The 64403-nt window shown below is 47.4% G+C and overlaps 1 protein-coding gene across 1 annotated transcript; it reads left to right on the plus strand.

The window, feature by feature from the left end:
- The first annotated feature begins 30091 nt into the window (after window positions 1–30091).
- LOC112103011 (ER degradation-enhancing alpha-mannosidase-like protein 2) lies at window positions 30092–41558 on the plus strand. Its single transcript, XM_024194563.3, has 11 exons — window positions 30092–30239; window positions 30587–30697; window positions 31495–31534; window positions 32997–33102; window positions 34153–34278; window positions 35249–35460; window positions 36703–36844; window positions 37358–37482; window positions 38274–38418; window positions 39717–39838; window positions 41004–41558. Exons 1-11 carry the CDS (start codon window positions 30133–30135, stop codon window positions 41502–41504), a joined length of 1737 nt encoding a protein of 578 aa, XP_024050331.1. The 5' UTR covers window positions 30092–30132; the 3' UTR covers window positions 41505–41558.
- Window positions 41559–64403: the final 22845 nt, after the last annotated feature.

Here is a 64403-nt window from a genome sequence, read left to right on the forward strand (position 1 = left end):
GGTCGGGGGAGGGGAGACACCAGTATGAAATTTTGGGTTTTTCTGCAAGGCGTGGTGTGAGTAATGCAAATATTATGCATTCTGAATTGGTCTCTCTCCTCTACCAGATTGCAGTGTGCGTATTGTTTGGTTGGTTTATAGAAGTAATTATTACAGAAAGAGCACCGTGTAGTCTCTGTTGTGCACCATGGGGTCCCCCTTCGATTGATAACCTCTCTACTGTAGTTGATCTTGGGGGCTGAACTCTCACAGACTAAACTAGGTGTAAACCCTCACCTTGGGGTGGGTAACTGGTTAAAGTAACCCTTAACTATAGATAAGGCTGTACCCCAGTCCTCCCCAAAAGGCTGCCCCTCCAAAATGGGAGAGTAGAAGAAAGCCTCAGAAGTGGACATCTCTGTCCAAGAAAAGCTACTTGAGGCAGTCACTGCAGTACATACAATGGGCAGTGACTTAACAGAGAGGTCATTGCTCCTAGCAACCAAACACGATGCTTGATAGCCATGAAATGCAGCTCATGCTGTGGTTGGCAAATTCTCACTAATAGTCATTTCTGTATAGTCATTGTGCAGAGCAAAGGCTACAGCACTTTACTCCACCTATCTGATCATCACCTGCAATAGCCACTAACTGCTATCTATTCCTGTATTTATTGAACCCCGATCCCCATTCAGGATTTCCATGGTGTTCTATTAACTGTGGCGATAATTAGCGCTCCAGCTGTGGACCTGGAGAAGGCTCTGTACTTTCAATATAACACTTTCTGGTAATGAGATATTTATTAATGCTCATTTCTTCTTAAACAAAACACACCAAACCCGATCTCTTATCGCTCTCTTGGTGTTTAAGTTATGAGTAACACAGGAAGCTATTAGCCCAGGAGACAGTAAATACACCCTGCTCGGCAGCCTGTAGGAGTAGGAGGTGCAGTGATAAAACCAAGATAGATCTAATCATCCCTGTGTACACAAGGCTTTCTGCAGCTCGTGAAACGATGTCGGGATCCAAAGGCGCTTTGTCTTTTTTATGAGAAAAGCCGCTGTGATTTAGCAGTTTAATCACTTTGCCCACAAGAAAACGCAAAACAAAGAGCATCATTGGGAGGCAAGAGATGTTTTTGACTTCCTATTAGTGAGGAACGATGTTTACTTCTGAGCAGAGTGGCAGGGTGGACACAGATTAGATTAAAGTTATTTTCTACATCAAGAGCCAGGCTCAGGACCAGATTTCTTAAGAGACCAACATGGTAACCACTTGGCAATGATGTTCCCACAAGTTTGCAGCCAGACTGGGGAAACTACTGCTTCCTACCAAATTCCACCCATTTCCTGTAGGCAGAGGTGGTCCTGAGAGGGCCAGGTAGCCAGCATTAGGGCAGTTTGGCATTAGCAGAGTGGTACAAAGCTGTCCTAATTCAAAGCAGGTTCTGGCTTCTGGATTGCTTCCTACATAGCCTTGTTCATCCACATTAGCCTCTCCTTTGCACATCTAGTACTGGATCTATAGTTAGAGCTGACCAAATAATGGATTTTTTGATTCACTGACAATTTGGAAAAGTCAAACAACAAATTTGTTTCAGGTCAGACCAAAAATGAAAAATTCTGAAAAATTAGAAATTTACAGCTACAAAATTAAAGTGTTTTGATCACTTGCATTTAAAAAAAAAAAGAGAGAAATTTTGACTCTCCATTTTAAATGTTGCTCCTTATATGGCACAGCCTTCTAGTCCCAGTTAGTTGTAACAATATTGACACCTCTCCCCCGCTACCCCATGCCATGGTTGCCACTGGAAATTCAGTGCTTACTGATGTATGTCTAGGATGTAGGACTGGAAGGGACTGTGACATTGCCCCATATTCTTCACCATGATATTATTATGATATGGTCATGGCATAATTATGATGCATTTTGTACAAGACGGGCCATGTAAGGTGTCATTGGAAAAGTTATGATTTGCTGAATAGGATTATCCTGTTTGTATGCATGTTTCATTTTTGTATCTGAAGTTATGAATATTGACTATATATCTGTATTTCAAATGTAGTTACACCTGGCCGACACCCACTAGGCAAAATGCTTCCAGTCTAGATAGCTGGCTGTGAAGGGCCTATTCAAGGTAATGGGCTGTTAGGAAAAACAATAGCCCTTAGGAGAAATGTATCCCCCATGGGTGAGCCCTCCAGAGAACACTCCAGACAGCCTGTAAGGAATGGCTGCTATGACTCAGCAAGGTATGCAAGGGCATGTGACCAGGCCTCATGTCTCTGGACTCCAATTTGGGATGTCAGTGTTTTTCCACAAACTGGTCTGGGAACCAAGTTTAAAACAAAGATTCCCACCATATGCTAAAGCTATATAAGGCAGGGAGTGACATCTGTTGTTCTTCACTCCCCAGACAAGAGAACTCCTGGAAAAACCCGAGGAACAAAGACTGAACTGGGGGAAGTGCTGGGCCCAGGCTAAAGGGATTTCTAGCCTGTGTATGAAAACCTGGGGATCCCAAGCTGAAAAGCAAGTGCAACTTGTACTCTGCGAATCTGAAAGACTGCTTGTATCATCAGTCAGAGTGAGAGATTGTTAATTCAAATCCTATCCTTCTAGTATGTTAAGCTTAGTTTGCGTTTTTGTTTATTTACTAGGTAATCTGCTTTGATCCATTTTCTATCGCTTATAATCGCTTAAAATCTATCTTTTGTAGTTAATAAACTTGTTTTTGCTTTATCTAAATCAGTGTGTTTGAATGAAGTGTAGGGAAATCTTAGCTCAAGGGGCAAAGGCTGTTGCATTTCCTCTCCACGTTGAGGGGGAGGCAACCTGGCTAATAAATTCATACTGGTTGGGGTTTGGGCCAGGGCAGGATGGTGCAGCTCTGGGGTCCTAGGCTGGGAAGCTGGGGGTTCATGTGACATTGTTGGCTCATGCAGTGGCTGGTCAGAGAGCCTGCATGTAACTGCAGCTGGGTATGTCCCCACCTGTGTGAATGCTGGTGGAAGCGTAGGACTGGGAGCATTTCTGCAGCTTGTCACAGAAACACAGTGTGGGAGGGAGCCCAGGCTGGTGAGTCAGAGGAGCTTAGTGGTACCCCAGTTCCAGGTGGCACCCTGGGGGAAACTTGTCACAGGGACCTCCTGTGTTATCGTGTCCAGTGTCCATTTTAAAAGAGCAGGTGTGACACTCTCTGGGGTTCCCAGGGTTTTGAGGCACCTCACCACCTTCTGTCCTTAGCATGGAGCAGTCTTGTGTGTGCCTGCCACAGCTCAGCTCCCTGAAACCACCACCTCTGGCAACACCAGCCCTGCCTTCCAGGCCTGTGCAGACCTTGTGTTCTCAGCTCAGGCTAGTAACAGGTGCACACAACCCCTGAGTCCGCAGAGCCTCCCCACTATAGTATCCAGCCCCTGGCACTGGCCCTCACAGAAATCCCCAGGTAAGCTGCTCCTGAAGGGACAGAGTACACACAGCTTGGCTGGCCCAATTCAGGATGAGTCCCTTTAGAACAACACAGCACTGTGATCTAGTACATCTAAAACAAAGTACAAAATGCCTCTAAAAGTCTAAATTTACCTTTAACGGGCTAAAATCCTTGTCTAACATCGTTTCTCACCTAAAGCAATCTTCTGGCATCACCAACCCACATGGTTGGGATCCAGTGTTCATGGAGACAAAAAGCGCTGTCCTTGCGCCCTTGGTGATGGATAAAAGAGGTCCTTTTGCTTTCCTCTTATAGTCCAGGAAACCTTTGAAGCGCCAGGCCAGGTGCCAGCTCTTGCCAAGGCTGCAAGTATTAGCTAAGAACTGACACACTCACAGCTGTTGACCAGACCAGTTCAGTTGTGTTAGTGTTGCTCAAATCAGGTATTAGTCCTATAAGAATATATTTTGTGTTTAGACTAGAGAATGTTTGGAAGTTGCTGCATGTATTAATCTTATTTGTAATGTCTGTATCCCAGGCTATAAGGAAATATGTAAATTTTGCTTCATAACTTTGAAAAAGTTTGCTCTAAACTTGTCACTCAGATGAGTTTCCTCCCACCTGTCCAGAAGAACTATCGGAATCAGATGGCTCATCAAGGAACATCGCAATTCAAAGGATTAGTTAATGGCCCTATCCACACCTTGGAAATGCTACCTGCAAGGAAGGGTCCTCCTAGGGATTTGGAGGCTGAATGAAGAAAATAAAACAAAGACCCAGGAACATTTTCCATCTCTTTGCTGTTTGAATTCTCACAAAGCCAGAGACACCAAACTGAAGCCAGAGATCCTGGGTCCATCCTGAAAGACACTTTGAATTGACAGATCACCACAACTCTGTCACTCTTAGGATTTGGATTGCAACTCATTTGTGTATATGGTCACTTGCTTTAACCTGTCAATAACGCTTATTTCTGGTTCATAGTTAATAAACCTTTAGATAGTTTATTACAGGGCTGGCTACAGGTGTTGTCTTTGCTGTAAGATCTAGGGTACCAACTGATCTGGGGTCAGTTACTGATCTCTTGGGACTGGAAGCAACATGAATGTGGTTGTTTTGTTTTTTGGTGTAAGTGACCATTTATCACTAAGTCCAGCTTGTCTGGGTGGCAAGAGAGACTGGAGGGTCTAAGGGGACTGTCTGTGACTCCATGGTAAGACTGGTATAGTGGTCTAAGAGTTCACATTGGGTACTGAGGTGGTGAAATCTAATTCTAGAACACACCACCAGTTTGGGTTGTCTGCCCTGCTTTTGACAGTCTGCCCTGAGGTCGGCACTCACGGGCGTGAGCTACTCCAGACACCATGACAACTCTTCTCCCCAATTACTTGTTCCCCACTGTGCTTCCCCCTGTTGGTTTCATATCTGCCCACCGACCTATTTTTTCTGCTGACTTCACATGTAGATGGGGCTTCCCTTGTGTTGGCTTTCCAATGCATAATTGACATCAGAGACAGGAATAGGGGCATAGTTATGCTTCATCTAGCCAAAAACCTGTTTGTCAGCTCTGCCTTGCTACAGACTTTGAAACAGCATTTCAGTGTGTATCCACAACTCCTTGCAGGGTGTCAGTATGTACATGTCACAATAATATTAATGACACATATGTCACCAGCTTTCATTTGATACCTTACAAGACACTATTTGGATAAATACCATGGGATATAGTAAGTTTGCCAGGCCTGATAGGAGTTGATGACACAGTAGTGAACCCTTTGCCAGCTGGCAGTAAAGGGCTATTAGGGTCACAGCAGGATCAGAACCCAGCTTTCCCAAGCCTCATGGCAGTGCGCTATCCACTAGTCCACACTGCCTCCGTCACTCTTGAGCTCCCCACAGCCAGCTGTAGGGTTGTGGACCTGGCCTCCCCATCCCCTGTTATCTTTCCTGTCACATGAAGGTACAAAACTCTATCGGAACACTGCCACAATGTGTCCATCACATGGGATCCGGCCAGATGGATGAGGGAATTCCCTGTGATGTACAACAGTTGCTTCAGGTCAGCTAAGGACCAGAGCTGACAGGCTCTGAAGAATTTGCCACGTAGTCAGTGTGCAGAAGGATGGCAGCTGCAGCGCAGCATCTCTGCAAAGCAGAGGCTGTGTAGCAGAAGCCCAGGAAAGTGTACTTCCAATCCCAGGCCTATTGCTTTCAGACAGAAACATTCTCACTACAAAGGAGTGTGTCATTCTGCTCAGCCGGGTGACACGAAGCCTCCTCTTGCTGGAGGCAAAGGCTGTCACTGGAGAATTGTTCTGACATGCTTTTGTGGCAATTTGTTCATGCTGGAAATTGAATGCTTAGTGTTTAAGGCTGTAATGTAATGTTCGTAAATTTTGCCATTACATTTTAATGGACTCTCTGCGGAAGGTTCCTGCTCTATGAAATTGTCATCATGCAGCTCAACCTCATGTTAAATTAAAAGGGAAACAAAAAGCCTAGAAGTGAAGGGTCTGATCAGAAAAAATACCGATTGAAGATAAAGGCAGGGTAGCACAATGCTTCCCTACATCATGGGAAATTTACACATCTTTACTGGAACCCATCCATATGGGATTCGACAGGAAAATGACAAACTTCAGCATCAAAAACACACTCAGCATTTCCTTTGTTTTTTGGCGAGGGCCAGCACTCCATTAGCAATGGAGTCTCTGCCAGGGCTCAGCACCATTCTCTCTTTATACCTCGATGGGAGGGGAATCCCAAAACAATAGGAAAGGGGGCCTGAAACATTTTCCTGTTGCAGCATGGGGTTGCAGGATGGGAAAGGTAGAGCAACATGGCTGCAGAGCAGCGCGGGGAGGGGCACCTGAACACATGCTCCCGGGCTCTGCTAATCAAGTACATGGCACTTGATTCACTCCTGGGCAGCCATGCAGCTTAGAGGGAACACAGATCCCGGGGGTCAACCTGGAACTGGGGTACTACTGTGCCCCCTTAACTCTTCAACCTGGGCTGTGCCTCACAATACTTTGCTAGTGACAAGCAGCAAACCCCTCCAGGCACTGTGATCACTTAGCACAACAGCATGTGGAGCTGCACACCCAGCTATATTGCATGAATGCCCCCACAGCCACTCATGAATTACCCAGAGAAAGGTACCAGCTGATTTCTCCGGCTCCCTAGCCTTGTACTCCAGAGTTGTACTGTCCTGCCCTGGTCAGAAGCCTGACAAGTGTAGTTCATTACCCAGTCTGCCCCTCCCTCAATGTGGACAGGACATGCACCAGCCTTTGCAAACTGAGCTGAGATTTCCCAAGTACTTCAAGCAAAACACACTGTTTTAGGTGAAGTATAAAACAGATTTATTAACTACAGAAAGATAGATTTTAAGTGATTATAAGTGATAGGCATAAAAGGTCAAAGATAGTTACCAAAGAAAATAAAAGGTAAGTGCACAGTCTAAATCTTAAAACTTATTTAGGCAGTATTTAGTATTTTCTTACCCCCACTGGATGTTACAGCTCATAATACACTGGTTTCTCTCTCTTAAACCTGGGACTAGTCTCCTCTGTTGAAGTAATTTGTCTTCTCAGCATCCTTGTTGCTTCCAGCATAGGTGGGGGAGGAGAAAGGCAAAAGCATGATGCCACTCTCCTCTATTTTATATCCTCAGTCCATGTGCCTGGAAAACACAAGCCCAGACATGTCGTGGTGGGCTTTGCTGAGTCACAGGGTTGAGCAATCCCCTGGTGCAATCTTGTGCAAATGAGTCATTGAGTTGAGCAGTCCGCATTGTGTAAATCCCTTGTTTACAACTCCCCTGCTGAATAATGGTCAATGCACTCCCTCCTGGGTGGGAATCACCTCCTTTGTCTGTCACTAGCAAATTTACAGCATATTTCAGTGACAACCATACAGCCAAAATCTCATAGCTTCATACACACAAATTATATACATATTTTGACATAACAACGGGTTTCAGCAGATCATGACCTTTCCTACGATACCTTACATGGCATGCTTTGTATGAAATATATCATAACTATATGATGGGTGAATATGGGGGTTCCAGGGTGCTGCTTTGAGGTGCAGAGTGTCCACCATTTATTTTTCACCCCAGTCAAGAGAGAGGCAAATCTGAGGAGTCCAGCTGGGCATCTGAGCCCTGCAGAGGGAGAGCTGAGCCGCAGGAGCCCAGCAAAACCCAATGTTGTCAACTCTGGCAATTATACTGTGAGACCTGCTATATTTGATGTTTTTCTTAAAGCCCCAGCTCCTGAAGTCCTTTGATTAGATGACGACAATCTTGATTTTCATTTTTAAACTAAGTTTCTGGCCTTCATGGCTGAGAAGAAAAGATGGAACATGTGGCTCTTCGATGCTCAAAGCCCAGAGAAATCCAAAGGTGCTCTCCATCTTCTGTGTTATAAAATCTTGTGATTTTTTTTAAGCCAATCTCATGATTGGGGGGCTTGAGTCATGATATTTGAACTTGGAGTCTGGCAACACTAGAAGCAGTGGGAGTATCCAAACCATGGGGAGGAGAGCTGAGGCTAAGGAGCTCAGCAGAACATGCATGATCATATTTTGAACATCCACACACACCCTACTGTGAATAGCATCTCATTTGGGTCTCTCGGGTGGGTGGAGTTTAATTTTTGGGTGGAGTCTAGTTTGTAGGCGGAACTTGGGAGAGCTCCACTTCCTTTTTCACAGTTCAAGCCCTCCTTGGTATTTACACAGAACTTTCTACCTCCAAAGTACTTGGAGTGGCAAAGTTGCAAACACTGTCTGACTAATCCTCATCCCTATTGAAGGCAGATGGGTTCAGCAAGTCGTCCTGTCCCTTTTTTACAGATATGGAAACTGAGGCACAAAAAGTGGAAAGGACACGCCCAGGGTCGCACAACCAATCAGTGGCAAAGTCAGGAATAGAGCACCAGAGTTCCTAGCTCCCACTCTGCAGACCACACAGCCTCACTGTAGTGGGGCGGCTGCCCCACTCCCTGAGAGTGTGGGCTGCGGCAGGCCAGTGCGCCTGCACAGACAGGCAGCCAATTAGAGAAGGGCTTATTGGGAGCCAATCAGGGCCCAGATTGGAGACAGCCAATCAGGGCCAGGCTCAGCCGTATAAAACGGCTGCTCAGGGAGAGGAGAGTCAGTCTGTCCCAGCCTTTGGGAGGGGAAGGTCTGTCTCCAGAGCTGGGAGACTAGCACCCGGACAGCGCAGTGCTGGCCAGGCTTGGGGAGCAGAAGGGCGCTCTAGCCCGTAGCCTGCCAGGCTGCAGGCCCTGAAGGGAAGGGCCCAGTGGGTGCAAGGGGCCGTAGGGGAAGCGGCCCAGGGAAGTGGACAGACGAGGGGAGAGAAGGAGGACAGCAAGGCTGCTGCCAGAGGGTCCCTGGGCCGGGACCCAGAGTAGAGGGCAGGCCTGGGTCCCCCCTTTCCCCCCTTGCAGTACACCCAGCCATCGACTGTAGGGAGCGGTCATCATAGACTACGCCAGATCCCTGACAAGAGGGATTAGACTTTGGGGGTGTGGTTGGACATGGTGGCTGGGGTGTAGGAGGACTGCTGATCACCCTACCCCCGGAAGGGGGTGTGGATGAACTGAACCCCTCATTTCTGGCCTCACCCTGGAACCCACACCCCAGTCCAGAGCCTGTACCCCCTCCCACATCCCAACCTCCTGCCTCAGCCTGGAGCCCCCTCCCATACACCAAACTCCTTGGCTCCAGCCCAGAGCCCACTCCTGCACCCCAAACCCCTCATTTCTGCCCCCCCCAGCTGGAGCCCTCACTCCCTCCTGCACCCCAACCCCCTGAGCCAGCCTGGTGAAAATGAGCGAGTGAGGGTAGTGAAAGCGAGCAACAGAGGGAGGGGGATGGAGTGAGAAGGGGCAGGGCTTCGGAGAAGGGGTGAGGCAAGGGGTGGCCCAAGGGTGTTTAGTTTTGTGCGAGTAGAAAGTTGGCCACCCTATATAAAGTCAGGAGGCCCAGGTTCAAATCCTGCTGTCAGCCCAAGATAGTTCAGTTACACTCATTCAGCGGAAAGGGGAAGGGTGAAGATCTTAGCTGGATTGCAGCAGGGCCTGCATGTGGTTGAACTGACGCCTCCCTGATGAGGAGATTAAATGTTTTGTGGCTAGGCAACAAGTAATATCATTTCTGTGCATTCCCGTAGCTTCACTGCCTCTCCCCTTCCTCCTGTGTCTGACGAGAATACAGGAAATACACAGCTGGGTTTTGTGAAGGAGCCACGCCTGTGGGGAGCCGAGACTAACCTCCCGGGACGGGTGGTGCTGACCCTTGCCACCATGTTAAGGCTGGTTATGTTGGGGGTGGGAGGACAAGACACAGTCTAGGTCCTTATGTGTCCTCAGCACAGAGGCAGGGGAGTCTAGCAACTCCAGTGGCACTGGTAACTCTGCAGGAGGGGCCTGGGAGAGGAGATAGGCCTTGGTCTCCTTCTGACCCTAGATGGCAGCACAGTGAATGTCTGATTCGCCCCTGTTCACAGAGGGGGAAACAGAGGCTCAGAGCAGGTAAGAGACTTGCCCAGCATCACGTTCGTTGCTGACCAAGCTAGGAGCAGCATTCAGACCCTTCGCTCATCGTCCCCCACGCCCCATGACTGCTCTGCCCTCCAGGCCTGCTGCAGACAACGCAGGGCTTTGCTTATGGATGCTCAGTAAGTTGGGACTCTCAGGGAAGGAAGCCCGGGAGCAGCAAGAAGAGCACTGGCTTCCTTATCCTGCCCTGGGTCACTAGGAAACTGGCCCTTGTGCAGAGGGCCAGCACAATGCCTGTGTGGCACATCAACCCCTTCCCCCCCCCCCCCCCCCCCCCCCCCCAGATGAGAACAGTGCGACAGGGTCATTGGGTGAGAAGTCAGCAGTGCCCCCAGTGACTCAGACTGAAGCAAAGAAAACACAGACCATCATCTGAAACCAGGAGGAACAGAGTAACAAATTGCTCAAAAATGTAAAACCTACTAGGCTGGATTTGCAGAAGTGCAGAGCTCCCACCACTACCACTAAAGTCAATGGGCACTGCAGGCTCCCAGCCACTCTGAACATCAGGCCAATAACAACTCATGCTAATGACTGACTCTGTGCATAGTGGTACCATCTAGCAGCCCCATCAGTGACCAATGAAGAATCCCTCCCAGGCTGGCTTGTGCGGAGTCATGGGAAACTCTCCATTTCTTACCCTCCTTAGACAAAACTACCATCCTAGTGACCCAGCATCCGACCCCTCCCTGGTCAGCAGCCAAACAAAAGCTGCTGAAATGGGCCATCTGCAAATTACAGCCGCCCTCCTCTCAGAGCAAGGGGGTTGCAGGAAGGACATTGTACTCCTGAGGTGTGTCTACAATAAGAATAATCCCTAGCTCTTCTGCAGGGCTTTTCTCCATTAAATCTCAAAGCACTTTACAATAGAAGTCAGTATCATTACCCCTGCTATACATATTGGAGAAACTGAGGCACGGAGCAGGGACATGACTGGCCCAAGGTCACTGTGTGGTTGCAGCAGGAATAGAACCCCAGTAGTCCAAGCTCTAGCCCAGTCTCTTTTCACTAGCCCACACAGGCTATTCCTGGGACAGTGCAGCTTATGTGATACCCCTTCCGAGGGTTGTACCTAAGGGCTGCTTTATGCACAGATGTGCATCCAATTAACTACGAGCTTCTCCACAACACAGGGTGTCCTGGTTTTACTTAAATTAAGCTGTTTTAAAAGCCAGTGTAGTCAAATTGGTGCAACTTTGTGTCTGTCAGTTTAAACCTGGTTCATACCAGTTTGACTCGTGACTGTCTCACTCCAGATATGATAGGTTTAAGTCAATTTAAGAGTGTCCACAGTTTAACTAGAGGGTTGATTTTAAACCAATGTAATTAAACTGGAACAGATTTATGTGTAGGCCAAGCACTGCTCTAGTCCAGACCGGCGGTAACAAAGGTGTGGATATCCAAGGCCAGGTGGTCATCTCCCAGGTTGGGATGGTGTTTCTTAGCCAACCAGAGATGGTAGGAAGCATTACTTATGGAAGAAAAACTCAGTTTTGTGTCTGGAGGCTAGAAAGGCTGGCCTAGGGGACTGAGAACAGGACTGAGGACTCCAGAGGCCTGGCTTCATGTCCTGGTTCTGCCAAAGACTCCCAGGGCTACCTTGGGCAATTCTCTTCCCTCTCTGGGACTCGGTTTCTCGCCTGTAAAACAAGGACAGCATCTCAGAGGTCCTGTAAGAGGAGAAATCCACTCATGAGGATGAGGTGCTCAGCTATTGGAGGGAGAGAAAAGGGCCTTTCCCATTGCCTGACAGAAGCAATGAGATCAGGCTGGATGAAGCTCCATCCAGACAGGTTAGACGTGATGATGGGGGATTGGGGAAGGTGGCAGAGGAGTCCCCCTTCAGTGATGGGAGTGGCTGTGTTCCCCATTTGTTAGCAAGGATCCTGGTCTAGATATACTTGGGGATCCTTAGCTACTCCTGGATTCCCTGGCAGTGTGTTAGTCCCCTGAAGTGGAGGATCTAGGCCTCAGAGCTTACGCTGGTACAGAAAGCAACCACCTACGTGCTTAGCGGTGCTGCCCCTGCTGAGCAACCTGCACTCTATAGGCTTCACTGGCTGCCCATTTGCTGCCATATTCAGTTTAGGGTGTAGTCACTGCTCTGTAAAGCCTGGCTTGGATCCTGACTCCCTTTCCCCTGATCCCTCCAGAGAGCTCTCTCAGCTAGGATGCTTCCGCTGCCTCCCCAGACTCCAGCTTGGGCATATTCAGGGCACACTCAGTGAGATCAGGGAAGGCCCATAATGTGGGAACACACTTCCCCCATTGGGACAGATCAGCGAGCTTCTGTTACCTTCCAAGCACTGTGCAAGGCTCCTCTCTTGGCCTGAGATGGGTGGCTGAGTGGGATGGAATCCATTTGGAGAATGCATTTAAATAAAGCTAGATTTCACGCGCCCTTTGCTCTAAGTGGTTATACCACAATTTTCCACTAGGGGTCTCTTGTACCTTCCTCTGAAACAACTGTTGCTTGTCACTGTTGGAGACTTGATATTAGACTACTTGGCCGACTGGTCTGATCCGCTGTGGCAATTCCTATTTCCTGTTTCAAAGTAATGAAGGCTCCAGCCCTGACTGTTGTGGATAGGGTGACCAGATGTCCTGATTTTTATAGGGACAGTCCTGATATTTGGGGCTTTTTCTTATATTGGTGCCTATTACCCCCCACCCCATCCCGATTTTTCACACTTGCTATCTGGTCACCCTAGTTGTGGAGAACCCTTCAAAGGGTGACTGGGGTGTAACCAATGCAGCAAAATCTGCCTGAAACAATAACGCAGAGGTATCTGCCCCATTCAGCCCAGTAGGAAAGGCTGAAGATGATAACGTAACAGTCAACACTGTTCTTTCATTGCTCACTGAGGCGTGCAGGGAAGGAGCAGGATGAGCAGGTTATGAAGATCTGTACAAGCTGCACGTGGCAACTCTTTCTGGCTTCTGAGATGGGCAGAGCTGAGGTTGTGGGTGGATACAGGTTTGCAGATGGAGCTTGGGAGAGTACCAGTACTCTTCTTTTCCAGTTCAAGCCCCTGCCGCTGAGAGCAGAGTCTGTCCTCTGTCAGGGGCTTGGTGTAGCTAACAGTGTAGGCAGGGGGCAAGCAAGCACCTAAGCGTGGTGATTTCCAGTGGAACAGGGCAGTGGCTGATGCTGAACAGCTAATAATCTGCCATTCATAATTCACAGCTGTATTGCAGCACAGCGTCTAGCCAGTATCCTGTAAGGTTCTTAAAGTCTAAGCTTAGCAAACTAAATAATTTAATTAGTTTGACTCCTAAAAATCCCTTGGTAAGTTTCCTAAATGGTAACTATTACCGGTGCAGCCTCTCTCGACAGGCGGCCTCTATTCCCATCAGCGTCACATAGGATCAGGCACGCTGGACCCGATCCAAAGTCTGCTGAAGTCATTGGAAAGATTCCCACTGATTTCAATGGGCATTGGATCAGGCCCTATCTACACAGCCCCATATAATGTTAATGGGAGGAGAGTTATGGGCCTCATGGGAAAAGCAGCACAGGCACTGTACTAACTGTGTCACGGCAAATGTACTGCCAGCTTCACTCTGCGGCAATCCATTAATTGGGAACTGGATTTACTTGGCTTCTGAAACCACTAAGGGCTCATTTGCCTTATCACCAACAAAGCAAATCTCTTCAGTCTACACTAAATGCTCAGTTGAGCCACTTAAAACTAAGCCATCTCAAATGAGCTGCAATGTCTTTAGGAAGGAAAACATGTCAGGCACACATCTGTAATGCCAAATTATCTCGAGCGATACCTCCGGTTGAGAGGAGCATGGTCACATGCTGCCAACACACCCGCCTGCATCAGGTCCCTGCCACTACAGCTCCAGTGCGGACAACTCCAGACCATCCAGTCAAATTACCAGTCCTGCCCTGGGGAAAACCCCCTTTGACTTCCCCACTACCCCGCCTCCTCCTGGGGAAGAGCAACCAATCAGAGATGCTGCAGGAGGCAGGCCACACTCTCCCTCCTCCCCTCAGCAACCAAGAGGAAGTTTGGGATATGGGAGGCAGGAGAGGGAGCCCAGCAGCTCAGGGTGGCCCTGCTCCCTCTCCTCCCCTTTCCTGCTATGAACAATGGGTCAGTCTGCTCCCTGATCCTCCCCATCCCCATCTCTGCAATACCGGTGGGGGGCGGGGAGAGAGGAGGGGGAAGACCCCTGGAAGCTGCTTTCTGTAAGTCTTGGGAAGCAGGAGAAGGGGACCCCACTGCTGCCCTCCAAGACAAGAGGAAGTGATGAACTCATGGCGCTGCAGAAGGGACTCTGCTGCTGTGTGGTGAGAAACAAGGGGCAGGTGTGGGGCTGGGGGGAGCAGAATTAATTGCTGGGCTGGAGGACAGGACATATATATAATTCAGGAGAACTCTGGGGCTTTGGGAGGAGTTGGCGGCTCCTGCAGGGGGGCAAGAATCAGTGAGAGAGTTAGCAACGCTGTAACTGCCCCACACCCACAACACCCACTGCAGGAAGGGAAGGTAAAGCCAGACCACAGACACAACTTCAAAAAAATCAGGATTGTGGGGCCAGTCTCAGAGTGGTGTCCAGGTCATGGTTTCTGCAGCATTGGGCTGGTGATACTGCATTTACCGGATGCTCCAGCTACGCGTGCTGGAACGAGGCAAAGCAGCCTGGGTATTGGGGTAAATCTGGGCAGCAGCTGTCAAACCGGCGTGTTGCTGCAGTTCCTGCATGCGCATGTTTCAGCCCCAGCAGATTTAATCCTCCATGGCACACTCTGTGACAGCCGTTCCAGCACCAAACTGCAGGGCTTGAAGCCAGCCACTCTCCCCTTTTCACATGGCATCATGGACTAGATTTGCTGCTGCAGAGTAAGCTACCCTGCGATTAGTCACTGAGCTCTGCAGCCAGGCTGCCAGAAATGGAGGCTTTTCTGCACAGATTGCCATAGAATGTAATAAGGTAAGACCTATTCCCTATTACCTGGGAAACTGACAGAGGAGGTCAGACTGAGAGAGACAGAGCCTGAAAATGGAGTTAGCTACAGCTTGGCTGGGCTCTGGGCTGACCCGAATGGACTGTGCTTTAACCTTCAGTTCTCCATGCTACCCTAAGGACTTCCAGTGGTGTGTGCCAGGTGAAAATGCTGCCTGGGTGTCCCTGTAAATACTTGGTGAGGTGCATTAATCCCTGCAGCGTGGGACAAGTCTCTCCCAGGAGTCTGTCTCAGTTGGTGAGCAGAGCTCACAGTGTTGAAGCCCTACAGGTTTAGTCTTAGGGGATGGTGAAACCCTGAAGGAAGAGTGAGACCCCTTGGGGGTCTGTCACATTGAAGGGGTTCCTCCAAGAGGCTGTTCCAAAGCTTGGGACATCACACTGCTCCTGTAGATCTGTGACACTGTCCAACCCACCCCAAACACCCCTCCCCAAGGGCCCAGCACAGGGCTCGCATTAATTCCATTGGGTCATATCTAGTGCTGCCACCTGACACATTATGAGAAGCTTTGGTCTGATCAATGGTTGGCACAGAACCCTGGTCACTAAGTGATGGGGTGACTCTGGGTGCAGGCAGAGCAAAATGTTCTGAAGACACATTTTATAGCTATGTTAACCCCAGAGACTTTGGTTGATGAAATGAGAAACCAGGACATTTCAGGCATCCTGGCAAAAGTTCTCAGGGCACCAGCATGTCATATGAAAAGCCAGGACTGTCTGGGAGAAATGGAAATGTCCCATAGCACAAGATCTACAGCAAGTTCAAAATTCAGGAGCAATAGCTTTCCAACAAATAAAGACAAATGTTGTTCTGCAGCATTTCCTTCACTGCGTGAGCAGAAAAAAGGACAGATTCCATGGCTGGGTTTGAAAGCTTGATCCAAAGATCAATGAAATCAGTTGCATGCATTGACTTCAGTGGGCTTTGGGTAAGGCTGGATCATTTTAATACTACTCAGAAGAGCAATAACTCAACCAGGTGAAATATATTTGCTTACCCTCATGATAAAGGAACAAGCAACGGGGGCTGGGGGCAGGAGGTAATACTCCACCCCTTCCCTAGCATTGGCCAACTGCCTACATACACTGGGATTTGGGGGTTCCTCTAAAGCATCAGCTGTGGGCCAGTTTAGCGCAAAGGACACCTGACTAGACCAATTGTTCAGATTCCTCGTTCATGACTGTAAAGCAGGAAGGCCAAGGAATTTGCTGCATGTTCGTGCCAGGACCTGTCTTTCAAGAAAAATAAATCCAGGGCTAACAATACTCTTCCTTACTGTACAAATGGCTAATGTCCATTAAGCAAAGCACTAAACAGCTCCTGGAAAGGCAGGGCTGTTTACAGCTACCGAGATCAAATTACACAAAATTTACATTACATCACCTACTCACAGAGAGGCAAACACCTCTACTTTATTAAATTAGTCTTGCTTTTTTATTTTCTTTCCCCAAGTTCTCTTTGCGAGAAGGGGAGATTTAGGAATAGAAAAGGTCATCAACTAATTTACCCAGAAACTACTGATGAATATTATGCAGCCAACTCAGTTCTCAGCTTCCCTTATCAATCCCCAGAGGGCCAGAACAGATGGGCTCCTATTTTCCAAAGGACACTTAATTTACGACATCTACAAGGGCCTGGTTTTCAGAGGGCAGGTGCTTGGCTAGTTCTAAAACCCACACCCCTTTGAGGGGTCTCCAGCTGGGTACCCACTGTCATGAGTCCCTTTGGAAAACATAGTCCATTGTCACTATCCTAGAACAGGCAGGGTGCCATGTTCCTGTGGGAAGGGTGTTTTCTGTGCTACTCACGCTGGCTGGGCTTCCCCTCTTTCTGTGGATCTGATTTGCAGAGGCACTGAGCATCTGCAGCTCCCCCTGACGTCAGCTGAGGCTGATGATCAGGTATCTCTTGGTTCCTGTGCTCCACAGACCACTATCGGGCCCACCTTGCCAACCATAGTGTGCATGCTCTTACACACACCTGTGTGTGAAAATGGGAGCCTCAGACTCGACCTTTGCTTTGTTTGTGCTTATGCATCCCTCTTGGGGTATGCGTTCACTGCAGCTGGAGGTGTATTTTCCAGTGCGCGTAGACATACACACACTAGTTGTGATGGAGCTAGCGTGCTAAAAATAGCAGCATAGCCATAGGGGCACGTAAGGTGGTATGGGCTAACCTCCCAGCTACAATCCTGTCCGAGATCCTAGGTACATATTTGGAGGGCTGACCTGTACTCCTCCTCAGCCACACTGCTATTTATAGCATGCTATCCTGATCAAAGCTAGTGCATGTACTTCTACCCACATTAGAAATTACACCTCTAGTTGCAGTGTACACTTACCCTCAGTTTGTGTCCTGGTGTCTGGGCAATAGGTCTGTCATTGGGATCTCCTCTGGTTTTAAACAAACACTGTGTCATAGTATTAAACAACTATGCGTTTTCAGCAACTCAGACTCAGGCAGGTGCGAGTGTCAGTGGGACCTGTTGTGTTAATTTTGCTGGAATGAATGGGCCCAGCGATTCAAAGGTGTTAACGTGTTCTGGGTACAGAGACCACAGCTGGCTTCATCCAATGGTAAACACACAAGAAAATTCGTGCCAAAGTTTGGAACTGAATTGATTGAGATACACAAGAGAATAAGCACCAAACAGAAAACCTAAACCATTTTAAAGTGGAAAGGTCATGCAAAACAAACAATTGAAACTCACCAAAGTCCCTTTTTCAGAGAGAGGATATCAGTTAGATTCTCTTATGCTCTTAAGCAGTCCTCCGTGGTGGGACTGAAGAGAGATAGTTCTGTTGCTGAATTCTGAGTTGTGGATGACAGCCACTTTTCGTGTCTTTGCCAAAGATGACAGACACAAGGCAAAAGAAGGGAGAGGCTAATAAAGGTGGGGGAAAGACAGCTATTTGTTGATGTTCTCAGAATACAAGCTGGCTGGCCTGTCACGCACAGATGTTATGTCTTGGCAGATTGGCCACAACAGCTGTTGCTCTGAACTCTGGCTAACTTTCCTAGTCTGGGAGGCCATCTGGCTGGTCTGGTCAGGACCCTCTCCTTCGCTGGTCCTTCTCGGGCTAGGCAGAATTGGAAGGGCCATGTCATCCCATCATGCCGATGCTGTGTGGTGCGGCTGGTCTTAGGATCAGTTAAAAGCCAAGAGAGAGGGAGGAAGGGAAGAAGATAGTGGGAGGTGGAAAAGAAGAACACATGAGGGAAGGGCAGAGAAAGCAGGACCTTGTGTATCAGGCTGGGTCCTGGCAGGTGCAGCAGTGATGGCCAGACATCCCTACTGTTGCACTGAGGTCTGGGTGCCATGATGACCCTTGAGGTTCATGAATGGAGGATGGGTCTCTGGAGTGAAATGGAGGCAAGTCAGAAACCCAGGAGTTCTTTCCATATTTGACACCCCCCTCGTCTCCTTTCTTAGGACTCCAAAAGGGGGTAATGGGCAGGATGGCTTTTCCCCAATTAGCCCCTATGTTTGCCACACCAAGGTTGGTCCATTAATCTCCAACTCCAGTCTCCTTTGGTTTACCAGACGTGATCTCAGTGCAGTCCTTGGGTTGTATTAGGAGACCATTTTGTTCAGCTAATTCAGTCTGTCTAGCTCCCTTTGGCACCTTTTTATTAACGTTTGGTGTTATAGGAGATTGGAACATTTTATAAACTTTAACCCATTTTCCATCAGTAGGGCTCACAACTGGTGTAGATCCACAGGGCCCCAGTGATTACAACAGACCATTCTGGTGTATTTGACTAGAACCAGGATTTGAACACAGACCTCCGGAGTCCTCATCCAACACCTTAACTATCCTTCCTTCCTACGAGCCAGACATCCATGGGAAAGTCTTGCTAAGGCAGGCAAAGAAAAAGCTTGTATTTGTGAAAAAACCCTAAAAGTCCTTGTGCTGGATTCTGAGCTGGTGTCAACTGGCACAGTGGGTCTATGCTGATTTACACCAGCTGAGAAGCTGGCTCACAGTTTCTATCATGGAACTCAAACACACCATTTGATAAGGCGGCAGATCCCTCTGAAACCAAACAGCCTGCATTCTTCAGCTGGCTGGAAGGTACATCACTACAGAGCCAGGCCAGCTCTTTCAGCAACCGCTGCCAGCCCAGACGTCCCTCCTAGGGTGAAATACTGGCTCCACTCAAGTCAACATCAGAATTCCCATAGATTTCAACAGGGGCAGGAACGTGGCTCTACTGTACAGAGCAACCCATTCCCCGTTAACAACAGACCAGGGCTCCATCATTCTCTCAATGACTACTTGTGGAGATTCACTTGTGCTGCTTTCACAGTTATTTGGATGTCACAAAATTGGAAATTATTTAGCATCCAAGTAATTTTCACAGAGGATAACAGGTTTCAGCATCTGTCAGATTATTATCCCAAGCAGACTAAAACAACAGCATCAGGGAGGAACTTGCTATTTACTCCTGTCAAAAAATAAGTCTGAGGACATGATGTAGCCAAGAGGATGTTATCCGATTGGCTTTAATATGACACACTTCATGTGAAGGCAATGAAGTAATTTTAGGTTTGAAAGCAGAGATATTGAGACAAGAAAAAAGAAGGCATATGCTGTCTCTGAAGGCATATGCTGTAATTCAATGCATGTTCCAGCCACATCTATTTAAATGCATATTTACTAGCAATACTTTCACAAAGAACCTTCATTAAGCAGAACCTGCCACCAGGCTCCAGTGTTCTGCATTGACAGCATAATCCCATCCCTCAACACTTGAGCTGAAATCCTGTCTCCATTGAAGGCAATGGCAAAACTCCCATTGATTTCATTGGGGGCAGGAGTTTACCCTTTAAGTGTAACATCATGCACTGGAGCCAGCCATCATGTCAGGGGATAGCTGACAATAATTATTCACTAATATCATGTAAGCCAGGCATCAGCTGATTCAAAAGATTACAATACAGACTGACAGGTTTCAGAGTAGCAGCCGTGTTAGTCTGTATCCGCAAAAAGAACAGGAGTACTTGTGGCACCTTAGAGACTAACAAATTTATTAGAGCATAAGCATCCGAAGAAGTGGGCTGTAGCCCACGAAAGCTTATGCTCTAATAAATTTGTTAGTCTCTAAGGTGCCACAAGTACTCCTGTTCTTAATACAGACTGAGTGAGTGACACATGCAAAATCTTGGCCCCAGTGAAATCAATGGGAGTTTTGCTATTGACTTCAATGTAGACAGGATTTCACCCCTGTTCTCTAAGCGTGGGATTTTCAAGGCAGTTAGGGGGGCTTCATGTGCCTAACTCCCATAGGCTCCTTTGGAAATCCCTGCCTAGATCAGTTACAATCCAGCTATTCTCTAATGGTACCGTTAGGAGCAAGCATTTGGCCTGGTGATTTTAGCCTCTCTCTAGTGCGCTGATTCAAAGCTCCTGGGAGTTAATGGGAGCCTTTCCTAGAAATGACAATTCATTTTTGTGAAACATTTCTAAGGAAACAAAGCAACTGTTGTCTGGTTAGAAAATTTTCACAGATTTTTAAAAATTATTTTCAAAATTCATTTCAATTAGATTTGAAACAAACCATTTCATTTCAATTCTATTTGATCTGAACCTCAATGAAAAAAATGGTTTTAATTTTTTGGGTCTTTCCCCCTACTTTCTCGCCCACTAGACAAGGGAAATAAAATGGAGTGAAGGCGAGTGGACAACAAAAAATGGAAACTGAAAACTCTGCTCTGATTTGACTAAACAAAAATTGGTTTGACAAAGAAAATCAGAAACTTTAAAACGATAAAAACATTTTCATGAGAAATGTTTGTATCATCTAAAAAGACATTTTTCACTGAAAAAACATAGCGATGAAAAATTTTAACCAGTTCCTATTTTTGTCGACACAGATGTAGTTAAACTGGTGCCACTTCCATGCAGAGACACGTACACTGGTTTGAGAATGATTTACAATGAGTTAGTTTAATGTGGTAACAAACCCAGTGAGGCGACATCAGCATAAGGCACTCGGACTGATTTGAGAGTGTCCACATCGATATAACCACACTGATCTCAAAAATCCAGTGTGTGTGTAGGCCTTAGAGCAGTAGTCTCCAAACTGTGGGGTGCACACTCCCCCCCCCCCCAGGGGCATGGAGGAACAGTCAGGGGGACACAGCGGGGCCCAGGCCAGCCCCCATGGGGGCGAGGAGTGAGCACCACCCAGCCCTGCTCTGCTCCCAACTCTGTTCCTGGCCCATCCCCCTGCCTCAGCCCCTGGCTCCCAGCTGTGGCCCCGGCCTCAGCCCCAGCTCCTGGCCCAGCTACGGCCTCGGCCTCCAGCTCCCAACTGCAGTCCAGCTCCTGGCCCCACTCTTGGCCCCAGCCGCGGCTCTGCTTCCAGCTCCAGTTCCGGCCCCGGCTGCTGTCCCAGACGCAGCTCTGGCTCTGGTCGCAGCTCTGCTCCCGGCCCTGGCTCCTGACTGTAGCTCCCAGCGGGGGCAAATTACACTGGGGTAAGGGAGGCACAACTTAAAAAGTTTGGGGACCACTGCCTTAGAGTCAATGGAACAGCACATTTCTGCACAATCACTGTCTCCTGCTTTAAAAAACAACCCCCCCCCTTTGTTCTGACTGTTAGCTAACAGCAGGAAATCCTGTTGGCAGGGGAATCCAAGGGCCACTGAGTTCATTTCACATGCCTACCAACTCAAACCTCTCTGTATCCAAAGTGTGAGTTAAGGCAGCCAAGGGAGAAATAACTCAACACTTCTGCTCCACTTCCATGTTAAATTCAGGCCATCGCACCATCTTTCCATGTGGTCAGGAAAGGACATGCTAACAGGTGCAAAGCCTGTAAACATCTAGGATGCAATCGTGGCCCCATTGGAGCCAATGACAAAACTCCCATTGATTTCAATAGGGCCAGGATTTCACCCCTCATGACAGCTCTTCCCTAGCTCTCCTGTGCACAGCATTGATCAAGGTTAGAAAAGCCTGCACGGTCCAAGACTCTTCCATCTACTAAAAGGAGCTCCCCAAAGCATCCCTGGTTCAAAGACACTGGGATGGAGAAACCGGATCTGCCCTGCAAACATAGATGCTGGAACTAGAGTGCTGGGGGTGCAGCAGCACCCCCTGGCTTGAAGTGGTTTCCATCATATACTGGGTTTACAGTTTGGTTCAATGGCTCTCAGCACCCCCCCACTATACAAATTGTTCCAGCCCCCTGCCTACAAGGGGCACAATTGTTAAATGTAGAAAGGCAAACAAGCAGCGCTGGGCAGGAGATGGTTTTCCTGTCCTGGGAAATATTTTCATGATTCCCAAAATTTTCCCATTCTGTATCGGAATGAAACCAGGACCTTTTGAACATTTTAATTAAAAACACAAGGATGTGGAAGATCTAGGTTCAAGTCCCTCTGTTCCCACATGAATATCCTACACATGGGCCATTGTTTCAGGCTGTCCGCAGACTCAGGAAGAGATCACTAGGCAGGTTTCACTCAGTCACATTTGGGATTAAGTTTGCAACCCTGAGAGGCTAAAAATGTACATAAAAAAAAAGCAAAAAGAAAAAAAGATGAGTTTCTGCAGAATTGGAATAATCCATGCAGGCCAGCTGTGTGACCTTGGGACCTAGACTTTCCAAATCCAATACAAGACAACCCCCCCAGACATGATAGTGAAAGGGACTCCTGGCCCTCCAGTGGACTGCGGGAGGAGAGCTGGGAGGACTCTTAACCGATGGAACCTCCAGTTCTCAACATTGAGTTCACAATTGTTGTTCAGAACAGACTTCCCCATCATACAATACAACCCAAAACCTGCCGCCTAGGAGGGGAGGCAACTTGAGCTGCCCTGTTACCAACTCACAACAGGCTCATGGATGACAGTTTAGAATCTGGTCACAAGATGGAGCACACGGATAGGACAGAGAGACTGAACACGCCCTTTCATTCTAAAGCTCATCTACCCCATCTATGCACAAACCAGCCAAAGATGGAGGGGCCAATCCTGGAACGTGCTGACACACTGCTGGAGCCACTGGGGGCTGAAGGTGCTCAGTGGCCCTCAGAAGGCACTCAGTGCCCCACGGGACTGGGTCTGACACTTGTACATCTGGCACCTCTCCTGGCCAATTGCAGAAATACCCTGCAATGGACATGGAGCCTGGCCTCTTGTCGATCTATCTTGGTACTCATATAGTGCCCAGCTCCACAGCATCTAGTTCCTCCAAGTCTGCTTGGGTAAAGAAGACCAAAATCATAATCCCTTTGGGAAAACCCTAGTACTTGGCTAATGAAAACAAAACCCCATTCACAGAAGCGTGGCAGCCCTGGACTTCATTGAAGTCATTCAATGCAAGTACCAGCAATGCCCATCCTAAAAACCTAGACATGTTAACAATTAACTCTGGTTTCAAGTATCAGAGGGGTAGCCGTGTTAGTCTGAATCTGTAAAAAGCAACAGAGGGTCCTGTGGCACACCTTTAAGACTAACAGAAGTAACTCTGGTTTATATTTCTAGCTCACCTGCCAAAACCATAGCACTAAACTGGACCTGCATAAAATATTCATATTCTATATAGATCCATAATTCTTTGTGTGATGCTCATAAACAGTCTTGCCATGACCTATTGCACTGTATCCTGCTATTTGTAAAGTACCTGCTCTTTGTAATCCTCACTGCATTATTATAATGTAGGGAACATCCTTTTTTTTCTCTGGGTATTGTCTGTGGATGGATGATGAACTGCCCATGAAGAAAAGGAAAGAACTGTTTAACTCCACTGTTCTGCCAGCAATGATATACAGAGCAGAAAGCTGGTCAATGATGAAAGCGGAGAAAGACAAATTTGCTGTCACCCAGAGAGCAATGGAAAGGCGAATGTGTAAGATATCGCTCCGTGATCATATGCCGAATGAGGAGATCAGAAGGCGTACAGAGGTGACCGATGTAGTGCAGGCAATGTACTACGCAAAGCGAAGATGGGCAGGTCATGTAGTCTGCAGGCAAGACAATAGGTGGACAACCCGCATCAGTGACTGGATCCCCAGAGACCACAAGCGACCACTGGGCAGACCGAAAACACGCTGGGCCGATCCCATAACAAAACTCTTTGGTCAGAAATGGAAAGAACATGCTCACAACAAAATAGAATGGTGTGCCGTTGACGTGCGTTCATGGAGGGATGGATGAGGACAAGCTGGACAAAGGTGAAAGGTGATTGTCTATGGACAATCTCTAAAAATCAATGTTTATTAAAAAGCAAAAGGAGATTTAAGGAGGCACAGTTGAAGCCTATGGAGTTGCATTTGTTTATGCCACCCTGGAATGCTGCTGAGACAGCTGCTGCCTCTCCTCACACATGCTTTCTGTCAGTTTCTGATCCTTTTTGAAGATATACACCCTTCCCCCTTGCTCCTCAAGCCCTACTTGATTTTGTAACGCAGCAATAGGATGTCCTGTCATTCATAAGTGAAGAGCTGTGTGCATGCTTCTTTCTTTTTAAGCTATGGGATGACATAATTTCATGGCACCCAAAAGAAGACAAGAAAACAGGGTACCACTGTATTTTCTGTACAGTCAGCCCTAGTGTTTGACTGTGCTTTGTTTTTTTCTTTCATTATTTTAGTCTCGTGCTAAGCAAATAAAATCTATTCTGAACGTATAAAAAGCAATTGAAAATGTCTAGTCTTTTATAGTGAAATCTCAACTCGGCAGCCCACAATACTTGGAGAAAAATCAATCATCGTTTCCATCCTGCTACGGGTGCTACTAAAATTAAGAATTGATGTGAGCCTGCAAGTGAAAATTATTCCAAGAGAACTACCTTTGCAACCATTTTTAGTGTTCATAAAACTCCTGTTTATGGTTTCTTCTTGTAACAAGCAAGCTCCTGCATTCCGGCATGAATTATAGATATTAATGGGGGATCCTGATTTACATACAGTTTCCATCTTAATGGGCATCAGATCTGCAGGCAGGGCAACAAAACTACTTATGGTAATAGTATGTAGTAAACAAGTCATCAGTTTAAGGATTTCATAAACCAAAGCATTAAACGCCCTCATAATAATTAAGGAGTACCCTCCCCCACAGCCAAACGAAACTTTTTATGACTTCACCAGTGGTCTTTTGATAAAGATTGAATGCCTGAGCAGTATAGTGAGATAGCTGAAGAAGCACTTAAGCCTGATGTGGCCTAAATATTTTAGTAATGTATGATGTCCATTTGAAAGCACTGTTCTCAACATTCTTTTTTGCATCCATTGGAGCCAGACATATGTAACTAGCATGATCAAGGGGAATATATATGAGATATTCCACCACAGTCAGACCAATAGTTTGCATTTCTCCACAGTATTTCTGTTTGCACAGGGCACATTTGTGCTTATTAACATTAAGGCACTGGTTGTGCTACTATCTGGCATTCACTCTATATCCTAAAGGCAGGGGCTACGCAGGCTCCAGCAATTTCAGTTTCTCTAACCTGCTCTGGAAGCACGAGCTATTCAGAGCCAGACTCCTTCACCGCGATGCTGCCAAACTCCATGCGGCGGAAGGCGTGGCACTCCCCGCAAACTCATTTTGTTTCAATGGGACTTAGAGTAAATTGGCAGTTTGGTTCCCAAGTGTCTAACATGATTAAAAGGCAAAGCAGTCAGGGGATGAGGACTACCAGGAGTTCAGAAATCATGCGAAGTTCCAGCACTACTTCACCTCAGCTCATACAATACAGGATCCATCTGCCTCTCAAATGTTATATAGTGGGCCTGATCCTGCATGGTGATGCGCTGCTATTATAATAGAAGTCTAGGGTCTTAGCACTACACAGGATGGAGCCTGTTACAAGCAAGACTCATTTTAGAACCAGCTATTTCTCCCACCTAAACAGTTCAGCTCTCCCATCATCACACCTTGAAGGAATGATTCAACATCATTGACAGCATACTCCTCTATTAGTGAGACAAGGTGGGTGAGGAATATCTTTAGCAGTGAGTAAGAGCTCTCCGGAGCTTGAAAGCTCATCTCTCTCACCGAGGTTGGTCCAATAAATGATATTACCTCACCCACTTTGTCTCTAATATCCTGGGACCAACACAACTACAACACCACTGCAAACTCCTCTGTTAGTCTCGTTCTTGGTCTTGGACACACTCTGGCCTTAGCAGGTCAAAAGACAGGAAACACTTTTGTTTGGAACATTTTCATGCCACATTATAGGAAGGAGGAATGAGAAGTTTTTCCACCATATTTCGCAGGTGCCCACTGGGGTACAATGTGCAATTTTCATGGTCCGATTGGTATTTGTGTAATTTCACCTGTGGAATCTGCCCTTTTCATATCCCGTTATTTGTACTCTCACTGTTGCTGTCCTGTGTCCCAGATTCCAGCATCTAGCTGTGTGAAAGACACTGGAGCATTTTACCGCTCTAGCATCTTGTCCTCCTGTTTTTCTTTCAAGTCACATACTGTATCTGTTTCAAAAATACGTTTGTCAACTTTTAGAATTCAATAACTGACTTTGATAGAGAAATGACTGTTCCGGTGTATGGTAAATGAGAGTGGTCTAGAACACTGTTAAATTTAAGTCTGGAAAATGAACTTTAATAAAATGTGCTCCAATAATGTGCTGTGACAGCTTTTAGTGAAATCAACTCCAGTACTTTGATTCTCCCAGGAGCGTAGTGAGACATACTCTAGCAGCCTTCAGCCATGGAATAAGAAAGCAGACGGCTTTATGATAAATGGCCCTAGAAGCCTAAATTACAACTGCAGCAAATGAACAATATGTGGAAATTATTTGGTGGCTTTTTGTTTGTACACAAGCCTGCAGTGACACCTAGTGGTCACACACCCTGGCAAGAAACCAACCCACCAGCACTGAAGCTGTCAGTCCATGAAACTTCTGCTTTTTTTAAAAGAACACCAGTTTGCAAAAGACTGCACCAAAATTAGCTGTCCCCCCAGCTCTGCCCACTGCTGTGGGTACTGCACACAGAGACTTTTGAATAAAGATGTGTCCCTTAAAGACTGAGAGTTAAAGCACTTTTCATTCTAACAAGTGACAGCTGGCAACAACATGACGCACCATAACTACACACAGCTGCTTTCAGGCTGACCATAGTCTTCCCTTTCCTGAGAGCAAATTGCTTGATATGTCTGGTTTCTACAGAGCACAGCATTGGCAGGCCAAGACCTAGATTGCCAAATGCCTTCACCTTCCTCCCATCCCTTCCTGCGCATATGCCTCGGTGGTGAAAATGAAAAGCTAGCTACATAGCATCACTTGGTCTGGAGGGAGCTTGCCCTCCAAAAGCTACATTGGTTCATGATCCAGCTAGGCTTAGCACTGCCCAGCAGCACTACTAACCATCAGTTGGGGCTGTGTTAATAAGAAAATGTGTATTTGTATGTGATTATGAATTGAAAATGTGTTTCCCACTTTTAAAAACATTAGATTTTAAAATAAACATGTGGCTCTGCTTACTTTCCCTTTGGCGTTGGAGTAGCTCACATTTTCCAAGCTTTTCTCTGCAACCACAAGGATTAGAAACTTACAGTTTGTTTTAAACCAAAGCTAAGAGTCTCATGAAGTCACATGGCTCTGGGAGCTAGGGCTGAAACAAAAACAAACAAGCAAAGCAGCATAGCAGCCTGTGCACAAGCTGGGGCTCCCACAAGAGGGTTCGCTAGGAAGAGGGGTAGCAGAGGGCCCCCAGAGAAAGGCCAGGGGGAAGGAGCAATTGACTGTTGAGGTGGAGGTGTCCCCACTGCAGTAGATTCTGGGAGGGTTGTAGTGCCTCAGTGAATGACTTTAATTGACATGGGGAGGCGTGAATTGGTTTTGCAGAGGGGCAGTTCAAGGGCAATAGAGGCCTAAGACAGATTTTGGGTGGAGGGTGTATTACTGAGAGGCATGGAATGAAGGATAGATATTTGAAGATGAAGAGTCTTCATGGGAACTGGAAAGGGAGGTGGGCTGAGTTCCTGGGAGCTGGCTGGAAGGAGGCAAGGCTGAAAGTACCTGGAGAAGGAAACACATTTCCCTCAGGGATTGGACCAAGGGGAGTGGTTTCATAGGGTGGGAAGAAGGCAGTGGTTTGAGCATTGGCCTGCTAAACCCAGGGTTGTGAGTTCAATCCTTGAGGGGGCCACTTGGGGATCTGGGGCAAAATCAGTACTTGGTCCTGCTAGTGAAGGCAGGGGGCTGGACTCGATGACCTTTCAAGGTCCCTTCCAGTTCTAGGAGATGGGATATCTCCATTAATTTCTAATTTCTATTTCAGAGACAGGTGTGTTTCTGAGGCACAGGGGCACTAAAACAAGGACTCAAAAAAGGAAGCTCACACATCCTGCCCCCTTCCCCCACAAGCCCAGCTGGTGCTCTGAAAAAACAGCTGAGCAGCTCTGAACCCAAAGTTTGGTGCCAGGACATATGTTGGGAGCTGCTGTTAGGCTCCCAATTGTTTCTCAAGAATTTAGGAGAGACGAGTGGGCAATGTAGTTAAGACAACTTACTTTTCTAGAGTTAACCAGGCCTTAGAGACAATAGGAATACAATTTACACAGAAGGCAAAAAGGGGAGGAGATTGCAGGAAACAGATCACTTTGCATTTTAGCAAACAGCATTGGGGAGAGAAACCAGCATGAAACTTTCTTCACCACAAGACTCCATGTCTCTTTCCTCACAGCTCAAATGAACTTTACTTTGAGAGGTAGTCTTCAGAAGAAGCCATTTCAAAGGCTCACTGGACTATAAAGAAAGGGGCAAAGAACCGCAAGTTATCTTTCACCTGAGACAACAAAGGAACCATTTGGACTTTATGGGAGATCCTGACCAAAGGGGCTGGTCAGCTATCTTTCTGGAGCATATGTTGGTAAGGAAACTCCCTTGAACAAAGGCTGTGGCTTGTTTTGTTTGGTCTTAGCCTTTAGAAAGCATTTTTCACTTTAATTTGCTTGTAACCATTTCTAACTCTACCCTTTATACTTGAACTCACTTAAAATCTTATCACCTCTTGTTAATAAACTTGTTTTAATTTTAATCTATACCTTCCCAGTGCTGTGCTTGATGTAAAATGAATGTTAACTCCAGCTAATGTGACAAGCTGCTGGGTAATATATCTTTAAAGGAACAAACAAACCTTAGCCTCTCTCTGAATTGTCCAGGAAAGGGCTGGACATTGCAGAGCATGTGGTTTGGGAAAATTCAAGACTGGAGGGCATTGCGTTCATCTTGCCAGGGATAAACAAGGCTGGTGAAGGCCAGAGTGGGGATGTGGTACAACAAGCAGGTTCCTAGAATCAGAAGACTGAACCAGGGCTGCTTAATACACAGTCACTCAGTGCATGCTTGTGTGATGGATGGAAGCCTCCAGGCAGAAGAGCTCCAGGGGGAGGTATTTTGAGGCACTCAGGGTTACAGGGCAAGCAGTGACACCACCGCTCACTGGTCTGGAAGGCACCCCCAAAAAGATATTTGCTCTTTTCATCAGCTTTGCAAACACATTTGATTCAGTTTGAAGAAGCATTATGGACAGCAGCAAAAGCATCGGGCATTTGAGATAAACCAACTGCAATACTAAAAGCTACGTCCAAAGACTCCTGCAGTGCCGTAAGAATTGGTGGGAAATTAAGCAACTGGTTCAACTCAAAATGGACAGGCCGGGGTTAAAACCCTTCCCCTCCTTCACAGCCCTGGAATGCGCCTCCTCCCGAGGACATGCCCCGGGGAGACGCGGGACAGTGACTGGTGCGCCAGGGAAGGCGGTGAGAAGAGCGTGGGGCGGGTTTGGTTGCGTGGCTGCACCCAGGCGCGAGGCCCGGCTCTGAGCCGGGCTGTAACGGGCCGCTAGGCCGGTGGCTGGGACACCTGCTTCCCCGCTAGGGGAAGCGAACGTGGCTAAATCCCTGGACTGGCCACAGCTCCAGGTGCTGCCTATGCCCCGGAAGGGGAAACCGCAGCCTCGTCCTGAGACACGATCCATTCCGGTGAGCGGCGACTAGGCCCGGTAGGTAGAGAAGCCGGAAGTGGAAGGTTCTTCTTGTGCGCAGGCGCAATAAGGCCTACCGCAAGGGGAGCCGATTAGTGGGACAGACGCGCGCGCAGGAGGGGCGTGGCTAGGCTACCCCCCCGCGAGGGGCGGTACCCGGAAGCGCCGGCGCGGCCGGGTTCCGCTGCCCCCTCCGATGCTCCGCTCCTGGTACCTGCTGTGCTGCCTCTGGGCCCTGCACCTGCCGGGCGCTGGGGAGGGGGCGGCGGCGGCGGACCGCGAGATAGACACCGCCCACTACCGGTGAGCACAGGGCAGCTCGGTCCCGTCCCCCCCCTCAGCCTGGCAGCGGCCGGCTCCGGTCCACGCCGGACCGGGTTCAGCCCGGCCCCGGCTGGGGGCAGGAGGCGAGTCCCGCCCAGGCTTGTGGAAGGGGCCGGGCCGGGCCGCGCAGCTGGGCGCTTAGCGGAGACCCGGCTCCGCCCGCGCGCCTCTCCCACCGCAGCCCCGACGTGGTGCTGCTGCCAAGGGGCGGGGGGTCCGGTTAGCAGTGGAACCCAAGGGCCAGTTCGGCCAAGCCAGGCACAAACTCCTCGCGTGCCGATAGATCGGTAGGAATGTCAGTGCTCCAATGTCCCCTCTGTCCCCAGGGAGCGAGTCAAGTCCATGTTTTACCACGCCTACAACAATTACTTGGAAAACGCTTTTCCCTATGATGAACTGCGGCCTCTGACGTGTGATGGACAGGACACCTGGGGAAGGTACCGGAGAGGGTTAATGTTCCCTATGAGCTTGTTCGTCTGTTGTGTCCGGGGTGTTGGTGTTTCCTAACCTCTCACTAGACTTAAGAATGTAAAAGACCTTCATCTTTAGGTCTGATGACTCTGTGGGGCACTGTCATGGTCTCCGCTGTATCTGTGCCAAGCCATTTGGTAACGGTGGAGTCTCAAACTGCATTAACTTGAATCATATAAGTTGGAGAAGGAGAAAATCAATTGGATCACACAAGCCAGGCACCTGCCAGTAATAGAGAACTGTATAAGAGAGATGGGGTGGGTAAGGTAATATATTTTATTGTCTCTCTAATATCCTGGGACCAACGCGGCTAAAACAACTCTGTAAATAAGAAAGAATAAGATGATTATGTCAAGAAATCTTATTGGGAGGTATTTTCCCGCTAGGGCTGCAGGTATTGCTGTTGGAATAAAGTATATTTTTGTTCTTAGCTCCACCTGTTGCCTGGCCTTGCAGTAGAGTCATAATTTTGTGTTGATGGTATTAATGGCAATGGTTGTGCTCTGACAGATTCAGCAGGATGATTTCATGCCTATCTCAAACAGATAGATGCCATGTGGGTAGAATTCCCAATCTTCTCTATACACAGCTTAGGGGTCTCAGGTTGGCTCACGCTGTTGCCTCTCAGTAGCTGGAGTTGTAGTTAGACTTTTTATTTGTTTTTGCTGTTCAATATCCAAGCGTTATATTTGTTCCTGTCTGTCACCCTGGCTGCTACTTATCTCATTGGCATTTCCTCACACTGCCTTCTGTTCTCTTTCAGTTTTTCTCTCACATTGATTGATGCTTTGGACACTCTACTAGTAAGTACCTCACTCAATTACAGCCTTTTCTTGTTAATTTCCCTCTGTTTTATTCAGGGCTTTGGAGCGGAGCCCGGAGCTGGAGCGCGAAGCAGCTCCAGAGCAGTGGCGCTGCAGGTTTTTGCCTGGAGCTGGAGCGGAGCCGGAGCACAGCTCCAAAGCTCTGGTTTTATTTCGTACAATGTTACTTTCTGCACTTCTTAAACATCCTGCATTAGAGGCCTAGATTTACCTCTGCTCCTCTCAGATGCTCTTCACCTACTTGTGAGAGTAACATATTAACTGAGCGAGGGAGAGCCTGCACTGACTTCACTCCACTGAGATGCAGGTGCCTGGAGTTCCCAGCCTCTGACACCTTCTAAATATGACATAAGGACCCAGAATGAGGGCGGAAAGTTTTGAAGTCAAGTAGGAATCATTCTTAGTGTCTTCCTTAACCGCCGTTTCATGAGTCAGCAGCTTGAGCTCCCAGCTAGTCACTGGCAGCGAGTTGTATGGGCCTGTGGTTCCTGGGCTCCAGCAAATTCAGGGCCCGGGGAGCCTGGCTCCACTAATGTTCGGGACCAGGTCTGTCCCCCGTCCCTGCCTGCCGCCCCCACACACCTCCCTTGAACGGCTCTGCCTGCCCTGGGCAGTGGGCGGCTGCCCCCTGCAGCTCCGCACTGTGCTCCCTCGGCCGCTGCCAGCTACAAGGGAGCGGCACTGAGGGCAAGCTGAAGCGGCTGCTATGCTGGAGGAGGGGAGGAGGCGCATGGCCGTCCCCCGCCCCCTGCAGGAAACTCCAAGTCATCTCCAAGGTGGGTGGGAAGGCTATTCTAGCTGGACCTCCTGAGCAGCAACCTGGGGGGGCTTGGGTGAATGTCGGGCCGGGGAAGCCCCCCTCCCTCCCCTGGAGCTCCCTGCTGCTGGCAGGGAGAGGGCTGGGTGGAGTCCTCTCTGGCCCCCAGCCCTGGAGAAGCCTGCCTGATGCACCCCAAACTCCTCATCCCCAGCCCAGCACCCAAACCCCCTCCTGCACCCCACCCCCCATCCCAGCCCAGAGACTGCACCCAGCACCCCAAACACCCTCCCACACCTCCTCCTGCACCCAAACTCACTGTCCTAGCTCAGAGCTCGCACCCCCTCCTGGACCCCAACTCTCTCTCAGAGCCTACACCCCAACCCCCTGCCCCAGCCCAGAGCCTGCACCCCTCCTGCACCCAAACTTCCTCCCAGAGCCTTAGGCGGGGGTGGGGTGGGGGTGGGACTTGAACCTGTTTGGCACCACCAAAAATTATACAAACCTGCGTCCCTGCAGCTAGGGTCAAGTGAAAAAGGTTTAAAACAGCATCTAACCCTACAGTGAAGCTGCTGAGAAATCTGTTATGTCATGTGTTCCTTGTCATTGATCCTTTGTTTTCCTGAGTGTAGTCATTTGCTGCCTCATGAGCCTCCCTCTCATTTATCCTGATTTCTTTTCCAGATTTTGGGAAATGTTTCAGAGTTCCAGAGGGTTGTCAATGTGCTGCAGGAGGGGGTGGATTTTGATATTGACGTAAATGCGTCTGTCTTTGAAACCAACATCCGAGGTGAGCTGGGTGCTGGAGTAGGGCTTAACTTGAAAGTCGTTTGTGTGTCACAATCAGTCTCTGAATTCATAATTTATATATAGTGCAGAGGGGTAATGCAGAACAACAGTGGGAATTGAATTCTGCTGCATACAAACTAAACAAGGAAAAATACACCTCCCTTCCTTCATTGTGCATTACCTCCCAGCCCCCTCTTGAGTGGTTCCAGATGTAAACTATACATACTACAGTTTAATTCTGAAACTCAAAACTAACCTTGAACAAGAACATAGAGGTTTCATGCTGAAGTCATAACGTTACACATCAAATCTGCTGTTGCTTCTAGAATAAGTTTCTTGTGTCCCTTGAGGCAGACAATGTTCTGGAATGGAGAGTAATTAGTCTATTTAAGAAACTACGATTAAAATCCTCTTTCTCTTGAAAAAATCATGAGGACCTCTGCCTTCAGTGCTACTTGCGTGTTTTACGCCTTCAATTCCCTCCACCTAAATAACACTTTCAGGGAAGAAAACTGTGTACTATGCTTATTCTCATTCTCCTGCCCAGCACTGTTCTGCTAGTTTCTGCACCCTGGGACAGTTTCTGCTAAAATATTTTACACATTAATAGTTTTTGACCTACGCTTGCTGTGTTACACAGTTCTAAACTCATTTAAAATACAAAACAACCTCACCTACTCTTTTCCCTTTCAATTGCTCAGACTTTGTTCTCCTGATGTCATAATCCCAGTAGTTCTTCAGTTCTCTATAGAGTAGTACAGATAAATGGGCATAGGTAAGATCTGCTGTTTCTAATGCAATGAAGTAGAAGTGCTTCCAGTTCTTTTTGACAGTTTACTAAGAAGCAAGACTACAACTTTTTTTTCTTTGCAAAGCATCTTTGATTAGCATCTTTTTAGATACTAGAGATGAGCCATCTGTCTTCCCCTGCCCACCCACAACTTCCTAGTTACGCAATCAAATGCTGCTGATTTGGGGGTTTTGTGGGCAAAACTATCAGTTCATTCCTCCCTGTACTTCCAAATGAGCCCCTCGCTTTGCACTGTTCCAGTGGTCGGTGGTCTCCTGTCTGCTCACTTGCTGTCTAAGAAGGCTGGTGTTGAAGTGGAAGCAGGATGGCCCTGCTCAGGGCCTCTTCTGAGGATGGCGAAAGAAGCTGCTCGTAAACTCCTACCAGGTGAGAACCTTTCCAGAGCTGCAGATCTAACTTCTCTCTGCACTCTTCTGCGTAGTACATGCTGAGTTAACTGGCCAGTAGTAATACAAGTGGGATCACTTCAGCATCTACAATAGTCCCCAGATCACTGGAATCCTAGGGGAAGCCTAACTAGCTGTATTAAACAGCCATATTTTTGTCAGTGTTGCACTGATGTACAGGTATTTTGGTGTTACTGAAGTCTGGGGAATGAGTCTAGGCTCAAATACATCCTTTACAATCCACATGGAAACCTCTGAAGCTTCCAAAGCAGCTGTGGGATGGTTGTTGGAAGCAGAATGCAGGACTCTGGGTCACTTGAGACAAAATATCGTAGGAGATGTGTGTTAGGTATATGCAATGCCTGCGGGAAACACCCAAAACGTGGCGTTATCAGTCACATGAGCGTACACCATCATGTATATTAGTTACTTCAAGCAAAAAAAATTAAAAGAACATTAAGGTGGTCAAGTGATGGTCTCTAGAGGCAGAAAATGTGCAAACTCAACTCTGCCCCATTTTGGGCTTCCATTAGGTTACACAGTCCGAGTATGTGAGTAGTTGTGTTGTTTTTATGTGCCTCATCCAGGGCACAGGTTGGACTGCGCTCAGTTAATGAGGCAGCTGTTCAGTGTTTGCATCCTCACAGAGATCCTCCTACTTGTGCAGTGAGGCAGGCGTGCCCTCAAACATTGAATGCTAAGTGCTAAGTCTCCACGATCGATGTCCAGCATTTCTTGTCTAGCCTTCTGGGTTCTCCCTCTCTCCCCCATACTGGGCTATGGTGCCACCTCCCATTTATTTCAGTGCACTTGGGACTATTCCAAACCCTGGTCTCTTGCTGGCATCCATGCTTGAATGAGAGGCACAGGCAGTAACAGTCAGCCTGTTAAATGTTGTCTGGTGATGGATGCCGAACATTCTCCTGTGAATCACGATTGTGATGTTTCAGCTTTTCAGACCCCAACTGGGATGCCATATGGGACAGTGAACTTGCTGCATGGAGTAAACCCTGGAGAGACCCCGGTTACCTGTACTGCTGGTATTGGTACATTCATAGTGGAATTTGCCACGTTAAGTCATCTTACAGGTGACGTAGTCTTTGAGGATGTGGCCAGAAAAGCCCTTAAGGCCCTGTGGAAAAATCGCTCAGATATTGGATTGGTGAGTGGCGGAAAATGCCCTTCATGTTATGCTTACATCCTTTTTGTAAACAGTGTATGGTACTAGGTAAGCCAGGGTAGATAGAGGACATGTGTTCGCCTTAAATTAGTGATTCCTTATAGTACTACATGAGTATAACTGCAATACCAGTAATCATGCAGTAGGTGGCACATAGCCTACTGTTCCGGAACACCGGTAACTTCAGTTAAAAGACCATATCCACCTCAGATACATTACACAGTTCTTGTATTCCACCCAGAAGAGGCTGGTGGGCAAATATGTTTTGGTTTTCACAGTTTTATATTTTTTATAACTCAGCTTTCTTTATGATCCCCTGTCATTATTGACTCACAGCCACCTTAAAATGCTGTTTAGTGCCGCAACTCCAAGTTTAGTCTCTGTCGAAGGGTGATAATTTTATTTTTTTTAAACGAGACCAGTCAATTCAGATGTTTATGGTTTAGGCTTTGGAGAGGAGGGTTGGAACACAATTTCCCCATACTTTATAAATATAAATATTTTCTCTTGACACTAACATTTTGTACACAAAACTTGGATGTTTCTGAAGTTTAAAAATGTCTGTCTCCACGTGTGGCTAGACCTCAATGAGGAACTTGGCAAATTTAATGAAAAAAATTATGAACAACTACAAATCTGGTTCTACACATGTACTGTAACAGAGAAAAATCTTTAAGCATATAGTTATGGTCTTGCCCAGCTCCACAATGCCACGCTATAGAACTCGAGTGCCATAAATAGGTTTTTTCCTTGTATCTAAAGAGTTTTCTAACTTAAAACCCTCTGGAATTTCAGAAAAATGCAGTTACTCTATTCTGTAGTCCTAGAGTTCCGGTCAGATAATACCTAACAAAGCTGCACTTTATCGCATTGTAATTAATAAAATCCTAGGTAAAAATTTATTCCAATAAGGCATTAATGTTGCAAATTAAAAATGCAAAGTAATGGTTCCCATAGCATTGTTCATGTCTGCCTATTGACAAACCAGGTGTAGATGTGAAGTGCAGAAAACAGTTAATTCAACTTGAAGGTTGCAAATTCATAATAAAATCAGGACAGCAATGCTAATGTTGTATTGCTGTATGTGTCTGTATTTTATAAAGTTTGCCAAGTGTTTTGGAATCCGTTTCTTTGAAAACCATTATAGAAAGAGAAGATAGTCCTCGGAATCTAGTATTAACAGGCAAGCTTTGGCTTGTCTTTAAAATCTTCCTTTTCCCACAGGTGGGTAACCACATTGATGTGGTAACTGCCAAATGGGTAGCCCAAGATGCTGGCATTGGGGCAGGGGTAGATTCCTACTTTGAATACCTTGTTAAAGGAGCCATTCTGCTGCATGATGAAGAGCTGATGTCCATGTTCCTAGGTGAGAGCTTTTTTTTCCCTGGATGACTGGGCCTTTTTTCACCAGATTGTCCCAAGAGTGTCTCTTTAAGTGCACCTGCTGATATCTGTATGTGCAGAGAGAGGCCCCTGGAAATGTGACCTTAAGCATCTCCATGGTGCAGACTCACTTCTGAGGCATCTTCAGCTCTGTGGGTGAAATTCTGGGCTCCCATTGATCTCAGTAGAGCGAGGCTTTACCTGTGTCTTTTTGGAGCTAAATTTCTTTTTCCAACATTTGGTGTGTTCGACTCCTTCTTTTAGCAAGAGGATGCTAAAAGTCTGACAAAACTCCTTTCTAGACTGTTTCTTGTTGTGATGGTTTTTGTTACCAATAAGACCTTGTCAGATTTGTGAGTGTCCTGTATGACAGTTAGTGGTCTGGGAGGAATGAATGTTCTTAGTGTTAATTTGACTAAACCACAGTGGAAAAGGGGCTTCTCTTCTATTTAAAAAATTCGGTTGTGTTAAATTAGTCTTCTCTGCTTCTTTTTAGAATATAACAAAGCCATTGGGAACTACACAAAATTTGATGACTGGTACCTGTGGGTTCAGATGTACAAAGGGACAGTGTCTATGCCTGTCTTTCAGTCCCTGGAGGCCTACTGGCCAGGCTTACAGGTAGGAAGAGAAATAACATACACTAATCTTCTTCCTCCCTGTCTTGAATCCATCTGCACCACAAATACTGTGCCAGGGCGTATGATGATAACTTTATCTTCTGTCCTGGTTAAAGCCTGGCTCTGCTCCGTAGTGTAGATGGACTTCATCTCCTGCAGCCTTTGGCAGAGCAGAATTAGACTCCAGTAGTGCTACATACAGAACCATATATTAAGTGTGAATGGGGACAGTCATATTGTAACCTGCTTTCCTAACATAGTTGTTCTTATGTAGGGTGGGGGTGGGGTAAGAAAAGAGACCAAATCCCTTCCCCATCTCATCCTAAACACTTTTCACGTTTGAGTTTATTTCTTGCAATGAGAATTGCTTATTGAGTAGTTCCCACTCCCTAGTGTCCTGTAGTTGACTACTCAGTAGCAGCCCCTCTGCTGCTGAAATGAAAGGAACAGTGTCTTGTAGATGAGTCAGGGAAGCTCTAGAATGAATACTCTGAGACCCACATCAGTCAGAAGGGATTAGAAAACTTTGTATGACTTCAGAGATCACGTGGAACAGGATCTAACAGAAAAGTGTCACCTGCTTCCTCTTTAGCTCCAGCTATTCTTAAGGTACCCTGTCTGAATATGACTAGTTATATTATTCAAACTCTGGGAGCAGTCCATTGGCTTCTCATTTAATGACTGTACGAGAAAGGGTTTTTTGTTTTTTGGGTTTTTTTGGTAGCTAAGTCCTGTGTAGTTTGTTCTTTTCCAACTGAATGTTGCTTCACTAGGTGTGTTTTCTTTCCCCAGAGTCTGATAGGGGACATCAGTAATGCCATGCGAACATTCCTCAATTATTACACTGTTTGGAAACAGTTTGGTGGGCTGCCCGAGTTTTACAACATTCCCCAGGGCTATACTGTGGAGAAGCGAGAAGGATACCCACTTAGACCTGGTAAACAGAAGCAACAAATAACAAACATGTTGATACTGAATCCTGCTTTTATTCTGGTGTAGTAATTAATGTTACCTAACCTCTAACCTGCAAGGTCTACGCTAGTGCAATAGTAACTTCATTGCCAGTGCACTCCCATTTTCCATTTCCGGCAAGACACACATTGTAGAGTCTGACTTTCACTCTAGGTAGAATTAAATTTTAAAGGAGCCTAACCATTGTGCCACTTCTTAAAGGGGCCCTGTCAAGTGGATTAGGTCCAAAATGTAGGATTTGTGCTGTTGAAAAAGATGCATCAGGTGTAGTATTAAGTGTTCTCAAAGTCTGTCAGTAAAAGGCTTTTTAATGTGAATGTTCACTTGCACACATGAATTCTGTACTAGTGTAACTAGAAAGTGAAATTGACTATAAACAGACCAGTCTCCTTTTGCTGAATGAAGTGCATAGAGTAAAGCAGACTTTTGCTATTCCTCCAGTTTTATTAACCTTATTGCAGTTGAGTAACACAAATAAATAATCCCGTGATGTAAGATCCTCTCTGAAACTGGAAAATAACATTTCTCCCTCGTTCCTTTGTCCTTTTCTGTTCCACAACCATTGACTTCCCTTTTCCCTGTTTCTTACAACACACATGGTTCTACTTGGTTTACTTGTGCACCTGCATCATATAGATCTGCGAATGGGTTTGTTAATTTGAGTTCCCTGAACAGCTGTTACAGCAGCATAACAACATTCTCCATGTGGCATGTAAACTGGACTCTTTTACCAAAAATTCTAAGCAATGCTCATTTTCTTAGCATGTATTACAGCATCACAGTAGCAATGTTTCCAGAGTAAGGAAGAGAGAAGGTGCGCCTGATATCTGCTGTGGGTGTTTCCATATTGCCCATCACTGTATCTAAACATCAGGAAACCCTATCTTTCAGTAGCTTATAAAATAATATACAACTTTTTTTTATGGGGCTGAAATTTCTGAGGCAGAATTGCAGTCTAAAAGCAATTTTCTAAATTTAGGTTTTTTTAGGGAAGGTTTAATTTTAAAATATTTTTTAACTTCACTTCATTCCCATCCCCCAAATGTGAAGCAGGGAATGCATAGTTAACATGTCATCTCAGTTTAAACTATTTAATTTCAGATTTGGCTTGTCCTCTGGGAAGATGGGTGCCTATGGTGTGAACCAGAAGCAATATATAGGGCTAACTGATCTGATCCTCTTGAATTGTATTGGTGAATCTATGCAAATTGCAGTGGTGTCTTCTGTGCACTGTAACAAGGTCTTTGCTGCTGGATTTTGCAGAGCTGCTCGAGAGTGCCATGTATCTGTACCGTGCCACACGAGATCCCACCCTCTTAGAACTGGGGAGAGATGCTGTGGAGTCCATAGAGAAAATCAGTAAGGTGGAGTGTGGATTTGCAACAGTAAGTGTCTGCTGAAAACCAGCTTTCAACCAGCAAGTGTTGGTCTCTTGATCGTTTGCCAAAGAGGGTGATGTTTGTAGGCTGTCTGATCACTTGAGGGGAGGGGAGGTTTTCTTGTTTTTTAAAGACAAATCAAACAGTTCCTTGTAAAACTCAATTTTGTAACCCTGGTTATGCTTCAGGGAGTAACTCCACTGCCAGAGCAGTAAGGGAGTTAGGGCCATGTTGTGCCCTGCTACTGTGTGGGTACCCAGAGCTGGGGATCGCACAAAAAGCCTCAGCACAGGGACTGCTTCCTCCTAGTGCCTCTGTGGGTGCAAGGGGTTAGGGAGAAGGCAGGGCCAGGGCATGTTCCCGCTGCATGCTATGGACCTGTAGGGCACTGCACGTCTCCACAATCTGCTGGAATGGTGCAGGTCTGCATTGCCCCGACACGGGCCTGTGCTGATCAGATACAACTGAGCCTGTACGAGTGATTTCTTTACACTTCTCTAACACCTGCCATTCAAGGATCTCGCACTGTCGCAATGAATCGTTAATGCACAAAAACTGAGAATTCAACCTCACAACTCTGACATAGATAAGTCCTCATTTTATAGTTTGGGAAATGGTGGGTAAGTCGCTTCATGTCACTAAGTGACATAGTAACAGAGGGTCCTGTGGCACCTTTAAGACTAAGAGAAGTATTGGGAGCATAAGCTTTCGTGGGTAAGAACCTCACTTCTTCAGATGCAAGTGAGGTTCTTACCCACGAAAGCTTATGCTCCCAATACTTCTGTTAGTCTTAAAGGTGCCACAGGACCCTCTGTTACTTTTTACAGATTCAGACTAACACGGCTACCCCTCTGATAAGTGACATAGGAAATCCTTAGCATAGAACTCCTCTCTCCTGATTCCCAGTCACTTGCTCTGCTAGACAGTTCAGCTGGATAAAACAGCCAAAAAGAAACTGTTAGAAGTAATTAATCTTACATGTCGTGCACCATCAAGCCAAGTGGCAACTCCTCTGGGTAAGGATCAGCAGTGGACTGGTGAGTCCATGTATTGCTTAGCTGTAAGGAGGAATTCCAAACTTACTGTTTTCCCAAGTTCATGACATCTAGGAGCACTCCGTGAGGTTCTGGGTTCAGGATCGATGTAATCCACTTGATCTGCTCTCTTACAGATCAAAGACCTGAGGGATCACCGACTGGATAATCGCATGGAATCCTTCTTCTTGGCTGAAACAGTGAAATACTTGTATCTGCTGTTTGACCCAGATAACTTCATTCACAACGATGGGTCAGCCTTTGATGTGGTGCCCATGCCTTATGGGGAATGCATCCTTGGTGCTGGTGGATACGTCTTCAATACCGAAGCTCACCCCATAGACCCTGCTGCCCTGCACTGTTGTAGGAAACAGAAGGAAGAGCAGTGGGAAGTGGAAGACTTAATGAGAGAGTTTTACTTTCTGAAGAGAAGCAAAAAGTCCACGTTCAAGAGAACTGCAGACCATAGTGGGAGGGAAAGCCAGACAGCCTCTGCAGATGCTTCCTCAGAGAGCAGCAGGGGGGGAACGAATCCGGAGAAGAACACCAAAAGGAGACTCCCTCTCCTGAGCTGCCCTAATCAGCCCTTTACCTCCAAACTTTCAGTTCTGGGACAGGTCTTTCTAGATGACACGTGACTCCACTTCACTACGAGTCCAAGTTGTTGAAGTTAATAAATCCGCTTGGAGTTGTACTCTGTGGACCTTTTTATTCTGTGGGAAATATTTTTCAGTGGTGGAAAAAAGTGCACAACAGAATTTCCACTGTTATGTAAAATATCCTTCTATTAGATCCCCTTGCACTCTCGCCTTCTGTATTGTGTGAATCAGGGCTACTGTTACATTTGTTAACACAGCTCAAAGGTTATACCAGAATAAGTCGCCAGTTTGGAAAGCAGAAATCTCTGAGAAGGAAGAACCTGCAGCCTGTGACTTTTGCTGTTTCATTTGCGGCTGTGTTAAATGTTCTGAGGCCATTTAAAGTCTTGACCATATGCAGAGTTTATAGTGCCTCCTGCTTAAGAAAAGAAGGAAATTGAGTTACCTGGCTGTAGCAACATGAGAACAGAAGCTAACTACTAGCAGTGACTTCTCTTACTCCATAAATTTCAGATTTGCTCTTTGATTAGCCTTAAATTTTACTGCTGGTCCCAGGGGATCATGTGGGCACAGGCTTGAACACCCAGAGCTCCCAGAGGGGGAATAGTTCATGGGCAACCTCTGTTCCAAGTAACAGGTTTTCAGTTCCATGCTTGGCTGTTGGACAAATGAACTGTACATCTGGCAGTGGGGAGGAAACCAACATGGAAGGGTCTGTCAAGTGTCAGGAAATGAATTCATTTGTGTCATGGAATGTGTGATGAGAAATTTTCTCTTACATCTAGCACTAGTGCTGGTTGGTACCCTATGAGTGACACTGTCCCTTAGGAGGCTGGCTGACTGATTGCTGGGTGGATATCGCCTGGAAGCTGATTAAATTTCTGTAGTGTTCTGGGGCCTGTGATGTGGGGAAGGAGGGACTTTGTGCTGGGGATTAGAAACCCTTCTAACCCCAAGGGGTGAGGCTTGACTGACTCCCCATGCGTTCTGCCTGCCTCTGCTCTGAAAAATCCTTCCTCCTTCCCTGCCTTCAATGCCTAAGGTTACCCATCTCCCTCTAACTGCTGCATGGACCTTCTTGTTGGGAGCTAATGGGGCAGTCAGCAGGAATCCACGCAGCATGAGGTAGCCAGCTCAGTGGTAGGGCAGGGGTAGTGTGGGGTGGGGAGATAGGACCAAAGCCAGGGAAAGACACCGATTTTGTTCAGAGTGAGGTATAGAATACTCCAGCCCCTCAATACAGAGGAGAGGCTGAATGGACATGTAACTCCTCTAAAAGTGGGGGAGGATGGGTTCCTAATGGTCCCATTCTTTTAAAGTGAAGTCGAACCATGATGGTTCCTTTTTTAATAGTGAAAAGCCTTGCTCCTGAATGAACAGGCCGTTGGCGGGATCTGACAACACCCGCCACTCTGTGAGAGTTACAGGAGTTATAAAGAACCCTGACCCTTCTGCTTCAGCAGGGGAGATGATCTTCGAGGGCCCCCTGGGGAGTCTGTCCCCACTTCTATCAGGGCATCCAGGAGCATTGCAAGAGTTTCATTTTGTAGCAGGAACCAAACTGCCCAAGGCTGGAGATGGCATAGCCTGATGGTTTGATTCCATATAGCCATTCCTAGCTTCCCTTCTCCCTCTCTTTGCATGTGCAATACATCTGTTCTTGCTTAGGGTAGCAGAAGCTGACCAAGCAGGGGCTTTCTACGCTCATTTTTATGCCAATAGTGCCCCAAGGTGTTAAGTAGAATGGGGGCCTCAGTGTGGCAATTGGTCTATAACTTTTGCCTGTTTTAGAAATTGACCATGGAAAGTAGGCCAAGTTATTTTCAATAAAGAACATTGTACAGCTGCAAGAGAACCAGACAACCTAGATTAGTTTAAACCAAAAAGGCCACAATTGATATAATCCAAAATGATGTGGAGCCAGAAGTTAATTAACTGAAATTGGCATGTTGCATATTAGGCCAAATTGGTGGATTAAACCATGAGAAGAGGATGGGCTATTCCACCCACCAGTCCCTTTTTTTGGTCCTTGAAGAAAGACATGTTGGCGGAGGGGAGATACAGGAAGAACTCTCAAAAGCTACTGGAGGAGCTTCACCATCATGGCTGCCATCCCTACCATCTCCTGGGAGCCTGGGCCTTCAGCATCCTGATTCTGAGGGATGTTCTGACCAGACTGGACCAGAGAGAGGGCCCCCAATGACATTGCCACCTGTACTGGCTCCAGCTGAATCTCAGACACCAGCTGGGATGAAATGGGATCGGACTTTAACCGCATCAACTGCTCCAGCTCATCTCAACTAACTTCTCTTTCTCCAAAAGGACAGTTATTACCATCTGATACCATTTAAGAGACTGTCAGACAAGTGTGTTTTCCTTCTAAAAACTCTCCAGCTTAAGGGAAAGGATGTTGTTAAAATGAAAGGCTTACTTAATGCTTTAGATTCCAAATACTGTAACTGTTTGTCCTCCTTTATCTTTAAGATTCAAATGATTTTTACTGACATGTTTACCATGATACTAGGTAGGCTAAGGTCTCTGTACACCAAGCCCCAAACCTTGTTTAATGTTGGACAGTAACTAGATTATGTTAACAGAGGGGTTTCTAAACTTTTTGCCAGCATAACCCCATTTTGAGACTTACTGTCTCCTGTGCCCCCAGATGACATCATAGCAACCAAGGAATTTACACAAGTACATTATTTAATGCTCTCTAATGTGACAGATGGGTGTGTGTGTTACAACACAGCTTCCCGAAGTCTGGCAGCATGGTAGAAATTGCACATCTAATCTCCAGTTGTGACATCCACAGTAGATCAACCCTGAGACTTGATGGACACAAGCACTGAACCCAGCTTCACACAAATACAGGCTTGCGAATGGCACCATCAGTTTGAAAGTGCAGGATATTCATTCTTGTGACAGTGAGCCAAACTCCCGGAGAGAAAGTTGAGCATATGTTCCTTGCAAGAATCTATCATGGGAAATTTCAGTGAGCTGTTCAATTTCAGCTGCTGGCAACTCCCTGGCATCAGACTTGCATTGAAAAGGGTTTGTCACGTCCAGGTCGGCAGGGAAAGGATGTAAACTGTTCCTCTGGCAGGCTGAGATGCTCAGCCATCACCTGAATAATTTCATTGTCAGCCAGGAACTTGCAAAGCTGAAGGAAGGATTCATAGTTCATCTTCAATAGATTATACTTCCAGAAAACAATTCATGAATCCTGTGATTTTGATTGACTCAGCTGAAGGATGGGGGGAAGGAGTTCTTTCCTTGCAGACCTGTATTCAGTTCATTCAGATTCCCAAATACATCTGTGACATAGGCAAGAAGGCACCTCTTCCTCTGGGCACACAGAAAATCAACATTTTCACTCTGTTAGCAGTCCATTGCACAGGCATGCAGCTCATCTCTCTGTTCAGAAAATCGGCCCAGCACTTTTCATGTTGAGAGTTAACAAGCTTCAGTGTGGAACAGCAACACAGCATGATTGGACCCCAGGTCTTCACAGAGTTTTGCAAAGAGACCATGCAGGGAGACAGAACAGAATATCTTCGAGAACTGCACCGTACGTGTGAGGTCGCACTGCATGTGCAAGGTCACACTGCGAGAAGGCTATTTTGGTCTACAGGCTGGTGGCCAGATTACACTGGGTGGGGGCTACCATTTTGTAGGTCATACTGGCAGCCTCCTGGTGTGGCATTTGTGGAGCAGATCTGGACACGGGGGGGACGGGGGACAGGTGCCATCGTCTTGCAGGCCAAATCTGGCCCATTGGACCCATGACCCCATCTGCTGGTGACACAACCCCATTTGGGGTCACACCCCACAGTTTGGGAACTGCTTGTTAACACCTTTGTCCCATATATTCCATCAAACTCCATGTCGCAGCCCCCAGGGTGTGGTACAAATGCATATGAAGATATATTCTCTGTCCTGAGGAGCTTGCTTTGATGCCTTGAGTGTGAGGTTGTACCTGCTGACTCACTCTGCAAACACAAAGGCATGCTTTTCTCTGCTATAAAGTTTCTCCACTCATGGGTGTGTTGTAGCTTAGTCAATTCTCTGCCCTCTTTGGTGACTGTACAAAATGCTCTTACCAGAACCACTGATAAAGAGTAAAAAAGGAGACTTATGAATAGAGAGCAAAGGAATTGCATGTGATCTGCCTTCACACCAAGCCCGATGGAACAGGTATAAACAAGACTGTAATCAATGGGGGAGGCTCCAAATTGGTTTTTGTCGTGCTAATTTTCATCCCAGCAAGCCTGCCTGGCTGCAGCCCAGGAGGAGTGGGGCTTGTATGGGAACATCTCTGAGCTATATACTGGATTACACAAATTAGACATCGTATGGAGGAAACTCAGATCTTCCCATGCATATCTAGCCACTGATTGCACCATGGCTACTTCCTGTGCCTCCCATAATGCTCCTTTTCCTGGAGTCATTCCAGAATGCAGCGTGTGCAGCCCAGGTGTGGGAGAAGGGCATGTGGGCTTTGGTTTTTCAGTCTTTGCTTCCACTAACATCCTCTTTTCCAGCTGCTAAAGCACCAGCCATGGCTCTAGCGCATGGGGCAGTGAATGCTGTTACCACCTTGGCGGCCTCTGTGGGTAGGCCTTATGATACAGTCTGTGACTGCATGATTATGTACAGTTTTTTCCACGGGACCCCTGTCTCATGTAGTGGGCTGTTCTCAGGCAATGAGGCTATTGTTCAATATGTCTGCGTGTTCTTGACATTCAAGCTGTGGCCCCAGGTCTTATTTACTGCACACTGTTCAAACCCTGCACTGACTAGGGAATATTAATTGCCTCATGATCTTTTCCGTCCCACTCATCACCATGTCTCATCTTCACAAGTATTAATACCTGGCTCTTATGTAGTGTTTTTTGTCAGTAGATTTCAAAGCACGTCACACACTTCAGTTTATTTCTCCTCACAGCCCCACTGTGCTATTATCCCCATTGAACAGATGGGGAACTGAGGCACAGCAAGGCCAAGTAACGTGCCCAAGGTCACAAGGGAAGTCTGTGGCAGAGCAGGGAATAAACGTGGGTCTCCCAAGACCTAATGCTCTAACCACTAGGCCAGGATTGCTTTGCATTTCTCTTCACTTCTCCCCTGTGAGACAGAGTGTTCTCTTCATGTTACAGATGGGGAACTGTGGCACAAAGAAATTAAGGCCAAAATTTGCAAACATCTCCACTAATCTTGGATGCTTGAGTGATTGCAGCACACCAAGCTTGATTTTTCAGAGTACTTTTCTATGTCCCGAGCACTGTGTCAAGGGGATCCAGCTGATCCTCAGCCACCCTGGGAAGTAGGAGAGGTGTATTCCCATTTTACAGATGTGGAAACTGAGAAAAACAGCAAGGTGCACAGTGAAGCAGTAGCAAAACATGCCTTAGAATTCATAACCTCTTAATTCCCACCACTGCTCAGTCCACCAGGCCCCACTGCCAGAAATATTGAGCAGTCCCAGCTTCTCTTCACTTCAGTTGCAGATATGAGCACTTGGCATTTCTGAAATTCAGGCCACAGGTGGCTCAAGTTGGGCATCCAGAAACTGAAGCATACACAATGCCTCCTGCAAGAGCTTTGGAAAAGATAGGGAGATAATTGAGTTTTCCTGGGTAGCAATCATTTGCTGTAACTCCAAGAGCATCCTTTCTTTTCCTGCAACCCTTGCCTCGTTTGCTGTACACCTGCTAACTTTTGGAACACACGAAGCAGGGCTATCCTACAAACAGGAACCTCATTCCCTGTACATCCCTGACTCATTCCCTGAGCACCGTCCATCCTGTGCACTGAATGAGATAGAGTGGGGGGGGGGGGGGAACTACGGCCCGCGGGCCACATCCGGCCCACAGGACCGTCCTGCCTGGCCCCTGAGCTCCTGGCCCAGGAGGCTCGACCCCGGCCCCGCCTTTTCTGTCCCCCCTCCCCCGCAGCCTCAGGTCGCTCGCTCCGCCACCGGTGCAATTCTCTGGGTGCGGGTGCAGCTGCAGAGCCCAGCCTGACCCGGTGTTCTGTGCTACGTGGCAGCAGCGGCGGCGTGGCCCGGCTCCAGCCGGGCGGCGCGGCTGTAGCGCCGGCAGCCACCAGTGCTCCAGGCAGCGCGCTAAGGGGGCACGGAATGGGGGGGTGGATAGAGAGCAGGGGAGTTTGGGGTGGTGGTCAGGGGGTGGGGGTGTGGATAGGGGTCAGGGTGGTCAGGGGGGAATAGGGGGTTGAATGAGGGCAGGGGTCCTGGGGGGGAAGTCAGGAAGGAGGGGGGGGTTGGATGGGGTGGCAGGGGTTCTGGGGGCAGTCAGGGGACAGGGAGAAGGGGTGGTTGGATGGGGCAAGGTTCCCGGGGGGGCCATCAGGAATGAGAGGAGGGGTTGGATGGGGCGGCGGGGGTCCGGGGGCAGTCAGGGGACAGGGAGCAGGGGGGGGTGTGGATGGGGCAGAGGTCACGGTGGGGCATCAGGGAACAGGGGGGCAGATAGGAGGTGGGGGCCGGGCCACGACCCCCTCCCCTAACTGGTCCTCCATACAATTTCCGAAACCCGATGCGGCCCTCAGGCCAAAAAGTTTGCCCGCCCCTGAGATAGCGGGATTGTGGAAACTATAGTATAAAATCTTGCAATTATAGCCTGTGTAAACCTTCTGTAACCTTTCTGTGAAATGTTCCCAATTAATATTAAGTTGTTAAAATGAGGTTGCATTAAAACCCTACTTAGTGTTCCGATTTGAGCCTCTAGGTTGGTTACAGAAAATTTATTTAGTGGAGGACCACTAGGCAATACTTTGAATTATACAATTAAACTTTATTAAAAAGAAAAATGATTAGTTAAGCTAACAGGGATGCAGTTACTACTTACACAATACAATACTACAATTATATTTACCTGTACTCTCGAAGATGAAATAGTGTATCAATGTGTGATCAGTCCACCAACAACAGAGGGTATGTCTACACTACGAAATTAGGTCGATTTTATAGAAGTCAATTTTTAGAAACTGATTTTATACAGTCGATTGCGTATGTCCACACTAAGTGCATTAAGTCGGCGGAGTGCGTCCTCACTACCGTGGCTAGCATCGACTTACAGAACGGTGCACTGTGGGTAGCTATCCCACAGTTCCCGCAGTCTCTGCTGCCCTTCGGAATTCTGGGTTAAACTCCCAATGCCTGATGGGGTAAAAACATTGTGGTGGGTGGTTTTGGGTACATATCCCTCCTTCCATGAAAGCAGCGGCAGACAATTGTTTCGCGCCTTTTTTCCTGGGTTACCCGTGCAGACGCCATACCATGGCAAGCATGGAGCCCACTCAGCTCACCGTCACCATACGTCTCCTGGGTGCTGCTGGCAGACGCGGTACTGCATTGCTACACAGCAGCAGCTCCTTGCCTTCGCGGCAGACGGTGCAGTAGGACTGATAGCTGTTGTACGTTTTCTGGGAGCTCCTGACAGACCTCGGTGGGGTTGATCGGGGCACCTGGACAGACATGGCTATCCTCCTCTTAGAGCACTGAATGGGAGCCAGAGACTCCAGGTCATTCTCTTCTTTAAGTTTCATCTCATGGAGATTCAGTCCTGCCTGGAATATCATGCGAGCTGGAGGCTTCTGCCTCAGGCTGCTCTCCCAGCCAGCAGCACCGCGCGGTCGCACCTACCCCAGCCTATCCCTTGCTCCCATGGCTCATGAAGCCTGGACAGTAGTAAGGAGCAGTTCAACTATAGGCTGAGCAAGTGCAGAATGGTGGTAGAATGTGCCTTTGGAAGTTTAAAAGCTCGCTGGCACTGTTTGCTGACTAGGGCAGACCTCAGCGCAACCAACATTCCCATTGTTATTGCTGCTTGCTGTGTGCTCCATAATATCTGTGAGAATAAGGAGGAAACGTTTATGGCTGGATGGGAGGTTGAGGCAAATCGCCTGGTGTCCGATTTTGAGCAGCCAGACACCAGGGCGATTAGAAGAGCACAGCAAGGCGCGCTGCACATCAGAGAGGCTTTGAAAACCAGTTTCATGACTGGCCAGGCTTCGGTGTGACAGTTGTGTGTGTTTCTCCTTGATGCAAACCCGCCCCCTTTGTTGATTTTAATTCCCTGTAAGCCAACCACCCTTCCCCCTTCAAAATAAAGTAACTATTTTTTTGAAACCATGCATTCTTTCTTTATTAATTAAAAAAAAAAAGAGATAATGGACAAGGTAGCCCGGGTGGGGGAGGAGGTAAGGACAAGGCCACATTACTTATTGTAGCCACACTAAAAATCAAACTGTTTGAATGACAGCCTGCTGTTGCTTGGGCCATCCTCTGGAGTGGAGTGACTGGGTGCCCGGAGCCTCCCCTCCCTCCCCCTGCGTTCTTGGGCGTCTGGGTGAGGAGGCTATGGAACATGAGGAGGATGGTAGGCGATTATACAGTGGATGCAGCGGGGGTCTGTGCTCTTGTTGGCTTTCCTGCAGCTCCAACAGATGCTTTATCATGTCCGTTTGCTCCCCCATTCGCCTCAGCATCGCATTCTGCCTCCACTCTTCGCGCTCACTTAATTTTTTCCTGGCCTCTGCCACTGAATGCCTCCATGCATTAAGCTGTGCCCTATCAGTGCAGGAGGACTGCATGAGCTCGGAAAACATGTCATCGTGAGTGCGTTTTTTTCGTGTTCTAATCTACGATAACCTCAGGACGGAGATGATAGGGGGAGCATAGAAACATTCTACGCTCTACAATTCTGAGGGAACTGCATGGTCACCTGTGCTGCTGAGTTTGCCATGCTGACCAAACAGGAAATGAAATTCAAAAGGTCCCAGGTCTTTTCCTGATGCACCTGGCTAGTGCATCGGAGTTCAAAGTGCTGTCCAGAGCGGTCACAATGGAGCATTCTGGGATAGCTCCCGGAGGCCAATACCATCGATTTGCGTCCACACTACCCCAAATTCAACCCAGCAAGGTCGATTTTAGCGCTACTCCCCTCACTGTGGAGGAGTACAGAAGTTGATTTTAAGAGCCCTTTAAGTTGATGGAATTGGCTTGGTTGTGTGGACGCATTCATTTTAAAATTGACCTAACGCAGCTAAATTTGACCTAACCCTGTAGTGTAGACCAGGGCAGAGTGAAGTACTGCTTTATAATCCTGGACCCAAACGGTACCTTTCTGATGTTAATTGGAGCTCTTCTGCAAAAGCGCTCTCATTAAAAACCTTGCTTAACCCAGTTATAACCACAACATAAGAGTAACATAACCCTGGGTTCATGGCCTTGCTAACGCCTACTCTCCCATAACACTCTGACTCCAACATCTCACACTGGCAGCTTCAGTTTCCCAGACTCCTCTACACTTTGGCTAACTTAGGTCCCAAACCTGACTTCTACTTATTTCTTAACCTAAGCCATCCTACAGGCTACAATTGTATTGTGTAATCTATACATGGAAGGGGGCAACTTAATTTTGGCATTTCCTAACTTTTGAGTGTTTGACTTTGCAGCCTTAATAACACTGTTTTAACTGGGAAGGGGGGAGGGAGAAATTTCCTAGGTTCTTTTAAAAAGAAAGAAAACAGAAACAGCAAATTATACTATGTGCAACTCTAACAGTCACCCCTTCAATACATCAGCATCACTGTGTGAACTGTAAACTTTCAGCACTACAGCAGAGACTTGAGTTAAAAGGTAGCTGCACTAGCAGTAGGCTAATATTATCCTCTGTGGACTAGACACTAGAGGAAGACATGTTACACATTTAAACTGTGGGGTTACCTATGCATGAGTAGCACCATTTTACAGACAGCTTAGGCAAGGACCAGTATTTGGGAGGCTCTTTCAGAGGGACAATTAGATTAAGTGGCTGATGCATGGTTCTGCCATATTAGCGGTCTGGTTCCATTCCCAGGTCGTATAACCCATGAGGCCTTCTTCATAACAAGGGTTGTGATGGGTACAGAGTTATTAACACAAGTTAGTTGAAAAAGTGAATCTAGATCTCCTGGTTCCCAGTGCAGTGCATCTTCCCCTAGGTCAGAGGCTGTAGGAATGGGGGACAGCACCATCAAGAGGAGGATCTGTTTTGTCTGTGTCCCACCTGGAGGTTTGGCTCTGTGCATAGACTGCTGAAGTGAGGCAAGAGGGCGGAGTATGTGCCGCGTTAATAGAATCTTGAGGGGTAGTGGCAGCAAGCCAAACCCAAGCTATGCGGTGTGAAACACAGGTGGGCAATGGTGATTTTCAGTGGTTTGCAACTCAGCCAAACCTGACTTGATTTTCATGAGGCCCTACCTTGCCCCCAGGCTATGCGCAGAGTCCTGGTGCAAATTGTGAAGTTGGCAGAGCGCTTCACAGAAAGTTCGCAGGAACTGTTTTCAGGAACAGTGACAGGCAAACTAAATATAGGGGCCAGGGCTACACCCGCTGTAATGTTGTTACTTCTCTTCTTCCCCACAAGCAGGAAACCCAAAGCAAAGACATTATTGTAATATTTCAGGAGCAGCTTGCCGGGACATGTTTGCACAGTGCCAGATTTACAACTGGTTGAACTATTTGCTGTGAACAGTTTACTGAGCACATTGTCTATCATCAGATCATGATTGTTACAAATTCGAAACAGTTTGGTTAATAGATTTCATGAGCATGTTGGAGTCTGTGGATTGTTCACGAACAGCACGTAATGGGAGATATACCGGAGATATGCCGCAGTGTCAGTAAGAGAGCAATCTTTTGTTTCCTGGCTAGTCACATGACATGGGCCAGGGTTACAAAAGGTTAGACGGCCCTGCCACATCCATCTCCATGGACTCCAGTGGCTGCTCTTTCAACTTCCCTCTTTTCTTTTGAACGTCAACTGAAAATAAAACAAAATATTGTCACCCCAAGTGGCGAGCCAAAAATTCAGGGTTTTGTAGGTTGTTCCAGTTAGGAGGTCAGAGTCAGCAGGTATTTCTTTGATGCAAGTGTGTTTATTTACAAAGAATGTAGAAAACCTTGTTTCCCTGAACACGGGAGGAACTCAATGTGACGGGCTGGATCACAGAAACCCCTTGGGAACTGCCAGCTGATGTGCTGAGACTACCTCTGAGACCACTTTCCCTGCCAGCTTGGGACTTCAGTGCCCTGCCTGGTTTGAGCCAGACACTACAAACACAGACCCAGGTCTGAACCACATCCCCAAAACACTGCAGGCTTAACTGAAAACAGCTTAAGAAGTGTTCCTGTCTCCAACACTCAGTTACCCAGCTCCCAATGGGGTCCAAACCCCCCAAAAATCCATTTTACCTTGTATAAAGCTTACAGTGCCAGATTTACAACTGGTTGAACTATTTGCTGTGAACAGTTTACTGAGCACATTGTCTATCAGCAGATCATGATTGTTACAGATTTGAAACAGTTTGGTTAATAGATTTCATGAGCATGTTGGAGCCTGTGGATTGTAAACTCATAAATTGTTCACCGTCTATAATACTGATAGAGAGATATGCACAGCTCTCTGCACACACCCCCACCCCCACCCCCAGGTATTAATACATACTCTGGGTTAATTAATAAGTAAAAGATGATTTTATTAAATACAAAAAGTAGGATTTAAGTGGTTCCAAGTAATAACAGACAGAACAAAGTGAATTACCACGCAAAATAAAATAAAACATGCAAGTCTAAACCTAAGAAAGTGATTACAGATTAAATACACTCAGAGATGTTCCAATAAGTTTCTTTTACAGACTAGCCTCCTTCTAGTCTGGGTCCAGCAATCACTCACACTCCTGTGGTTACTGTCCTTTGTTCCAGTTTCTTTCAGGTATCCTTTGGGGGTGGAGAGGCAGCTGAAGACAAAATGAAGGGGTCTCCCAGGACTTTCTTGTGGGTGGACACCCCTCCCTCCCCCTGTTTAGAAACCCAGCTACAAGATGGAGTTTTGAAGTCACATGGGCAAGTCACATGCCCATGCATGAGTCAGAACTTTACAGGTGGCAGCCATTGTTCACATGCTACCTTGAACGTCCTCAGGTAGACTTCTTATGTGGATTGGAGTCTTGCAAGGTCCATTGTCCGTTATGTGTTTCTTGATTGGGCACTTAACTTGTAAATTCCTTTCTAAAGAAGATGACCAAATGCCTTACTAAGGCTACTTAAAATCAAACAAGTACACAGCCAATATTCATAACTTTGAATACAAAAATGATACATGCATACAAATAGGATGAATATATTCAGTAGATCATAACCTTTGCAGAGATATGTTACATGGCATATGTAGCATAAAACATATTCCATTATGTCATATTTACATTCATAAGCATATTTCCATAAAGCATTATGGGGTGCAACATCACACTCAACAACAGAAGACAGTTTCCTTGCTCACAGGTCCAAGCTTCTTTCCACACAGCACTTTGACCCAAAGCCATAGATGACCTGCGCCTACCGACAGTGGGGGGGCAGAGTGAGGGCAGCAGGCTTCAGCAGTGTTAGTGAGCATGCTCAATCCATGTGAGCAGCATGCTCACTACAAGCTGCAAATCTGGAAGGGGAGGCCTGTGACCCCACAGGCTTCCCCCAACGTGTCGCCTCGGCCCAAAGCCTCTCTCCAGGATTCTCCTAGAGCCATGCACCAGGCAGCCAGGCTGTGTCTGCTTGGCGTTCCTTTTGCTTCTGAGGTGTGCAAGCTTGGGCTGTGTGTCTCACACACGGAGACAAAAATTGTTCCACCAACCCAAACACTAGCCCCTGCATTTAAAACCCCTTGGCCACATGGTTCAGCTTCTTCTCAGGCTTTTTCCAGGTGCCTACGTTTTGGGCGCTACTGCTGTGGTTTCAGTCAGGTTCTTCTGTTTATCCTGAATGTAAGTCAGGAGTTACCCCTGACCCATAACAACAAGGTTTAACCCAACCCAGAGCAACATAAACCAAAACCCACAGACACAAACAAATAGAGCCCATGAATTTATGTCTGGCATGGAGGTCGGGGAGATAACCTGACCCTTTCGACAAAGGAGAGCCGTGTTCACTCTGTTAATGCACGTATTACTTCAAGGGCCTTCTTATCATGAAGCTGTGACTGGTTGGATCACACAAACTCCCTTGAGAATCACCAACTGATGTGCCAAGACTACTTCTGCTTCTGCTTTCCTGACCTGGCAGCTTAGGACTCCAGCACCCTGTCTTGTTGAGCCAGACACGCCAGTCTGCTCCAACACAGACCCAGGGTCTGAACCACATGCCCCAAAGCTGCAGACTTAACTGAAAGCAACTTACAGAAGTGTTCCTGTCTTTAACACTCAGATGTCCAACTCCCAATGGGGTCTAAACCCCAAATAAATCCATTTTACCTAATAATAAATTGTTTGCCCTCCATAACATTGATAGAGAGATATGCCCAGCTGCTTGCCGCCCTCTCCCAGGTATTAATACATACTCTGGGTTAATTAATAAGTAAAAGGTGATTTTATTAAATACAGAAAGTAGGATTTAAGTGGTTCCAAGTAGTAACAGACAGAACAAAGTGAATTACCAAGTAAAATAAAATAGAACCTGCAAGTCTATTTCTAAGAAAACTGAATACAGATAAAACCTCACCAGTTCCAGTAAGCTTCCTTTTACAGACTAGTCTCCTTCTAGTCTGGGTCCAGCAATCACTCACATCCCCTGTAGTTACTGTCCTGTGTTCCAGTTTCTTTCAGGTATCCTTGTGGGTGGAGAGGCTATCTCTTTAGCCAGCTGAAGACAAAATGGAGGGGTCTCCCACAGGCTTAAATAGACTTCCTCTTGTGGGGGGAGACCCCCTCCTCTCTTCTATGCAAAGTCCAGCTCCAAGATGGAGTTTTGGAGTCACATGGGCAAGTCACATGTCCATACATGACTGAGTTTCTTACCAGCCAAGCCACATTCCTGGGAAAGCTCTGATGTGGATTGGCATCTTCGAGTTCATTGTTGGCTTAAGTGGTTCTTGATTGGGCATTTAATTTGCACATTCCTTTCTCAATAGAAATCAAGCAAGTACAAAGCCAATATTCCTAACTTCAAGTACAAAAATGATACATGCATACAAATAGAAGGAATGTATTCAGTAGATCATAACCTTTACATAGATATGTTACATGACATATGTAGCATAAAACATATTCCAGCTATATCATATATATATTGTGACAGACCCAGACCACTGGGGTACAGGAGTCTGGTAGAGGGCAAATATACTGGTCACTGGATGAGTAGTTTTCTGTTCCCTGAGTGACCAGAGCAGAGGCTGCACTAGAGTAATCAGGAACCTGCTAGAACCAGTTAAGGCAGGCAGGCTAATTAGAACACCTGGAGCCAATTAAGAAGAAGCTTCTAGAATCAATTAAGGCAGGCTAATCAGGGCACCTGGGTTTTAAAAGGAGCTCACTTCAGTTTGTGGTGAGAGTGTGAGGAGCTGGGAGCAAGAGGCACAGAGAGCTGAGAGTGAGAGGGTGTGCTGCTGGAGAACTGAGGAGCACAAGCATTATCAGACACCAGGAGGAAGGTCCTGTGGTGAGAATAAGGAAGGTGTTTGGAGGAGGCCATGGGGAAGTAGCCCAGGGAGTTGTAGCTGTCATACAGCTGTTACAGGAGGCACTATAGACAGCTGCAGTCCACAGGGCCCTGGGCTGGAACCCGGAGTAGAGGGCGGGCCCGGGTTCCCCCCAAACCTCCCAATTGACCAGGACTGTGGGTTCTGCCAGAGGGGAAGGTCTCTGGGCTGTTCACCAACCCACATGGTCAATCTCTGAGGCAAGAAAATCCGCCAATAAGCGCAGGACCCACCAAGATAGAGGAGGAACTTTGTCAAACTGGTGTCAGGAGTGGGATCTTGGGGTGCACAGCGTGGCGGAAGAAGGAGGGTGATTTAAACAAAAAACAAAAAAAAGGGAAAGGGTTTATTTTTTTTCACCACAATGGATGACGTAGTGCGGGCACTGATACAAGGTATGGCAGCCCAGAAGGAGGCTACCCGTGTCCAGGCAGCCACCCAACAGGAGGCAGTGCGGCTGCAGCAAGAGACTAATCGCCTGCTGATGGACCAGGCTGCTCAAGACCAAGCTATGTTGCGGGAACTGGTAAACCAGGTAAAGTCCCTTACAGAGCTGAATCGTGGCCATGATGGGACGCGGCTCATACGGGCCAGCCATTGGCTGCAGAAAATGACACGGGAGGATGATGTAGAGGCATACCTTCTGACCTTTGAGAGGACAGCCCTACGGGAGGCCTGGCCTCGAGATCAGTGGTCTGACATCCTTGCCCCATTCCTGTGTGGGGAGGCCCAGAAGGCCTACCATGATCTGCCTGAAGAGGTTGCGGCAGACTACCCCCAGCTGAAAGCAGAGATCCTGGCCAGATCGGGGGTAATGACAGCAGTGCGGGCCCAGCAGTATCACGGTTGGAGGTATCAGGAAGACAAAACCCCGTCGTCCCAATTGTATGACCTCATCCATCTCTCACGAAAGTGGTTGCAAACAGAGTCCCGGAGTCCGGAAGAGAGTCTAGCGGTTCTGGTCATCGACCGATACATGAGGGGACTACCACCAGACCTTCATGCCTGGGTAAACCAGAACGAACCCTCCACCTATGACGAGGTTGTCGCCCTGGTAGAGAGGCGAAGGACAGCTAGGGAGCTGACCCGACCAGTTAAGGAAGAGGCACCCCGGGTTAAACTAGCAGCACCAAGCCCTAAAGTTCGGGTGACTGGGCCACCAGGAGGGCCCAGTGGAAAAAGAGAGAGGCTGAAGGCCCATTAGAGGCCACAAAGAGTCGGAGCACTGAGGGAGAAGAGGATCGTGATGTTAGACTACCCAAACCAAGAGACCGGGGAACGCCTAGGGCTCCATACAGATGTTATGCCTGCGGGGAGTGGGGACACATAGCTGCACAGTGTCCCAATGCTGAGGAGCCTATGCAGTGTAACCTGGGGAACTGGGCAGATCCATGCTCCCTAATCCACCTTGTGGGGGTCTCACTAACCCCACATATGTATACCAGACCAGTGAAACTAAATGGGGTAGGGACCACGGCACTGGTTGATTCGGGGAGTGCTATCACGCTTATCTCAGGGAAGCTCGTGAAGCGTAGTCAGCTGCTGCAGGCTAAACATATGGGGATAACATGCGTCCATGGGACAGTTAGTTACTATCCCACCATCCCAGTAAAAATCGAGATCCAAGGGAACACTACTGAGGTAGCAGCAGGTGTAGTCCCTAAACTCCCATACCCGGTGCTCATAGGGAGGGACTTCCCAGGGTTTGGAAACTTACTCCCAGTAGGGGGATTGGAGAAAGATGGGGACCCTAAAATTGATGAGGCATCCACAGCAGACTGTCAACCCCCAATCTTCTCTGAAATATCCCCAGATTTGTTCTCCACTCCCAGACAGGGTAGAAAGACAAAAAGGGAAAGAAGGGCAGCTAAGGCCTTGGGAACCCGAATACTGACCCAAAGCCAGAGGGTTGTTCTTGTAGGTAAGTGGACCCACGCAGCTGAAAAGGAGGCCACGCAGGAGGGAGAAGCACTTGAGTCTAACTCCCCACCCTAATGCTTCTGAACCAGTAGAGGCAACAGAGACTGGGCCCCTAGATCTTGGGCAGATTATCCCCGGGAGAGGAAATTTTGGATGGGACCAGGCAGAAGACCCAAGTGAACAAGTTAGAGGCCATCCAAAATTGGCCCCGACCAAGTCGCAAGAAACAAGTCTGGGCATTCCTAGGTGTGGTGGGGTATTACCGACGATTTATCCCCCACTTTGCCACAAGGGCAAGCCCTCTGACAGACCTAGTGAAAGCCCGTGGACCTGATCTGGTGAGATGGTCTGACGCAGCAGAGGAAGCATTCACAGACCTACGAACTGCCCTCTGCAGTAACCCCATACTGATAGCCCCTGATTTCACCAAGGAGTTTATCCTGCAGACGGATGCATCGGAAGTAGGGTTGGGGGCCGTTCTATCACAGATGGTCGGGGAGAAGGAACACCCAATTCTATACCTCAGTCGGAAACTCCTTCCAAGGGAAAAAAATATGCAGTGGTGGAGAGAGAATGCCTCGCTGTAAAATGGGCCATGGAAACATTGCGCTACTACCTGCTCTGGCGCAGATTTGTCCTCGTGACCGACCATGCCCCTCTTCAATGGATGCAGCAGAACAAGGAGAAGAACACAAGGGTGACCAGATGGTTCTTATCCCTCCAACCTTTCCAGTTCCGTGTGCAACACAGAGCAGGGAGCCGTCATGGCAACGCCGATGGCTTGTCACGTGTGCACTGTCTGGTGTCCCAAGCTGCCCAACCCCTTGGCGTTGAGCAGGGGGGAGGGATATGTGACAGACCCAGACCAGTGGGGTACAGGAGTCTGGTAGAGGGCAAATATACTGGTCACTAGATGAGTAGTTTTCTGTTCCCTGAGTGACCAGAGCAGAGGCTGCACTAGAGTAATCAGGAACCTGCTAGAACCAGTTAAGGCAGGCAGGCTAATTAGGACATCTGGAGCCAATTAAAAAGAAGCTGCTAGAATCAATTCAGGCAGGCTAATCAGGGCACCTGGGTTTTAAAAGGAGCTCACTTCAGTTTGTGGTGAGAGTGTGAGGAGCTGGGAGCAAGAGACGCAAGGAGCTGAGAGTGAGAGGGTGTGCTGCTGGAGGACTGAGGAGCACAAGCGTTATCAGACACCAGGAGGAAGGTCCTGTGGTGAGAATAAGAAAGGTGTTTGGAGGAGGCCATGGGGAAGTAGCCCAGGGAGTTGTAGCTGTCATACAGCTGTTACAGGAGGCACTATAGACAGCTGCAGTCCACAGGGCCCTGGGCTGGAACCCGGAGTAGAGGGCGGGCCCGGGTTCCCCCTAAACCTCCCAATTGACCTGGACTGTGGGTTCTGCCAGAGGGGAAGGTCTCTGGGCTGTTCCCCAACCCACATGGTGAATCTCTGAGGCAAGAAAATCTGCCAATAAGCGCAGGACCCACCAAGATAGAGGAGGAACTTTGTCACAATATTCATAAGCATATTCCCATGAAGACTTATGGGGTACACTGTCACAGAAGCCACTTTTGGTCTCAGAACAGTTTCTTTGGCAGTGGCCTGTTCAGCCAATGACATGGATCCACCTCCTGGAGCTGGTATTTGTTGCTTCTGGTGGTTTTCACTGTTGGTAGTGATGGGTGTGACAGTGGTAAAACAAGTGCCAGCTCTGGCCGGAGCCATAGGCGTCAGCTAAGAACTGACAAACTCATAGCTGGAAACCAAACCAGCTCACCTGTATGTTAGTTTTGTTCAAAATAGGTAGTAGTCTTATAAGACTGTATTTAGTGTTTAGACTGTGAAATGCTTGTAAGTTGCTGCCTGCATTAACCTCACTTGTAATGTCTGTATTCCATGCTATAAGGAAATATGTAAATTTTGCTTTATAACTCTGAAAATGTTTGCTATGAACTTGTGAACCCAGACATGGGAATTGTCCATCCGTCTCCCACCCATCCAGAAGGACTATCAAAAATTAAGTGGGCCATTATAAGAGAAAAGTTTTGTTAATTGCCCCATCCACCCATGGAGGAGTATATGCAGAAGGCTGGAAGAGGGAAATAAAAATAGTGGACATGAAGATTTTTCATTTCTTTGCTGTTTGAACTCTCACAGGGCCAGAGACATTAAACAAAGCCAGAGATCCCCAGGGTCTGCCCTGAAAGACATTTCGAATTGACAGATTCCCATATCTCTGTCATCTTTAGAAATCATAGATAGTAGTAACTCATTTGTGTGTACAGGTTTGCTTGCTTTCACCTGTAAATAACTCTTATTCCTTTTTCCTATTAATAAACCTTCAAATAGTTTATTACAGGTGTTGTCTTTGATGTACCAATCGATCTGGGGTTAAGTAATTGGTCTCTTGGGACTGGAAGCAACCTGAATGCAGTGTGATTTTTGGTGTAAGTGACCATTTATCACTAAGTCTAGTTTGTCTGGGTGGCAAGATAGACTAGAAAAACAACAAGGAGTCCGGTGGCACCTTAAAGACTAACAGATTTATTTATTTGGGCATAAGCCTTTGAGGGCTAGAACCCATTTCATCAGATGCATGGAGTGGAAAAAACAGTAGTCAGAAGTGGGTTTTAGCCCACGAAAGCTTATGCCCAAATAAATTTGTTAGTCTCTAAGGTGCCACAAGTACTCCTCATTGTTTTTGCTGATACAGACTACCACGACTACCACTCTGAAACCTGCCCTGAGGTAGGCACTCACAGTCGTGAGCCACCGCAGACAGCGTGACAATGGGCATGTCACCTTGGTCAGCCCAAGAGAACTGTCAGAGGCATTCTGCCTGGCCCCAAGAAACAGAGAGCCAGCATCCTCTTTCACGTGGTTTCAGTATCTTCACTAACCCTCGGGGGTTTCTATGATGTGTGGTCTGTAGCTGTTATCTTAGCAGATTGCCATCCACCTTCTGTTTTCATACATTCATAGATTAGAAAACCAGAGGGGACCATTGTGATAATCTAGTCTGACCTCCTGTACAAACAGGCCAGAGAATTTCCCCCAAATAATCCCTTTAGCAGATCTTTTAGAAAAACAGCCAATCTTGATTTAAAAATTTCCAGTGAAATCTAACGTTAGCTCCTGCTTGCGAGGGTGGTAACCATGTGGCACTCCTACCATATTATTTCTCTAGTTTCCTCTCCTACAGCTCTTTCGTTACTACTTCAGAATTAATGTTAATTGGCTCAAGATGCTTTTTAGATGCTGCACTCTGGATCCTAGTCCTTCTTCCATAAGCCTCTGAACTAGTAACCCTGTGATATTCTAACACAGCTAAATATGCATCTCTTCACCTACCAGCGCTTTCTAAATTCCAGTACTCTGCTATTTGTACTGACTGGACTGCTGACCCTTTGACTGTACGTAGTAAGGGCTTGAACTGATATATTAAAGAGAATGGACAAAATGAGCCACATATGGGTTGTGGGTCATTATCCATTATTAACACAGCTGGAATCCCACAATGAACAAACTGCCGTTTGCAACGTATTATGCCACTGCAGTGAAATTGACTTCGATTTCTCTCTGGCACGCTTTATGCTGATTGCTGTATCTGTTATACTTAGCAGTGTTTTGGAAGGAGGCTTGATATGCAGAAAACAAACTGAGTCAGGGAAGCTTCTATTAAAATCAGACCCAGAGTTGTGGCTGACTTCAACATGCAAAAACCGAGATACAGCGACCAAGCAGATGCTGTGCAAATCATTACTGGATCAAGCTCTGTGAAGAGATACAGACAGCCTCAGACACAGGAAACCTCAAAGTCATGTATGACGGCCTGAAGAAAGCTCTAGGTCCCCCTGTCAACAAGGTTGCCCCTCTCAAATCACACAGCGGTGAAATCATTACAGATAAAAGCAAGCAGTTGTCTTGAACACTATTCAGAGCTGTATGCACAGGAAAGAAACATCACGAGCGAATCACTGGACCAAATACTAACTCTACAGGTCATGCCAGAGCTAGATGTGGAGCCCACTGTAGAAGAGCTAAGCAAGGCCATTGATTTGCTATCAAGTGGCAAGGCGCCTGGAAAAGATGGCATCCCAGCGGAAATCCTCAAGTGCGGGAAAGACAGCCGACTACCATATCTTCATCAGCTGCTACTTAAATGCTGGAAAAAGGGTGAGGTAAACACAAGAGTTGTGCAATGCAAACATCATCACTGTATAAAAATAAAGGTGAAAAGGGCAACTGCATCAACTACAGTGGTATCTCGCTACTAAGAGTAGCAGGAAAAGCTTTTGCAAAAGTCTTCTTAGTGTGACTACTACAGCTGGCGAATTGTGTCTACCCTGAATGACAGTGCGGATTCAGGGCTGGAAGATCAACTATAGACATGATATTTTCTCTGCATCAACTCCAAGAAAAATGCAGGGAGCAAAACCGACCATTGTACATCGTTTTTGTTGACCTAACCAAAGCATTTGACACAGTCAGCAGAGCAGGTCTATTTGCAATACTAGAAAAGATAGGATGTCCACCAACCTTGTTAAGGGCTTGTCTATACTTACGCGCTGGTTCGGCGGCAGGCAATCGAACTTCTGGGTTCGATTTATCGCGTCTTGTCTGGACGCGATAAATCAAACCCAGAAGTGCTCGCCGTCGACTCCGGTAATCCTGCTCGGCGCGAGGAGTACGCGGAGTCGACGGGGGAGCCTGCCTGCCGCGTCTGGACCGCGGTAAGTTCGAACTAAGGTACGTCGACTTCAGCTACGTTATTCACGTAGCTGAAGTTGCGTACCTTAGTTCGAATTGGGGGGTTAGTGTAGACCAGGCCTTTAAGTCTTATACGTTCATTCCACAACAACATGAGAATAACTGTCCAGGTTGACGGGTCCACTTCGGACAGCTTTGAAATGAAAAGCGGAATGAAGCAAGGATGTGTTCTTTCCCCTACACTTTTTGGAATCTTCTTCTCTGTACTCAGGGCCGGTGCAACCTATTAGGTGACCTAGGTGGTCGCCTAGGGCGCTAGCATTTGGGGGGGCGGCATTTTCTTCGGTGGTGACCATGGCGGCCGGATCTTCGACCGCCCCAGTCGTCATCGGCATTTAGGCGGAGGGAGCTGGAGCAGGGGGGTGCGGGGAAGGCCACCTGCAGCAAGTAAGGGGGGGGCAGCACACAGGGGAACTCCCCGCCCCAGCTCACCTCTGCTCCGCCTCCTCCCCTAAGCACACCGCCCCACTCTGCTTCTCTCCCTCCCAGGCTTGCGGTGCCAAACAGCTGATTGGCGCCGCAAGCCTGGGAGATGGGAGAAGTGGAGCAGCGACAGCGTGCTCAGGGAGGAGGTGGAGCAGAGGTGAGCTGGGGTGGGGAGCTGCCACACGGCTCCCCGGGCGGGGGTGGAGCTGCCACGGGGGAGGTGCCTCAGGGCAGAGGGGGGGGGGGGAGCTGCCGCAGGGCTCGGGGAGGGGGGAGGGCGGAGGATGGCAGTTGCACCGAGGGCGCGAAACATCCTTGCACCGGCCCTGTCTGTACTCCTGAACTGGACATTTAAGGACATGAAAGATGGAGTGTATCTCCACACAAGATCAGATGGGAAACTCTTCAATCTGTCCCGATTTAAGTAAAAAACCAAAGTCAAAAAGGTGCTAATCAGGGAACTTCCATTAGCTGATGATGCTGCCCGCATAGCCCACAATGAAGATCTATTACAAGAACTCATGGACCGCCTTTCAAGTTCCTGTCAGGCATTTGCTCTCACCATCAGCATCAAGAAAACGGTTGTATTAGGACAGAGGGTTCCACAAGATCGTAAGAATGGCCCTACTGGGTCAGACCAAAGGTCCATCTAGCCCAGTATCCTGTCTTCCGATAGTGGCCAGTGCCTGGTGCCCCAGAGGGAATGAACAGAACAGGTAATCATCAAATGATCCATACCCTGTTGCTCATTCCCAGCTTCTGGCAAACAGAGGCTAGGGCCACCAATCCTTCAATCACCTTAAATACAAACCAGCTAGACGTAGTCCAAAAGTTCAGCTATTTAGGTTCTACAGTGACCACCAACCTCTCACTGGATGAAGAACTAAATGTTCTTATTGGAAGGCTGCCACCACCTTTAGCGACTAACTAAAAGAGCCTGGAACAACTCAAAGCTTACCATCAAGGCCAAAATGCTAGTGTACCAAGCTTGCATCCTCAGCACTCTCATGTATGGTGGGGAAACATGGACAACTTATGCTCATCAGGAGAAAAGGTTGAACAGTTTCCACCTATGTTGTTTACAGCGCATACTCAACACCAAATGGCAAGATAAAGTCACCAACGCAGAGGTTCTTCAAAGGGCAAATTTACTAACTGTGACAGCCCTGCTCAAGCAAAGACGACTGAGCTGGCTGGGCCATCTGAGTAGGTTGAAAGATGGATGCATACCCAAGGACAGGGCCAGCTCCAGCATTTCTGCCGCCCCAAGCAAAAAAAAAAAAA

This window comes from Terrapene carolina, unplaced genomic scaffold, assembly GCF_002925995.2.
Source record: "Terrapene carolina triunguis isolate 2854851 unplaced genomic scaffold, T_m_triunguis-2.0 Scaffold233, whole genome shotgun sequence".
NCBI classification, from domain to species: Eukaryota; Metazoa; Chordata; order Testudines; family Emydidae; genus Terrapene; species Terrapene triunguis.

Coding starts and splice junctions, on each gene's coding strand:
- LOC112103011 (XM_024194563.3), top strand. CDS start 30,133: ATGCTCCGCTCCTGGTACCTGCTGTGCTGCCTCTGGGCCCTGCACCTG. Junction 30,240..30,586: donor ATAGACACCGCCCACTACCG/GTGAGCACAGGG, acceptor CTCTGTCCCCAG/GGAGCGAGTCAAGTCCATGT. Junction 37,483..38,273: donor CCTACTGGCCAGGCTTACAG/GTAGGAAGAGAA, acceptor TTCTTTCCCCAG/AGTCTGATAGGGGACATCAG.